Source organism: Oncorhynchus gorbuscha, unplaced genomic scaffold, assembly GCF_021184085.1.
Source record: "Oncorhynchus gorbuscha isolate QuinsamMale2020 ecotype Even-year unplaced genomic scaffold, OgorEven_v1.0 Un_scaffold_8:::fragment_6:::debris, whole genome shotgun sequence".
Classification (NCBI taxonomy): Eukaryota; Metazoa; Chordata; class Actinopteri; order Salmoniformes; family Salmonidae; genus Oncorhynchus; species Oncorhynchus gorbuscha.
Genome location: NW_025745589.1, coordinates 438,919 through 500,000, shown reverse-complemented (window position 1 = coordinate 500,000; position 61,082 = coordinate 438,919). Strand labels below are relative to the sequence as shown.

Genomic DNA, 61,082 nt, shown 5'->3' with positions numbered 1-61,082 from the left:
ATATCATTTTTGGGGTTAATATAGATTTGGCTGGTGATGACATTGACATCAAGAGATACTATTGAACTGTCCTTGATTTCCAGATGCGTTTCAAAGAATAATAATTAATTCAATGTTCATGCATGTTGGAGTAGAATGTCCTGTAGCCCTTTACACTCATACCCAGATTTGGGCACTGATAAGTAGGGCCCTATAAAATCAATTGTATTATTTGCTTGATGCTATTTAGTTTTTCCAAAATAGTTTTTTTATCCGTTTAGTTTTTCCTGGTTTCCGTTTTCCCCTGTATATTACGTTTTTCGCTCTTTTTATAGATAAACAACAAAATTGGGTGTTCTAAGTCCACAAAAAATGCTTAAACCACATCAGAAGGCCACTTTTTTGAGGTCTGGGAAAAATTGTAGAATTCTGGGTGTATCTACCCTTTAATTCTAATACCACCTAGCAAGAGGCTGTTTATCTATGTTTTTGTAGTGCACATGTGTTGGTAGCGTTTGCAAATCAAATACCCACTGGATTGATTCAAATAATCATATCATTCTGCCAGGTAAGCACAGGCTACTTTGTAGTTCACATTTAAATTGAGAAGGTTTTAGGGAAAGCCTTTCCATCTACCAGAAGACTTGTCATTAGCATCATTGCGATAGGCTACACAAAGTGGTAGATGTGCGCAACACAGATGGGGAATTCTTGTTGCTTTATCAGAAAGTTGCAGGAAATACGAAGCACTGATGCATTCTGTTCATGTCTTATGATAAACTCTGGAAAATTAATTAATTATAAATTCATTTAGTTTGTATCCTACTAACTTCAAAACCATTTTTAATGCTGTTGAATTCAGTTTTAATGTCTGGATTCATGATTCTGTCCGCGTTTTCCGCATCACAGAATTTACAGGGCCTTAGATAAGTGACTTAATTGGAATGCAGCTGCACAGTAACATGCGATATTTGACTGACAGACGTTCTGAACTCTGAGCACCGCATACGACAAGAAGTTGCCCCCATCCCTCTCGCTAATTGGGCAACTTGCTAATTATTTGTTGTCTGAGTGAGGGAAATGGTGTAAATTAAGAGGACACGTGATGGCCTCTGCAACAAAGCAAAGTGCTTTGAACCTCAACCCATGACTTTGCCTCCATTTCCCACCACCCTTCCAATCATTTTTATGTTATCGTCCCCCTTCTCACTTTGTGGGACACTTTTGGTATATCATTTACAGAGCTGTCATGTTATTTATAGTTTTGTAATGTTTCAGTTATCTGTAATGTAACACACACGGTGCCTTCAGGAAGTATTCATACCCCTTGACTTATTCCACATTTTGTTGTGATACAGCCTGAATTCAAGATAAATGAAGTATCTACACACAGTACCCCAATAATGACAAAGTGAAAACATGTTTACAGAAATGTTTACAGAAATATCCCTGAAATATCCCTGAGTAATACATGTTAGAATCACCATTGGCAGTGATAACAGCTGTACGTCTTTTTAGGTAAGTCTTGTGGTCTAAGACACTGCATCGCTGTCCTAGCTGTGCCACTAGAGATTCTGGGTTCGAGTACAGGCTCTGTCGCGAGGACGCACGGCTCTCGACCTTCGCCTCTCCCTAGTCTGTACAGGAGTCGCAGCGATGAGACTAGTGTAACTACCAATTGGATACCACAAAATTGGAGAAAAGGGAGTAAAAGTAACAAAAGGGCTTTTCACACCTGGATTTTACAATGTGTGTGGTCCTTCTGTAGCTCAGTTGGTAGAGCATGGCGCTTGTAACGCCAGGGTAGTGGGTTCTATCCCCGGGACCACCCATACGTAGAATGTATGCACACATGACTGTAAGTCGCTTTGGATAAAAGCGTCTGCTAAATGGCATATATTATTATTATTATTATATATTACAATATTTGGACATTATTCTTTTAAAAAAAATATTAAAGCTCTGTCAAGTTGTTGAGCATTTTCAAGTCTTGCCATAGATTTTCAAGATGATTTTAAGTCCAAACTGTAACTAGGCCAAACATTCGATTTTGTCCTTGTAAGCAACTTCAGTTTATATTTGGTCTTGTGTTTTAGGTTATCAAATCAAATCAAATTGTATTTGTCACATACACATGGTTAGCAGATGTTAATGCGAGTGTAGCGAAATCCTTGTGCTTCTAATTCCGACAATGCATTAATAACCAACAAGTAATCTAACTAACAATTCCAAAACTACTGTCTTATACACAGTGTAAGGGGATAAAGAATATCTACATAAAGATATATGAATGAGTGATGGTACAGAGCAGCATAGGCAAGATACAGTAGATGGTATCGAGTACAGTATATACATATGAGATGAGTATGTAAGCAAAGTGGCATAGTTAAAGTGGCTAGTGATACATAAGGATGCAGTAGATGATATAGAGTACAGTATATACGTATACATATGAGATGAATAATGTAGAGTATGTAAACATTATATTAGGTAGCATTGTTTAAAGTGGCTAGTGATATATTTTACATCATTTCCCATCAATTCCCATTATTAAAGTGGCTGGAGTTGAGTCGGTGTGTTGGCAGCAGCCACTCAATGTTAGTGGTGGCTGTTTAACAGTCTGATGGCCTTGAGATAGAAGCTGTTTTTCAGTCTCTCGGTCCCAGCTTTGATGCACCTGTACTGACCTCGTCTTCTGGATGATAGCGGGGTGAACAGGCAGTGGCTCGGGTGGTTGTTGTCCTTGATGATATTTATGGCCTTCCTGTAACATCGGGTGGTGTAGGTGTCCTGGAGGGCAGGTAGTTTACCCCCGGTGATGCGTTGTGCAGACCTCACTACCCTCTGGAGAGCTTTACGGTTGTGGGCGGAGCAGTTGCCGTACCAGGATGCTCTCGATTGTGCATCTGTAGAAGTTTGTGAGTGCTTTTGGTGACAAGCCGAATTTCTTCAGCCTCCTGAGGTTGAAGAGGCGCTGCTGCGCCTTCTTCACGATGCTGTCTGTGTGAGTGGACCAATTCAGTTTGTCTGTGATGTGTATGCCGAGGAACTTAACTTACTACCCTCTCCACTACTGTTCCATCGATGTGGATAGGGGGGTGTTCCCTCTGCTGTTTCCTGAAGTACACAATCATCTCCTTAGTTTTGTTGACGTTGAGTGTGAGGTTATTTTCCTGACACCACACTCCGAGGGCCCTCACCTCCTCCCTGTAGGCCGTCTCGTCGTTGTTGGTAGTCAAGCCTACCACTGTTGTGTCGTCCGCAAACTTGATGATTGAGTTGGAGGCGTGCGTGGCCACGCAGTCGTGGGTGAACAGGGAGTACAGGAGAGGGCTCAGAACGCACCCTTGTGGGGCCCCAGTGTTGAGGATCAGCGGGGTGGAGATGTTGTTGCCTACCCTCACCACCTGGAGGCGGCCCGTCAGGAAGTCCAGTACCCAGTTGCACAGGGCGGGGTCGAGGCCAAGGGTCTCGAGCTTGATGACGAGCTTGGAGGGTACTATGGTGTTGAATGCCAAGCTGTAGTCGATGAACAGCATTCTCACATAGGTATTCCTCTTGTCCAGAAGGGTTAGGGCAGTGTGCAGTGTGGTTGAGATTGCATCGTCTGTGGACCTATTTGGGCGGTAAGCAAATTGGTGTGGGTCTAGGGTGTCAGGTAGGGTGGAGGTGATATGGTCCTTGACACTCAAAGCACTTCATGATGACGGAAGTGAGTGCTACGGGGCGGTAGTCGTTTAGCTCAGTTACCTTAGCTTTCTTGGGAACAGGAACAATGGTGGCCCTCTTGAAGCATGTGGGAACAGCAGACTGGTATAGGGATTGATTGAATATGTCCGTAAACCCACCGGCCAGCTGGTCTGCGCATTCTCTGAGGGCGCGGCTGGGGATGCCGTCTGGGCCTGCAGCCTTGCGAGGGTTAACACGTTTAAATGTTTTTGTTGCAGGCCGTGTCAGTGGCACTGTATTGTCCTCAAAGCGGGCAAAAAAGTTATTTAGTCTGCCTGGGAGCAAGACATCCTGGTCCATGACTGGGCTGGTTTATTGTCCTGTCGAGTGGTGAATTTGTTTCCCAGTGTCTGTTGGAAAGCAGACTGAACAAGGTTTTCCGCTATGATTTTGCCTGGGCTCAGCTCTGATCTGTATCTTTTTATCCTAAAAAAAAACTCTCTCGTCCTTGCTGATGACAAGCATACCCATGCAGCCATCCATGCAGCCACCACCATGCTTGAAAATATGAAGTGTGGTACTCAAGTGATGTGTTGTGTTGAATTTGCCCTAAACATAACGCTTTATATTTAGGGCATAAAGTTATTTTTTCATTTTTTTTTTTACAGTATTACTTTAGAACCTTGATGCAAACATGTAATACTTTTAAGCAATGGATGAGTCTGCCTCAGTTTTACTTTAGTGCCATAATGCAAACAGAATGCATGTTTTGGAATAGTTTTATTCTGTACAGTCTTCCTTTTCACTCTGTCAGTCAGGTTAGTATTGTGGAGTAACTACATTGTTGTTGATCCATTCTCAGTTTTCTCCAATCAGAGCCATTAAACTCTGTAACTGTTTTAAAGTCACCATTGGCCTCATGGTGAAATCCGTGAGCAGTTTCCTTCTTCTCCGGCAATTGAGTTAGGAAGGACGCCTGTATCTTTGTAGTGGCTGGGTGTATTGATACAGCATCCAAAGTGTAATGAATAATTTCACCATGCTCAAAGGGATATTTAGTGTCTGCTTTTTTTTTTTACCCATCTACCAATAGGTGCCCTTCTTTGCGAGGCATTGGAAAATCTCCCTGTTCTTTGCGGTTGAACCTGTGTTTGAAATGTGTGTATGTGTGGGGTACAGAAATTGGGTAGTCATTAAAAAATCATGTTGAACACTATTATTGCACACAGAGTCCGTATACCTTGTTTTAAGCACATGTTTACTCTTGAACTAATTTAAGCTTGCCATGACAATGTGGTTGAATACTTTTACAGCTTTTTCATTTTTTATTAATTTGTTTAAAAAAACATTGTTTGACATTGTGCTCTATTGTGTGGGCCCAAAATCCAGGTTGTAAAACAACAAAATGTAGAAAAAGTCAAGGGGTGTGAATACTTTCTGAAGTCACTACATGCATACATACAGTGGCTTCATGCATACATACAGACTGGCTGAATGTATTTAATTTGCCTGTTTTAATTTAATTTGCCTCAGTCTGTTTCTCATATCTCATCATCAGACTCCTTTAAGTGTTGTTTATATTTTATTTTACCCCATGTTAAACATGTTTCCTATCTCCCTGGTATTCCCCCCTCCCTCTAGCCATATTTCCCCCATCATGTTTACCAGCTGCCACGCCAGTACGTGGGCACTTTCCCTGTTCATGCACCTCCACTACGTCCATTCCCACATAAAAGTGGCTTTCCCCGGGATCCGAGCAGTGGACACGTAAGTATTAGACTTAGCCAGTATGTCATAGTGCATAGTTAGAAGTAGTGCATCTAGAATGGCATCTCTGGATGTATAAACATGTACATTTTAATTAGCTTCTACATGCTTGTGTGAACCTTCTGATTCAGATTGTTTAAACATCAGAACATTCTGATCGGATTCTACATTTCACACTTTTGTCATTTAGCATACGCTCTTATCCATAGCGACTTACAGTTAGTGCCTTCATCTTAAGATAGCTAGGTGAAACGACAACATATCACTGTCGTGGGAAGTACATTTTTCCTCAATAAAGAAGTTATGAGCAAAGTCAGTGCTCGTAGATTCTAAGAGAGAAGTTAATTTCACAAGAAACACATCCCTCTGTTACAAAAACATGCTGCTCTTTCTTCGTCATACACTCCCCCGCCCCCACAAACACAGAAACCCAATGACCTTGCTACCTCAGCATCAAACTGTCCTCAACCACTGAACCCTGCAGATATCAAACACATTTTTCTCATCCTCATGATGAAGACATGCCCCCTTTCTCTCGCTTCACTCTCTTTCTTTGTATTTCTGTCTCTCTCTCCACTCTTTCTTTGTATTTCTACCTCCCTCTCTCTCAATCCACTCTCTTTTTCTCTTATTTCCTGTCTTGAAGATGTCTACCTCCTTAATGTTTTTTCTCCACTACAACGATGATGTTTGTCAGCTGTGTCTTCCTAATGCTCTCTACCCACATCCATCCCTGATGAACACCTGCTTTATGCCACTCCCTCCTCACCTTTCCCTCTCTCTTTCCACCTCTCATTCTCTCTCCTCCTCTCCAAGCCGTTAAAGGTACCGTCTTTGAAAAAGAAGCAGGTACTGAAATCATCTGATTTTTGTCCCTAACTCTGGCTTTTTACTCCCTTCGCTAATGCTGCCCTCCTACTACCTAGACCGACAAACTAACCCCTTCCGAGAAGTGATCTGACCACAGTCCTAGCATGCACCTTTGGAACCGGGAGTTACAGGCGTGCTACACTGGACGAGTAACTGTTTCAGAGCACGAGACGCTCCCATTCATGTCAATGAAACCTGGGCGTAAGCGGCGTGGCTCCGCGAGAGGCTTGTGTTGCTCGGTGTAAATTTACGCCCTGGTTCTACTTTCAAGAATTTGACATGCCTCTCACGCCCAAGAACACTTGATAAAGTGTCTCGCGTTCTTCTCATGCCTGCAAAAGCTACGCTTCCAGTGTTGCAGCTAAAAATGCACTGTTATTGCGACGCTCTAGCTCTCTTGTTAGGATTCTAACTGATGTAGATACTGAACACTACAAGGCTGCTGACTAGTGAAATATTTGATCTGCTCATAGTGCTTCTGTCCTTAATATTGCAATACTGCTTAAGGCCTATTTTCAATGACACGTTTTGGAACCTTGTAAGATACATGTTTGATTTAGTCACTTGTACAGTCTCTATAAGCATTTCAAACATTAGCTGAAGTCCTCTCCTTACCACAAACCCTTACACACTCCCACCTCCATCACCTCATCAAAGTCAACATGTCCTATGAAGACAGCCCTTCTACTCAGTCAGTGGCATTGCCTGTGGTTTCATGAAGACCTGAAACTAACCCGTTTTGAATAAATAATAGTCATGCACCATTTTATTGCTGTGTGCATTCTATCCATACTAGCATCACAGCAATCTAGCACTAGATGTGTATCACTTACCTGTAGTATTTTCTCCATTCGTCTTTGGTGAGGTGTGTGGTGTCATATCTAACTCAAAGAAATAGAATCACTAGAATGGACATCCTCATTCAAGTCAATTCAATGGTCTGAGGGGATATCCGTTATAGTGATTCTATTGTGTAACTCTTGCGTTAGTGAGTAACCTAGCAATAGTAATACTTTACAGATAACAGGAAGTGATGTCATTTCCTCCTCACAGATAACATCAAGGTGTTTTACCATACAGTATTCTCTCATCCACTCACTGACAACGTTTGGTCTGGGCCTAATGCCGTGACAACCTCTAATAACCCATAGTCTACATCCCATTGCCATACTGTACCATGCTATATTCACCCTAGGATAACGTCACTCTCATCAACAACCCATTATAGATCAGATATTATATTTCTCTCATACTGTACCTACTAATGGTTTATGTGGCCTACGTTCTCTTCATGTTGCTCTCCCCTATACCATGCCTTTATACCTTTGCAGGTTTGAATGGAGTTTCAGCATGGAACTCTTATTTTATGTGATTCTATGTTATTCAATTTTTACCCAGACTGGCAGAGCATACTACAATAGTGAGATACATAATAACTTGAAAGGGGAGAAATTTTATTCGGAATTCTAACTTCCATCAAATAGCTATTCACCTCAGGTTTTGTCCTTCAGCTGTATCCTGTCATTGACAATGTGTTCTGGACCTGGTTGTGTGTGTGTGTCAGGGTTCTGCCTCTGTGGTGTCGGCCACCCCGGCCATCCTCCTGAGCTCCATGAACACAGACGCAGTGTGTGAGCGCGTCAAACAGATCGAGGGCATCGACCAGAGCATGCTGGTCCAGTACACAGCCACCATCAAGAAGGTGAGCTTGAGAGGGAGAGAGAGAGAGGGAGAGGGAGGGTATTTCTGACATCTCTGCATTGCTTCTCTCCCTCAGGCTAATGTGAACGGCAGAGTTCTGACCCAGTGCAACATCGATGAACTGAAGAATGAGATGAAAATGAACTTTGGAGACTGGCAGCTCTTCAGAGGAACGGTGAGTACTTTGGCTCTAACTTTGCTCTTACCTGTTTCTTTTTATTGTGTAGTGTATTTACCATCAGCTTTAACAGTGGACACTGCTGTTACAGTATGGTTCTTAACTCAGTACGGTGTCTACCCACTCTGCCCAAATTGTGCTTTGGTGATGAAATTTCACCTCCTTATGTTATAAAATACATTTTTACTAAGACAAATAGTATTCATGTTCTGAATCGTTCAGTGGGATCTTTCTCTAACAAATCATTAACATTATATCCAAAGAGTTGGATTTCGTACCTAATACATCCTATGATAAGCACCGAGCTCTGTTGACATAGCTGTGCAGGTTTCTCGTAAACAACTTTTGTCACTTTTACATTTTGTGGTCGTTGTCTTCAAAGTTGTTTCTGCGGATCACAAAACGCAAAATTAGCATGACACGAGCTGAATTAAATGTAAAAGGCTTTGAAAATAAAAAGCTTATACAGATGTAGGATCTTAATTTGAGCCAGTTTGCTACAGAAGGAACATAATCCTGCAGCAACAGGAAATGTGAATTATTATGTGGATCATAGTTCATGTACATTTTTTGTAGGGGTTAATACATTCTTTGTTAGGGCAAATCAAGTCTGACATTTTAAAGTGGAAATTACAAACTTTAGAAGTCTTTTTAAACCTTGAGTACACTACAAGATTGCATTTCCGGCTGTGCAGGAAAATGGTCTGCAACAAAAGAGAGATCAAATTAAGATCTTACGTCTGTAAATTCAGTGCTCCATTGACATTTCACAGCGATACGTTTGTTTTTGTGTGAAATATTTGAAAAATAACAGGAATTTCCAATTACAAATGAAAAGCATATGCTAAAATATGAAAATATGACATGTCATGTTTCAAAATCAATATACATCTTACCTCTATTATTGTTTAAAATTCAATAAAAAAGATAACAGGAGTTCAACAGGAAGCCTTAATTCTTGCACAGAATCCAGCCTAGCTGACATGATGCAATTTTCCAGATTTTTGACCACACTTATTCTCTGGCCTCCATTGATTTAGTCACCATAATTCTGGCCTATTCCTCAAGGGTAAAAACTCCAATAACGTTTTAACAGATTACTATAGACACATGAGGTTTGGTTTTCTTAAAGGGTTATAATTTTAGCCATTGGTCAAAATATGTGTTTTTTGATTGGACACCCTAAACCCAGTCATCTGTGGTCCTCCTCCAACATCTTCTTCTTCTAGGTGTTGGAGATGCGTCACGTGGAGAGCCAGGTGCTTCATGAGGAGGCTCCCAGCGAGATGGGCAGCAGTGTGACGGGACACGGGGAACCAAGGCGCAAGGTCGCCCCGCCCCAAGCTGGCGCCGCCAACCTCGACGCCAACTCACCAATGTACAGCTTTAACCTGAGCTTTGAGGAGCTAAGCAACGTGGGACTGGATGAGCCTCCCAGGAACAGCAACAACACATGGATGGTGAGTGACTGGTGGTATTTTCCATTGTAGAGAGGTCTATAATTGCATCATTATATTACATTGACAGAAAGACTGGTATTGAATAACTATATGTACAGAACCATAATTTAAGTCGTTGCCCTGTATGAAAACCAAATGATAGCCGATTTGCCTTCATGTACACTACCGGTAAAAAGTTTTAGAACACCTACTCATCATGGGTTTTTCTTTATTTTTACTATTTTCTACATTGTAAAATACTAGTGAAGACATCGGAACTATGACATAACACATATGGAATCATGTAATAACCAAATAAGTGTTAAACAAATCAAAATATATTTGAGATTCTTCAAATAGCCACCCTTTGCCTTGTTTACAGCTTTGCACACTCTTGGCATTCTCTCAACCAGCTTCACCTGGTATGCTTTTCCAACAGTCTTGAAGGAGTTCTCACATATGCTGAGCACATTTTGGCTGCTTTTCCTTCACTATGCAGTCCGACTCATCCCAAACCATCTCAATTTGGTGGAGGCCAGGTCATCTGGTGCAGCACTCCATCACTCTCCTTCTTGGTCGAATAGCCCTTACACAGCCTTTAGGTGTGTTGGGTCATTGTCCTGTTGAAAATCAAATGTCCCACTAAGCCCAAACCAGATGGGATGGATGGCGTATCGCTGCAGAATGCTGTGGTAGCCGTGCTGGTTAAATGTACCTTGAATTCTAAATAAATCACAGACAGTGTCACCAGCAAAGCACTGTCACACCATAACACCTCATTCTCCATGCTTTACGGTGGGAAATACACATGCGGAGACCATCTGTTCACCCACACCGCGTCTCACAAAGACACGGCGGTTGGAACCAAAAATCTCAAATTTGGACCACAGGACAAATTTCCACCAGTCTAATGTCCATTGCTTGTGTTTCTTGGCCCAAGAAAGGCCTTATCTTCTTATTGGTGTCCTTTAGTAGTGGTTTCTTTGCAGCAATTCGATCATGAAGGCCTGATTCACGCAGTCTCCTCTGAACAGTTGATGTTGAGATATGTCTGTTGTTTTAACGTTGTAAAGCATTTGGACTGCAATTTCTGAGGCTGGTAACTCTAATGAACTTATCCTCTGCGAGAGGTAACTCTGGGTCTTCCATTCCTTTGGCGGTCATCATGAGAGCCAGTTTCATTATAGCGCTTGATGGTTTTTGCGACTGCACTTGAAGAAACTTTCAAAATTATTTTTGCGACTGCACTTGAAGAAAATTTCAAGTTATTGAAATTTTCCATATTGACTGACCTTCATGTCTTAAAGTAATGATGGACTGTTGTTTCTCTTTGCTTATTTGAGCTGTTCTTACCATAATATGGACTTGGTCTTTTACCAAATAGGGCTATCTTCTGTATACCCGCACTACCTTTGACACATCACAACTGATTGGCTCAAATACATTAAGAAGGAAAGAAATTCCACAAATTAACTTTTAAGAAGGCACACCTGTTAATTGAAATGCATTCCAGGTGACTACCTCATGAAGCTGGTTGAGATAATGCCAAGAGTGTGCAAAGCTGTCATCAAGGCAAAGTATGCCTATTTGAAGAATCTCAAATATAAAATATATTTAGATTTTCTAACACTTATTTGGTTACTACATTATTCCATATATGTTATTTCATAGCTTTGATGTCTACAATGTAGAAAATACAAAAAATAAAGAAAAACCCTTGAATGAGTTGGTGTTATAAAACTTTTGAACAGTGGTGTATACTTAGACCACAGATCTAGGCCCTCCTCAGTCTTTCAATGTCTTACTCTATTAAATGTAATGTTTCATAACCTCTCCTCTCCCCAGGCCCCTACCCACCGCACCCCCAGCATGTCCAGCCTCAACTCCCCGGAGTCATCCAACGACATCGTCAAGCTGACGGAAAAGCAGCAATCCGAGTACCGCAACGCCTATCAGGAGTACATCGCCCAGATGGCCACGCTGGAGGTGGGCGGAGGCGGGGGAGAGAAGCCTGTCCAGCCCCACCCCAACCAGTTCATGACCTCCTCCAGCTCCGAAGATAAGACCAAGGACAAGGCTACCGCCAAGAGGAGCACCGCCAAGCCCCCCGCTGTAGACGCCCCAGACTTCACCAACGCTGAAGCCCCCCTGGACCCCATCACAGAGGAAGATGAGAAGCAGGACCCCCATGGCTCCTCCAAAACCCTCCTGGGCCGCAAGGCCTCCGGACCCAACGACAGGGGGAGCGTCCTGTTTCTGGGAGCCGCCGATCTCAAGTTGAAGACTACCGGCGGGCTGCGTTACCAGAAGCTGACCAGCGATGACGAGGATTCAGAGAACTCTGACACTCCTCTCCTGGGCGACGGGAAGAAGCTCGGTGAAACCAAAGCATCCTCCTGCAGCAGCTCCTTGGCCCTGGCTAAGGGGAAAGAATATCTCTCCGATGCCATGCTGGATAAGAAGGATTCGTCGGACTCTGGCATGCGGTCCAATGAGAGCTCCCCCAACCACTCTCTGCAGGACGAGGAGGCCGACCTTTCCCAGCTGGAAAGGGCCAACCTCATCGACCTGGACCAAGAGGAGAGCCAGAGCCTGGCAGCCAGGAAGATGGGTCTGCCCAGCAGCCTGAGTGGCCTCCAGGACCCAGCCGTGGCCCGCATGTCCATCTGCTCCGAGGACCAGTGCAGCCTGCTGGCCAGCAGCCCCGAAGAGAGCTGGCCCTTGTCCAAGAGCTACAACCTGAACCGCACGCCCAGCAACACCACCCTCAACAACAACACCAACGCCCAGCAGCAGCGTTGCCCAGGGCAGTGTGCTCCGGTAGGGTCGACCGACACTACCTGCTCCACTCCTACCTCCTCCTCCACCAGCGAGATCATCGTCTCCCCGGGTTCTGGCACCACCAAGTCCGGGCCGCAGAACGAGAACGTGCGCGTGGTGCACCTGAAGCGGGGGCTGAACCCCGGGGATCCCCCAGAGATCACCAGCGTGTCCTCTGACACCGTCACATTCGGAGAGGAGCGCGAGAGCATCCTGTGAGCCTCTCCGCCCACGCCGTACCCAGGAGGGAGACCCCTGGAGAGCACTCAGTCAGTAGATCTTTGTTGTGGTAGTCTGAACAACGCATGAGCAGAAAGGTACCGTAGCTAGCTAAATGGGTAGATAAATGAAGATTTTAGGGCTATATGTTCCTAGTTGTGTACTATGTAGATAGCATCGTTAAACCGGCCTGATTTTGCGTGCTCACATTCTGTTTTACTTCAGTGAAATAAAAGGCACAACGGTCTGTCTGGTTTCATGAGGCTACTATGTACTGTAGAGGCAGCGTACTGATGTTGTATTGTGTATTTTTATCATCTGAAGTGAAGTGACCCATACTAACTATCTTAGTTACTTACAGTATAATTGACAACTAACTATCTGTGAATTCTCCTGCACTAGAGCAAACATTTTAAGCTTGAGTGCCAGTCTGTTTGTGCTATCAGGCCAACTTCTTGTCACTCATTGTCATGCCAAGGGATTTGACAATGAGCAATGGAGTTGGCAAGAGCACAAATCTATCCGGGACCAGTCTAGGAGCATGTGCCAACAGTATTATTCTTAGCTGCTGCTCCCTGTGTCTGTCAACTAGTGATGTATGGAGCTTGTGGGTTCTGTACAATAGAAGATCGATGAATAATAAATTCAAATGAACACGTGAGCCAATTGAACAAAAGTGTGTGTAGGATCTGTCTTTGCCGTGTCTCAGCAAATGTCATGGAGGAGACTCAACTGAACTGTTCTGCAATGTTGCTATAGCCACAGGACTTTTAACTATGTTTGCATCCCAAATGGCACCCTATTCCCTATAAAGTGCACCACATTTGACCAGCGCTATGGGGCCCTTCTTACAACACTAACAAACTTTTGAGGATAAAAGGGAGGGGACGTTGACACTAAGTTTAGACAAGTGTTTTAAGAAAAAATTTACAGAAAAGTTATTGCTCTCCAGAAAAATTCAGTTGCATTCTCCATGTGATAAATTGGGACTGTATGTACGCTTCTTTGTAAATGAACAGTGGTTGTAAAATCATTTTGGTTTATTAAATGTCATGGTCTGTCTCGTCCCGTAACACTAGTACTATGTATCCAATGCCATTGAAATGTACATCTGATAAGCAGATGGCATCGGATTCACAAATCTGGCTACAGATTATGACCCGTGCCATACATATGCAAATTAGTTTGACGTCTGTGCAAGTGTCAGAGTGCCCTCCTACGTGTAGCATGCACTGTGATGTTCTATGGTGTATTTTACCCAGTCTGGTGATAACCGTGTCGGAGAATAAAATAGGGGATTCGATCTATAAAGGAAAATAAGTGAATTTTGCCATCAGACATGAATCGGATTGTAAAAAATAAAATCTGGATGTTGGCTGTATACAGAGTCTGACCTCGTTTGTTCCCACGTAGGCATGTTGGAAATGATATGTATGGACCAGTATGTTCTCATAGCAGTTTCTTCTTAACGTCCACCAGCAGGAGGCGTGCTCCACCCATGCAAAAATAGTAGTAAGCATCTTAATATGTAATAATATAATATGCAATTTTATCGAAAGTAACTTAGTCATGGGGCATAAGTTATTAATGTATGGGTTGTCCCGGGAATCAAACCCACTTCCCTGGCATTGAAAGCATCATGCTCTACCAACTGAGCTATAGAGAACCACCAGTGACTAGATGGGCACCAGCCCACCATCCTAGATAACTGGATATGATTAGTAACTGCAATACATTGAGTCTTGTTATGTGGTCTGCCTAATGATATCTGAATCTTTCAGATACATTTAAAAGCAAGTTCAATGGAATGCAGTTCCACCATCCTTCGATGTAAGAGAAGGTCCAGTGACAATGTTGAAAATGGTCAGTTGTTGGAAATCTGTATATTTACACCACTTACAAAGTTCCAATATAATACCTCATAAAACAATATGGATATTAACATAATTGTACAGTATAAGGAATCTAATTTATTATTGTATAAAAGTGCAATTTACAACATTCCTCATTATATTCTCTGCAACCAATCTGATACTATACAGGCATGATTTTTGTCTTAACATTTATATACAGTGAGTGTCCATTAGTCCGTCTGTAAGAAACAGCAAACATTTAGAGAGTTCTCCTGTGTTTCATGCGCCACCTGCCCAGGAAAAGGCAGAATCCTGTCGTCGAAAGAAATCTCGTTTCAATACTATCTTTTCAGTCAGTTATTCTGTCCTTGTGTTTCCATTGTCGGTGAGATATCATTCTTCCGTTGAAAGAAAAAAATAAAAGGCCAGTAGATAAATAAAAACTATAAAACACATACTTGTATCTCCTTTTAGGAAAAAGTATAAACTTAAGTCAAGAGGAAATCCAGCCAGCCAGTGGAGGTGAACATGGGGTCCTGTTTAAAACACACCTGTAATAGACTGGGGAGAGAAAAGAGGGTCACATTTAGAGAGAAGCCAGGCTAAAGGACAGACAGGGAACTGGACAGTCAGACTGGCGCCTGAGAGGAAGCCACAGTTCTTTTTCTACTTTAACCAAACACTGAAATACTGGTGGAAGTCTATCCCAAATGGCACCCTTTTCCCTATGTAGCACACTACTTTTAAACAGGGCCCATAGGGCACTACTTAAGGAAATAGGGTGCCATTTGGGACGCACAGGCTGAAATACTGGGCAATCCCTGAGCACCAGATGGAGGCGTCGACACAGTCGGAGGAATAAGTAACATCCCGACAACCTCTAAGTACAACGTGGGAATAGATCTACACTTGCTATAATGATGCTGGCTGGCGCCTGCTTTTACTTACAGACAATTATCTACAGACCAGTAGTTTTCAGAACCCACACAACCACAGACTGGAGTAGCCATCCAGTCTATTATGTAGCCAGAGCCTATGATATCATGATACAGGTAGGTTAATCAGTGGTGTCAAATGTCAGTCAAGTCAACAATATAACAGTCCATGGACTACCCTTTTCAAAGTGTAACTGATGCCAAGTCTCTATGTCCTTAAAGTTTTGACCCATTTGAACGCACCTTTTCTTTTACCTCTCAACAAAATTACTTTTCCAAATGGAAATGGATGCAATAATGGCAGTATTAAAGGAAATACTTACCCAGTCAGAGGGAGAGTTTAGCTGTCATCAGTCTCTGTCTCTTTGGGGAGCTGGTCATTTGACTGTGAAAACACACAAGACAACCACTGTTCAATATCACTGTTTACAGATCGAGGCTCCTGGCATTGCTGAGTTAGAGCAGTGGCTGTGGTCTAGTTTCTATTAGGTTTCTATTCATTCACCACCAAGCTGTAACTTGTACAATAGCCAACAGTGGCACTTAAAAAGATTTAGTATATTTTTACAGATTTATGTGAAGCAGAATATTAGGCTGCTTTGGAAAGAATCTAATAAATATTTGAATATAAGCCTGTAAGCCTTTAACCAAAGTAAGCATATATAAAATATTACATAGGCTACATGAATAATGTACATGTCATGGGAGTTAGGCTACATCAAATTAAAGGAACTCCAATTGAACGAGCTAGTTTCTGTGTAGCCTACTATGTTTATGTTAGGCTATTTATTTTTCTGAACCACTCCAAAACAGAAGTTCCCTCATTGGAACAAAAAATGAAGTTATTCTATGCTATTCGTATTTTTACCTGAAAGGTGAGGAGGCTGATGTCGGAGTTGATGGTTGCTAAGGGGTTCCTGGGTGATGCTGGCTGTCCCGGTCGCTGCTGCTGATGTTGGCAGCTGGAGATGATTGAGCTAGAGTCCAGTGCAATCTGAAGGTCTAATATATAGTCTATAACATGCTGCAATATCTCAATTTTACTAACGTTCTTGTTCTGCGGGAGGCTGGGCACGAGTTCTTTCAGCTTGGTGTAGCAGTCGTTCATATTGTACATCAGACTCAGAGGATCATCCATCGGGCTTTTGCTCCGGGCGATGCCGAGGGCATGTTCCGACGAGTTGGTGATGTTGTTTCTCATAGACCGCACAGGACTTATTGCTTTCATGATGACAGTTCTGTGCGATAAGATATTACGCATGAAAGAAACAGATATCCTTGCCCAGACTTCGCTAAATACAATCAGTGCAGTGCGCACGCTGTCAAGTCTTTTTATAAGCCTTGTGGACGGGGCTGGTCACGCCTCAGGTCGAAGACTGCTCGTAGATTGGCTTCCTGGAAGTGTCAATCACTGTCCAAAGCATTGGAATTGGTTCAAATGGAGCACATATTTCCACCCCGCCCATATTTTCCGCATTCTTGAGCAAGTTATGTGAAGGCGCGCAACTGAAGTGATGTTCTTCTCTGTTCATGTGAGTTTATTTTGAAGTCATCTATGTCTGTAGGCTACTTCTGCCTGTGGGCCTATAGGTGATCTAAAGGCACATCAGTGTGCCAAATGTAGACTACCTCCTAATTACGCAGACCCGATTAGGTTACTCACCAGAGATGTTCACCCCAATAACCATGTATTAGCCTACAGTTCCACGTTCCAGCTATTGATAGCCTATATTGGCCTTTTTTTCCATAGAGGGAAATTGCACATTATTTCGTTTCGTGACCCTAGCTCATCTGGAGTGAGTTAACTTCACCATGCGTTAAAGCTGTGCGCAGTCTCCCCATTTCTTACCCACTGGACCAAGTTGAACCCAATCTCATGATTGCTTGGCAACATAGAGCTCAACGCACTCACACTGCAGTAGCTGTAGCGAGTTGCCTGGCTTCGCCGCAAGCTCCCACTTCTACCGACTGCCTGGCGCCAGCGCTGTGACGGCATCCCATTCACAGCAGCACTTGAAGCCAGGCAGGCGCCGCTCTGGCGGCTGCTATGACGACGGGAGCTGTCAGTCAGCGCGCGGGCTCTCAGCTGACTTGAGATGGAGCTCTCACAGTGCCTCGAGTGCCCGGAGCCACACACCTGCACTGGTGGTTTGAGTTTCTCAACACAACTGAACTACTGTTTTCTATCTGTTTACTGTCTTAATTCACTAGCTGTACTAGATGCCAAGGGCTTGTTGTGAGAAAATAGTACAGCGTCCCAACTGGCACCCTATTTCCAACACAGTGCACTTCTTTTGATCAGATCCCTAATGGCACTGGTCAGAAGTGGTGCACTATAGGGAATAGGCTTCCCTTTGCGATAGAGCTGATATCTCATGCGTCCAGTAGTTTTCAGCTACAGGTTTATGTGCTACTTAAACGCCCTACAACAAAGCTTTCTTAGTGTCCAACAAGCATTCTGTGCCCTTAACCTTGTTCTGAACACCCTCAAAACAAAGGTTGTGTGGTTTGGTAAGAAGAATGCCCCTCTCCCCACAGGTGTGATTACTTCCTCTGAGGCTTTAGCGCTTGAGGTAGTCACCTCATACAAGTACTTGGGAGTATGGCTAGATGGTACACTGTCCTTCTCTCAGCACATATCAAAGCTGCAGGCTAAAGTTAAATCTAGACTTGGTTTCCTCTATCGTAATCGCTCCTCTTTCACCCCAGCTGCAAAACTAACCCTGATTCAGATGACCATCCTACCCATGCTAGATTACGGAGACGTTATTTATAGATCAACAGGTAAGGGTGCTCTTGAGCGGTGAGATGTTCTTTACCATTCGGGCATCAGATTTGCCACCAAAGCTCATTATAGGACACATCACTGCACTCTATACTCCTCTGTAAACTGATCATCTCTGTATAACCGTCGCAAGACCCACTGGTTGATGCTTATTTATAAAACCCTCTTAAGCCTCACTCCCCCTATCTGAGATATCTACTGCAGCCCTCATCCTCCACATACAACACCCGTTCTGCCACATTCTGTTAAAGGTCAGTTTTATCTCAATCTCTTAATTCAAAGACTCAATCATGGACACTCTTACTGAAAGTTGTGGCTGCTTTGTGTGATGTATTGTTGTCTCTACCTTCTTGCCCTTTGTGCTGTTGTCTGTGCCAAATAATGTTTGTTCCCTGTTTTGTGCTGCTACCATGTTGTGCTGCTACCATGTTGTGCTGCTGCCATGTTGTTGTCATGTTGTGTTGCTCACCATGCTGTGTTGTCATGTGTTGCTGCCATGCTATGTTGTTGTCTTAGGTCTCTCTTTATGTAGTGTTGTGTTGTCTCTCTTGTCATGATTGTGTGTTTTGTCCTATATTTTATTTTATTTATTTCTACTTTTAATCCCAGCACCCGTCCCCGCAGGAGGCCTTTTGCCTTTGGTAGGCTGTCATTGTAAATAAGAATTTGTTCTTAACTGACTTGCCTAGTTAAAAAAAAAAATACTGTATAGATCTGTGTCAAAGTAATTTATGTACTTTTCAGGAGTATTTAAGACAATGGAAAATGGACATTCAAAATAGAGATAAACAGTGTAAAACACAGTCATTGATCAGCAACGGTTAAGATCAATAAGAAAATGGGTCACTGACTCCAAGCATTCTGTACTTCTGGTCAGACGTATAGTACTATACAGGAATAGAGTGCGATTTGAGATGTACAGAACCCTCATTATGCATTTTCCATGGTCACTCTTCTCTTCCCAAGTTGCTGGATACAGTAGCAGGTACGCACATTCCCTGTTTCAAATTGATGATGCAAACAACCTGCACAAATAAACCGTAGACTCTTAATAAGGTAAGGGGAAAAATAGCACATTGATGTTTTCATTATATTCAACTGGGGAGGAAGAAGACCTGGAGTAGTTGTGAAAATATTACGGCTTTCCAGCATTCATAAGAGAGTGAATGTGTTCATTTTGTCATATTTACTGAAAGTTTCACTTTGTGGTATTTTCCTCCAGCTCGTCAATGTTGCACATTATCCAACAGGGGCAGCATTACAGGGTTTATGTTTTGTCATAGATTATTTTCTTTGGACAAAATGCTTGTTGAAGCTGGGACAGCATTTAAATCGCATCTCAGAGCAACTGTTACTCATCCATCAGAATAACACCTTATAGGAAATTGGGTGCCATTTGGGATGCACACTGTCACAATGGCAAGGGCTTTTGGCTGCAACCATCTGAGTACTTATTCTCAGCACTTCCTTTTCTGGGCCCCTTTTCAAACTTACCGAGAATGTAGCAGTTCTTTTGAGGACATGTTTTATAAGAAGGGGGGTTAAGTGGCCAAAGTGAAATTTTGATGTTTAGACAAGTTTTTTAAATTTTCAGTCATTGGATATGAATATAATTTGGTGAGCTATTCCTCACAATGCCACTGGCTGTCTGCATCTCTCTTCTTACACACAGCCTTGACCAGGGTGGAGCCCTTTACATTCGCATTGTTCCTCTGTCCCTGGAAGTCAATCATTATCCGATACCCCTTAGGTAGACGTTCCTGATGAGAGGCCAGGTGATGGGTACCCTTTCCTGAGACTTGAAGATTTGCGTTAGCTCCCTGAGCTTATATCTAGGCTTTAGCTAAAGCTAAAGCTAAAGCAGTCTCGTTCTATTCATTCTATTTCTATGCATTTAATTGTATCCGATAGGTGAAATCCGGATGATAACTTCTGAAAAACTGGGCCCAGGAGACCCGAATTCGATCCCAGTTGGTCTCACAAGAACGGCTCAGTACAGACTCAATACAGTCTGTAGTCCTCATGGGTACAATCTGATCAGGGTAGACAATATTGGCATCCCAAATAGCAACCTATTCCCTATGTAGGGCACTACATAGGGAATAGGGTACCATTTTGGATGCACTGAATCTGACCTATTTTGTTATCTTGGTTACATTAATTTTGTCTTGTACAATGTATCCGTAATCGGTGCTTTCAAATCAAATCACTGGTTAGTCGAGGTAATTCAGGTAATATGTACATGTAGGTAGAGTTATTAACATGACTATGCATAGTTAATAACAGAGAGTAGCAGCAGCATAAAAGAGCCATGTAAATAGTCTGGATAGCCATTTGATTACATATTCAGGAGTCTTATGGCTTGGGGGTGGAAGCTGTTTAGAAGCCTCTTGGACCTAGACTTGGCACTCCTGTACCGCTTACTGTGACTTGAGAGGGTGATCACACAGTCGTCCGTTTGTCAGCAGCTATCAGTTCACTCCTGTTGGTTCAATGCGTTCACGCAATCATGTCAGGATTTGTCCTAGGGAGAACTTTCAGGACTTGCACTTTCAAGGGATCCACTTTTATATGACGATTAAGTCTTCTTATTGCTCACAGTGCGGCTTTCTCTCTCTGTGTCTCTCGCTCTCTTTCTCTCTCTCTCGCGCTCTGTCTCTCTCTCAATTAAATTAAATTGAAGTGCTTTATTGACATGGGACACATGTTAACATTGCCAAAGTAAGTGAAGTAAATAATTAACAAAAGTGAAATAAACAATACAAATGTACAGTAAACATTAAACTCACAGAAGTTCCAAAAGAATGAAGACATTTCAAATGTCATATTATGTATATATACAGTGCTGTAACAATGTGCAAATCGTTAAAGTACAAAAGGGAAAATAAATAAATATTAGTATTTTTATTTGACCTTTATTTACCTTGGAAAGTCAGTTAAGAACAAATTCTTATTTGATGGCCAAAAACATAAATATGGGTTGTATTTACAATGGTGTTTGTTCTTCACTGGTTGCCCTTTTTTGTGGCAACAGGTCACAAATCTTGCTGCTGTGATGGCACACTGTTGTATTTCACTCAGTAGATATGGGGGTTTATCAAAATTGAGTTTGTTTTCGAATTCTTTGTGGATCTGTGTAATCTGAGGGATATATGTGTCTCTAAGATGGTCATATATTTGGCAGGTCAGGAAGTGCTGCTCAGTTTCCACGTCATTTTGTGGGAAGTATGCACATAGCCTGTCTTCTCTTGAGAGCCAGGTCTGTCTACACATGGGTCAGGTATTCTGCCACTGTGTACTCTCTGTTATGGGCCAAATAGCATTCTAGTTTTTTTGTTAATTCTTTCCAATGTGTCAAGTAATTATCTTTTTGTTTTCTCATGATTTGGTTGGGTCTAATTGTGTTGCTGCCCTGGGGGAGGGGTTTGTTTGTGTTTGTGAACAGAGCCCCAGGACCAGCTTGTTTAGGGGACTCTTCTTCAGATTCATCTCTCTGTAGGTGATGGCTTTGTTATGGAAGGTTTGTGAATCGCTTACTTTTAGATGGCTCTGTAACGGCTGTTTGAAGAAGGTATGGACCAAGGTGCAGCGTGGTACGTGTTCATGATTTTTATTAACTGAACACTGAAATAACAAAAATAACAAGGAGAACGAACGAAACTGAAACAGTTCTGTCTGGTGCAGACACAAAAACACAAAACATAGAACACAAAACATAGAATGCCCACCCCAACTCACGCCCTGACCAAACCAAAATAGAGACATAAGAAGGATCTCTAAGGTCAGGGCGTGACAAGCTCTTTTCTGGATTTTGATAATTAGCAGGTATTGGCCTAATTCTGCTCTGCATGCATTATTTGGTGTTTTACGTTGTACATGAAGGATTTTTGGTGTTTGTCCCATTTAGTGAATTCTTGTTTGGTGAGCAGACCCCAGACCTCACAACCATAAAGGGCAATGGTTTCTAGAACTGATTCAAGTATTTTTTGCCAGATCCTAATTGGTATGTCGAATTCTATGTTCCTTTTGATGGCATAGAAGGCCCTTCTTGCCTTGTCTCTCAGCTCGTTCACAGCTTTGTGGAAGTTACCTGTGGTGCTGATGTTTAGGCCGAGGTATGTATAGTTTGTGTGCTCTAGGGTTAGTGTCTAGATGGAATTTGTATTTGTGGTCCTGGCAACTGGACCTTTTTCGGGAACACCATTATTTTTGTCTTACTGAGATTTAGTGTCAAGGCCCAGGTCTGACAGAATCTGTGCAGAAGATCTAGGTGCTGCTGTAGGCCCTCCTTAGTTGGTGACAGTTCTAGAAACCATTGCCCTTTATGGCTAAAACCGGCGCCGACAGAGATGGCCGCCTCGCTTCGTGTTCCTAGGAAACTATGCAGTTTTTTGTTTTTTTACGTCCCAGACGGCATCCCCAGCCGCGCCCTCAGAGCATGCGCAGACTAGCTGGCCGGTGTGTTTACGGACATATTCAATCAATCCCTATACCAGTCTGCTGTTCCCACATGCTTCAAGAGGGCCAGCATTGTTCCTGTTCCCAAGAAAGCTAAGGTAACTGAGCTAAACGACTACCGCCCCGTAGCACTCACTTCAGTCATCATGAAGTGCTTTGAGAGACTAGTCAAGGACCATATCACCTCCACCCTACCTGACACCCTAGACCCACTCCAATTTGCTTACCGCCCAAATAGGTCCACAGACGATGCAATCTCAACCACACTGCACACTGCCCTAACCCACCTGGACAAGAGGAATACCTATGTGAGAATGCTGTTCATCGACTACAGCTCGGCATTCAACACCATAGTACACTCCAAGCTCGTCATCAAGCTCGAGACCCTGGGTCTCGACCCCGCCCTGTGCAACTGGGTACTGGACTTCCTGACGGGCCGCCCCCAGGTGGTGAGGGTAGACAACAACATCTCCTCCCCGCTGATCCTCAACACGGGGGCCCCACAAGGGTGCGTTCTGAGCCCTCTCCTGTACTCCCTGTTCACCCACGACTGTGTGGCCACGCACGCCTCCAACTCAATCATCAAGTTTGCGGACGACACAACAGTGGTAGGCTTGATTACCAACAACGACGAGACGGCCTACAGGGAGGAGGTGAGGGCCCTCGGAGTGTGGTGTCAGGAAAATAACCTCACACTCAACGTCAACAAAACTAAGGAGATGATTGTGTACTTCAGGAAACAGCAGAGGGAACACCCCCCTATCCACATCGATGGAACAGTAGTGGAGAGGGTAGCAAGTTTTAAGTTCCTCGGCATACACATCACAGACAAACTGAATTGGTCCACTCACACTGACAGCGTCGTGAAGAAGGCGCAGCAGCGCCTCTTCAACCTCAGGAGGCTGAAGAAATTCGGCTTGTCACCAAAAGCACTCACAAACTTCTACAGATGCACAATCGAGAGCATCCTGGCGGGCTGTATCACCGCCTGGTACGGCAACTGCTCCGCCCTCAACCGTAAGGCTCTCCAGAGGGTAGTGAGGTCTGCACAACGCATCACCGGGGGCAAACTACCTGCCCTCCAGGACACCTACACCACCCGATGTTACAGGAAGGCCATAAAGATCATCAAGGACATCAACCACCCGAACCACTGCCTGTTCACCCCGCTATCATCCAGAAGGCGAGGTCAGTACAGGTGCATCAAAGCTGGGACCGAGAGACTGAAAAACAGCTTCTATCTCAAGGCCATCAGACTGTTAAACAGCCACCACTAACATTGAGTGGCTGCTGCCAACACACTGTCATTGACACTGACCCAACTCCAGCCACTTGAATAATGGGAATTGATGGGAAATGATGTAAATATATCACTAGCCACTTTAAACAATGCTACCTTATATAATGTTACTTACCCTACATTATTCATCTCATATGCATATGTATATACTGTACTCTACATCATCGACTGCATCCTTATGTAATACATGTATCACTAGCCACTTTAACTATGCCACTTTGTTTACTTTGTCTACATACTCATCTCATATGTATATACTGTACTCGATACCATCTACTGTATGCTGCTCTGTACCATCACTCATTCATATATCCTTATGTACATATTCTTTATCCCCTTACACTGTGTATAAGTTAGTAGTTTTGGAATTGTTAGTTAGATTACTTGTTGGTTATCACTGCATTGTCGGAACTAGAAGCACAAGCATTTCGCTACACTCGCATTAACATCTGCTAACCATGTGTATGTGACAAATAAAATTGGATTTGATTTGATTTGAAGCACCAGATCATCAGCAAACAATAGACATTTGACTTCAGATTCTAGTAGGGTGAGGCCGGGTGCTGCAGACTGTTCTAGTGCCCTTGCCAATTTGTTGATATATATGTTGAAGAGGGTGCTTCACCCCATGACCCTCTGGAAATAAATGTGTTTTTTTCCAATTTTAACCTCACACTTGTTGTTTGTGTACATGGATTTTATCATGTCGTATATTTTTCCCTCAACACCCCTTTCCATCAATATGTATAGCAGACCTTCATGCCAAATTGAGTCAAAGGCTTTTTTGAAGTCAACAAAGCATGAGAAGACTTTGCCTTTGTTTTTGTTTTTTTGTCAATTAGGGTGTGCAAGGTGAACACGTGATCTGTCATACGGTAATTTGGTAAAAAGCCTATTTGACATTTGCTAAGTACATTGTTTTCCCCCGAGGAAATGTACGAACAAGTCTGCTGTTAATGATTATGCAGAGGATTCTCCCAAGGTTGCTGTTGACGCATATCCCACGGTAGTTATTGGGGTCAAATTTGTCTCCCCTTTTGTGGATTTGTCTTGGTTCCAAATATTGGGGAAGATGCCAGAGTTAAGGATGATGTTAGAGTTTTTTATCATTTCATTGAGGATACCATCAACACCACAGGCCTTTTTTGGGTTGGAGGGTTTGTATTTTGTCCTGTAGTTCATTCAGTGGGTTCTTTAATAGTTGATTCTAGGTTTTGTATTTGACATGTATATGTTTGTTCTTTGTTATAGGGCCAAAAAGATTGGATTCACCATACTGAAGGCGTAGACTCAGGTTTTCTGGGTCTCTATGTTTTTGATTGGATAGGTTTCTCAATTTTGTTCTTAGGTTTTTCCATTCTTCATCAAACCATTTGTCATTGTTATACATTTTTCTTTGGTTTTGTGTTTGACATTTTTTAGATTTGATAGGAAAGCTGAGGGGTCAAATATACTGTTTAGGTTTTCTACTGCCAAGTTTACAACTTCACTATTACAGTGGGATGTTTTGTCCAGGAAGTTGTCTAAAAGGCATTGAATTTGTTGTTGCCTAATTGTTTTTTGGTAGGTTTCACACTACATTCCTTCCATCTATAGCATTTCTTAATATTATTCAGTTCCTTTGGCTTTGATGCTTCATGATTGAGTATTGCTTTGTTCAAGTAGACTGTGATTTTGCTGTGATCTGATAGGGGTGTCAGTGGGCTGACTGTGGACACAGAGACTCTGGGTTGAGGTCAGTGATAAAGTAGTCTACAGTACTACTGCCAAGAGATGAGCTATAGATGTAGCTACCATAGGAGTCCCCTCGAAGCCTACCATTGACGACAGTATGTATAAACCCAGCATGCGACAGAGCTGCAGGAGTTGTGACCTGTTTTTGTTGGTTATGTTGTCATAGTTGTGCCCAGGGGGGCATATGGAGGAGGGAATGCTGTCACCTCCAGGCTGGTGTTTGTCCCCCTGTGTGCTGAGGATGTCAGGTTCTTGTCCGGTTCTGGCATTTAGTTCGCCACAGACTAGTACATGTCCCTGGGCCTGGAAATGATTGATTTCCCCCTCCAGGATGGAGAAGCTGTCTTTATTAAAGTATGGGGATTCTAGTGGGGGGATATAGGTAGCACACAGGACATTTGTCTCTGTTAAGATCATTTCCTTTTGAATTTCTAGCCACATGTAAAATGTTCCTGTTTTGATTATTAGAGTGAGTTAGGTCTGCTCTATACCACATTGGCAACCCCCTGAGTCCCTTCCCTGTTTCACACCTGGTAGTTTGGTGGATGGGACTGCCAGCTCTGTGTAACATAGAGGGCAAGCAGTGGGTCTGTCTCCTCTATATACTGTAAAAAAGTATTTGTTGTTTCCAGTATTAATATTTCCAGTGACCTAGTTGCGTGGCCTCGGCGCCCCCTCCGCCCCCACCTTACAGGCACTCCATGGGCCCCATGGGGGACCATGGTGGAGATGGGGCTCCGAAACTTCCCCAGAGGCACAACTCTCTGCACAAGAAGAACACCTCAGGCGGAAGCTACGGTGGACGCAATCATGCACCTCCTCCACCCCCCTCGCCATCTCCAGGACTTCCAGGCGTTGGCAGACCACCCCCACCCGCCAGAGAGCCCCCCAGCAAGAGATCAGCCCCTTCTGCACCCAATCCTGGGTCACGAAACGGGGGTGGTGGGCAAGCCCCTCTTCCCCCGCCCCCTACCGGATCCACAGTGCTATCACTCCCAACACCACCTCCTCGGAGCCACCCCAGGCCCCCTCCAGGCCCCCTCCACCCCCTTCATCTTCCTCCCGCACCGGACCCCCGCCGCCTCCCCGCCCATCCGCAACGGATACTCCTCATCCTCCAAGTCCAATATAGAGGATTTTGAGTCCAAGTTTGACTTCCACCCAGTGGAGGACTTCCCACCCCCTGAAGAATATAGGAATTTCACCAAGATCTACCCCAGCAAAAGCAATAAACCTGGACCAGGTACAGGTTTAGGCTTCATTCATTCTCCACACCACTGCCTGCATACATACTGTACACAACATCCAATATATGGCCTCTGCACTACTGTCACAATGTTATTACCATATGTAATGTCAGCTGGGATTGAGTTAAAGCGAATATGGGCTCTTTCAAATCGTCTTTCCGTGATTCCTCGCATTCTGTCGACTTGCCTCCTTTGCACTTGTATTGGAGAAGGTCCATGATCCCTCCCCTTCTCCAATTTTGTTTTGAGAATGATGTGAGGAATTGAGAAAAGATTAATAGAAAAGAGCCACATGGTTGTTTTTTGAGGTAAGAAATGACCTGATGTAGACCTTTTTGTTTCCTCTACTTCCTGTAGGCATGATCCGAGGAGTACCTCCAGCGCCACCGGTGGCTAGGTGAACTATGGAACTCGGGAACAAAATTACTTTAATTAACTGCACTGCGTTCATCCACCTCTGGCCTGCTCGCCTCCCTACCACTGAGGAAGTACAGTTCCCGCTCAGCCCAGTCAAAACTGTTCGCTGCTCTCTCCCCCCAATGGTGGAACAAACTCCCTCACGACGCCAGGACAGCGGAGTCAATCACCACCTTCCGGAGACACCTGAAACCCCACCTCTTTAAGGAATACCTAGGATAGGATAAAGTAATCCTTCTCACCCCCCCCTTTAAGATTTAGATGCACTATTGTAAAGTGACTGTTCCACTGGATGTCATAAGGTGAATGCACCAATTTGTAAGTCGCTCTGGATAAGAGCGTCTGCTAAATGACTTAAATGTAATGTAAATGTAAATGCCTTTTTCAAACTCAAGAGTACTTCACATTTCTTGTTATCCTAGCTTTTATTACATTTATTTTGTCGAACAATAGACGGTTAATGTTATGTTTGTTAATTGTTAATTTAATTTGATATTATTATTTGAATCATCAACTTAAACCTTTGTTATGTTATCAATAAATGTGGAGTTCTAATACGCTACGTTAATGTTGACAAATTAAAGACAGTTAAGTCTACTGCTTCATTTTTCAGTGTAACTTACTATTCTCATTTAAATCAACTTAAACATTTATTACGTCGACAATAAATGTTGAATTATCATAGCTAAAGCAACATTTATGTTGACAAATAAAAAAGATTTAAGCCCACATCATCATGTCAGTATAACCAACCATTTTAGTTGAATTAATTTCAGATTTTGTTAAGTAAACTTTCAATTAAGTTATTGTAACTAGTAATACAGTTATCATAATTACATTTAAAGTTTACATTAAAAAATTGTCTACGCTTGGACAACGTGACATGTTAAGTGCTCTGAGCTTGAAAAAGGCCACGCAACTAGATGACTGGAAACAACATGTTGAAACAACATTAAAGTTTGAGTTATCTGATCTAAAGCCACATTTAAAAGAATGATACATTCTAATAAAAAATGTCAACTTAATATAATCCAGTATGTACAGTTTAACAAAATTCAGATTTAGTAATGCTTATCTAAATTTTAAATTACTTTATATTTATAATGATTTACTACCAAGAGCACATTCATCGATTCAACAACTTACATTGAAATCAACTAATTCCATCTAGCTTGTAATGACAACATAGGCCTTTCGTGTATTTCAGAACATTTATTGCATTATGTATTAACAAACAAATAAACTTGCAACAATGTATTGTTCTCTAGAATGCATTTTGATTGTCATAAAAAAAAACTAACAATGCATATTTTTAGATGCATGTCTTTGGGTGCATTTAAACGGGTAGCCAAATTCTGCTGTCCCTAACATTCCACTGTCCAATAAACCCATACACATTTGTAAATGGCACCATTGAAACATGGTTTTATGGCATGGTAAATGCAAATTCAAACATTGAGCAAAGACAACCTTCAGAATGGTTTCTAAGACAAGTTGGTGTTGAGTGTGACATTTTTATTAACATGCTGTACACATTTTCAAAATGCACTGTAGTTAATGGGAAACGGTGATAGCAAATCAATGGTCTCTAACAAAAGACGGATGTATTTTTTAGACTGAAGGTCAGACGTAAAAATAGTGTACCTTAAGTCTTCCCAAAACGGAGATTTGTAAGATTTAGGCAAATAACAGCATCGTTGTCAAGAGATATTAACTCAACTACTGCGAGTAAAACAAAAACACACAAATTAGTTGTCTTAACGAAGGAGACGGTTCTTCAGCCCATGCACTTTGCTGTACAGTTTTCTGTACCAATCTTCAAGAACATTTTCTGAACTACCTCAAAAGTGTACCTCAAACAATTTGGGTAATTCATGTTCGGACAATAAAGAGGTCCAATCAAAGTGGCAAAGGCATTTGGGACATTGTGAAGCTCATGTATGATCACCTGCTCTTCTATCACAAGGGCAACGTCTACATTGTCAGCTGGTATTGGGTCATCTGCTTCAGCTCCAACCACAACGACAAGGATCCGCAGGTGACTTCCTCAGAATCAGTTGTCTTCTGAAAAACAGAACAAAAATAGACAAAGATTAGAGGCATTGCCCTACAAAAACATCCTCCAATACAAATTTTCTGTGAAACTGTCTGCAAATGTACTGTTGCATATTGATGCAGGCAAGTGGGGTGGCAGGTAGCCTAGTGGTCAAGAGCGTTGCGCCAGTAAACAAGCATGGTCCTTAAGCACGTCAGTCAACCATGATTGCTTCCAGGTCTAGATAGAATGCGTTCTTAGCTGAGGTAAAACATGTCTGTTCTTTTCCCATTTGCAAAAAACAATTGATTGTTCGCTATAGCGCCGCAAAGGCCCATGGTCATCCAACACTGAAAATGAGGGGGAAAAACCATATAAAGCCTCATCTATCATTCAGTGCTATTTTGGCAATCAGCTCTTTCTACAACATTCGCTGTGCACTGTGTAGAATTCCGCCTCCACTACTTTCTTTTTAAATGACCAGCTAATAAAATCTAAAAAAATCTATATTTCTAGATATCAAAAAAATATAAAAAGTTTAGATAGGACAATGAATCCCTATAATAAGCAACTAATTTGTTGCACAAAAGCACAGCCTAAAATGCTACGTTTATATTGAAGACGGACCAGGGCGAGCCCACTGACAAACATGTTGACGCAAAACTGATTGCAATTCCTGTTCAAATGGCAAAATCAGCACTGCATGGTGTAGGGATGAATTGTTCTATCAAAATCTCTTTTTATACTTTTTTAAATAACAATAAATATTGTTTTTTACAGCTTTTGTATAGAATTTGGAATTCCTCACAGTGCCACTTTAATTCTGTTAATTGTCTAACCATAAGGAATTTGACATATCACTAAGGGCACTGCAGTGTTGTGTGCTGCCATACACCAGGGATATGTGATACGTTCAAATATGCTAAAACTTGAGCATACTTACATTTCACAACCATCGACAACAGCTGTTTACATGGTAGTTAGGTATTATCGCCCAAACGTAGTATTGTGTTTAATGTATGGTCCTGATTTTTGCTTTGTAGTCCAAGATAAAGTTGTCCAATATAAAGATGTAGTTTCTTCTGGACAAAAAGCATGCAAAATTACTATTCTTAATTGAATGTCTAGCAAGGGAGAAAGGTTGAGTAAAAGTGAAACAAATAAAACATGGCTAAAAGAAATGTCCTTATATACTGTAGTTGGTACACATTTGATTTGGCCTGTGTGTTATAACCACTTCAGATGGCGACAGACATTCAACTTGACTGCTACAACTTGAATGCTACAGTGCATCATGATTCATCGGAAATTTCCCTCCTGGGAGAAAGCATAAAGTTATGTTGTAGGGATGTATACCTCACATGTCTTTAAAACATCTTCTCGCAGGAACTATGGCAAGCCCCCGAGCACAACCTCTCTCTTCCTTTGATTGGAACTCTAACAACAAAAGCACAATTGACTGTTTTATGACATTGTTAATGTGGTTGTCAATGTTAAGTTTTCATCCCTAATACTGATGTGTATTTAAAGAAGTAGCAATTATCAATACACCAAAATGTAGGTAATAACTGTATAGAAGACTTTAATGTCAATATAATCGAACGCTCTTTTGCCCATCTTAATCTTTTCTTTTTATTGGCCAGTCTGAGATATGGACACTGAACACAGATACTGGACAGAGGACCTCTGCCTAGAAGGCCAGCATCCAGGAGTCGCCTCTTCACTGTTGACGTTGAGACTGGTGTTTTGCGGGTACTATTTAATGAAGCTGCCAGTTGAGGACTTGTGAGGTGTCTGTTTCTCAAACTAGACACTCTAATGTACTTGTCCTCTTGCTCAGTTGTGCACCGGGGCCTCCCACTCCTTTTTCTATTCTGGTTAGTGCCAGTTTGTGCTGTTCTGTGAAGGGAGTAGTACACAGCATTGTACGAGATCTTCAGTTTCTTGGCAATTTCTCGCATGGAATAGCCTTAATTTCTCAGAACAAAAATAGACTGATGAATTTCAGAAGAAAGTGCTTTGATTCTAGCCATTTTTAGCCTTTAATCGAACCCACAAATGCGGATACTCCAGATACTCAACTAGTCTAAAGAAGGCCAGTTTTATTGCTTCTTTAACAACAGTTTTCAGCTCTGCTAACATAATTGCAAAAGGGTTTTCTAATGATCAATTAGCCTTTTAAAATGATAAACTTGGATTAGCTAACACAACGTGCCATTGGAACACAGGAGTGATTGTTGCTGATAATGGGCCTCTTTAAGCATATATAGATATTCCGTTACAAATCAGCCATTTCTAGAAATAATAGTCATTTACAACATTAACAAATGTCTACACTCTATTTCTGATCAATGTGATATTATTTTAATGGACAAAAAATGTGATTTTCTCTCAAAAACAAGGACATTTCTAAGTGACAATGCTTGAAGCACAGCGCTGTTTATGACTTCAAGCCTATCAACTCCCGAGATTAGGCTGGCAATACTAAAGTGCCTATAAGAACATCCAACAGTCAAAGGTATATGGAATACAAATGGTAGCGAGAGAAATAGTCGACGCGTCATAATTCCTATAATAACTACAACCTAAAACTTCTTAACTGGGAATATTGAACCACCAGCTTTCATATGTTCTCATGTTCTGAGCAAGGAACTTAAACGTTAGCTTTTTTACATGGCACATATTGCACTTTTACGTTCTTCTCCAACACTGTGTTTTTGCATTATTTTAACCAAATTGGACATGTTTCATTATTTATTTGAGACTAAATAGATTTTATTTATGTATTATACAAGTTCTCATTTGCAACTGCAACCTGGCCAAGGTAAAGCAAAGCAGTTCGACACATACAACAACACAGAGTTACACATGGAATAAACAAACATACAGTCAATAATACAGTAGAAAAATCTATATACAGCATGTGCAAATGAGGTAAGATAAGAGAGGTAAGGCAATAAATAGGCCAAGGTGGCGAAGTAATTACATTATAGCAATTAAACACTGAAATGGTAGGATGTGCAGAAGATGAATCTGCAAGTAGAGATACTGGGGTGCAAAGGAGCAAGATAAATAAATAAATACAGTATGGGGATGGGCTAGATTGGATGGGCTGTTTACAGATGAGTTACGTACAGGTACAGTGATCTGTGAGCTGCTCTGACAGCTGGTGCTTAAAGCTAGTGAGGGAGGTAAGAATCTCCAGCTAGTGAGGGAGGTAAGAATCTCCAGACCGACGTTAGCCAGTACTCGGATAGCAGCTAGCTAGCTGCGAAGATCCAGGTGAAAATGTCCAGAGCTTGCGGTAGGAATCCGGGGATATGGAGAGAAAATAGGTCCGGTATGCTCTGGTTTAAGACGTGTTGTACAAACTGTTGAGAGCCTTCTGAGCTAAAGGTTAGCTGATGACCGCTAGCAGTGATTAGCTGACTGCTAGCTAGTAGATTCCGGATTTGAGGTGAATGTTTTTTTTTAAAGATATAAAAAGCTTTGTGAAAGAAAAAAAAAACACAGGACACGACAAGACGAGGACAAAGGACGTCTGACACCATCTTGGAACATCAAAATGATGATTGTTCATTCAGTATTGTTGTAATTGTCATTATTACATATATAAAAACCGTCCAATTAATAATAATAATAATAATAATAATATATGCCATTTAGCAGACGCTTTTATCCAAAGCGACTTACAGTCATGTGTGCATACATTCTACGTATGGGTGGTCCCGGGGATTGAACCCACTTCCCTGGCGTTACAAGCGCCATGCTCTACCAACTGAGCTACAGGACCACCAATTAATCGGCATCGGCTTTTTTGGTCCTCAAATAATCGGTATCGGTGTTGAAAAATCATAATCGGTCAACCTCTAGTCCAGGCCTTCATAAAATGTCTTCTTTAGGTCCACAGACACCAGTATCATGAACTCCAGAGCAACCTGTTTGAGGAGAATATCATACCAGGAAAGGAATTTTAGGGACAAGGCCATTATGCCTTAAGGGGGTGCCTCATCTGCCAGTGCACCAAAACAATCAGCCAGGGCACTAAGGCCATCAAGCAAAATAGACATATTACATTGCTACAAAACTCAAAAAACACTTGTTAAAAAAACCCATAAGGAGCTACAGTACTTATACTCGGGGGAAGTATATCTTGATTTTGCAGTTTAAACTGAAACTAACACAGAAAAACCCGGAAGCATGTGATTAAAATATACATATAGTTGAAGTCGGAAGTTTACATACTCCTTAGCCAAATATATTTTAACTCAGTTTTTCATAATTCCTGACATTTAATCCAAGTAAAAATTCCCTTTTCAGGTCAGTTAGGATCACCACTTTATTTTAAGAATGTGAAATTTTAGAATAATAGTAGAGAGAATGATTTATTTCAGCTTTTATTTCTTTCATCACATTCCAGAAGTTTACATACACTCAATTAGTATTTAGTAGCATTGCCTTTAAATGGTTTAACTTGGGACAAACGTTTCAGGTAGCCTTCCACAAGCTTCCCACAATAAGTTGTGTGAATTTAACCAAATTACCATTTTAACACGGTGTGTGTGCTATGCTAACCAGCTTGCTAACATGTAACGTTAACATAATGGCTAATGTTCTTGCTATTCATGTGCTGAAAAGTTAACATTATTTTTTATAAAGGGCACTTGTTAACCTACCCAATAAATATTTATACCGTGTAGGCTACCAAGTAGGTAAATAACATGCTAGTGGTTGTATTGTTTTAAAGGAGATACTCACCTTTTTCTAAACTATTCAGCTTGGAAAGCCGTAGAATGCAGTAGAGGAGTTGCCGAAGCACGGTCTTGATCAAGCCACTTTCTGAAATGTGCCGCCGCCTATAAATTACCGCTGAGTTCTAAAATAAATTGTGCTAGTACGACAAGGCTTAAGTAAATAAAAAATATGTTAGATTCTAAACATTATACACTTTTGTTTAAGAATTTATTGATTACTAGAATTACAAGGGGCAAGTGCTAAACCAAATTAAGTTTGATCTATATCCCCTATCAATGTGCAAACAAGGAGCAAACTCTACACAAACATCACACAACGGGATAGGTGATCTGATGCATTCAAGTGTTTTTTTGTAGTTAATCTCTTTTATAACCAATTGTAACATGACACATATTACTTTCACTACATTGACCTCACCAAACACAAATTGTTAGATGTGGTCCTTCTGTAGCTCAGTTGGTAGAGCATGGCGCTTGTAACGCCAGGGTAGTGGGTTCGATCCCCGGGACCACCCATACGTAGAATGAATGCACACATGACTGTAAGTCGCTTTGGATAAAAGCGTCTGCTAAATGTCATATATATTATTATTATTATTATAGATGGCTAACCATGAAAGCTTAGGCCCAATATTAGGATCGCTAATACATGTGCATGCATAGAGAAATAGTATATGTAAATCATTCTCCTACAGTTTACTCAGTTAGCAGACGCTCTTATCCAGAGCGACTTAGTTAGTCTTAAAGGAATAAGCAATAGGCCTACTTGCTAAGCAAGCAGCTTGGCCTTAGTTACACATGTGTAGACCTTCATACAGTAAAAACCTGTAACCCTCAGCTAACACAATAGTAACCCATAGCCCATACAATTGACACAGTTCATGCTATGTGGCTCCATATTCTTTAACATTTGCTGCATTGGTGTCAGAAATGACAAAATTAGATATTGCATGTGACTTTTGCCCTCACAGAGAAAAAATGAATTTATTGGCTACAAGGAATATGGGGGACGTCACTCCAACAAAGTTGCACCAATCAAATTCCATTAAAAAAAACAATAAACAAAATGACAATGGTGACAATTTTTGGCACCCCATTGGGATTCTTATTTATGAAAAAAGGATCTGTATTGTGGTCTTCCATGACTCCCTTTAACTGGGGTATTTTTCATCAATCACAATGTGGAAAGGCAAACAGTCACAAATTCAAAACACTATTAGAGCAATAATTAAGAAGTTCAAACCCAGACTTAAACCCACACAACAGTACATGTGCACCAGAGGAAGTTGCACAGACCACTGATTTGACTTATTGGTTCTGACTTAAAGTTAAATTAACACATAAGTCTTGTTTTAGTTTATTTGACTTATTAGTTCTGATTTGAAAGTTGACTGAACAAATTGTTCTTATCGGATTCAAATGTGTTTGTAAGTTAAGACAGTGTAATTCATTGTAGTTATCATAACTTGAAATGTTTTGTAAACACAACTTATCTTGGTGTTGTTGATTTCACTTCTTGGTTCTGACTTGAAAGTTAAATTAACACACAGGTCTTAGCTGATTTAACTTACTTTTGTAAGTAAAATGTATGTCAAGATCTGTCGTTATCCTAACTGGATATTTAAAGTCAAAACAACAGTTGTCTTTATTTAGTTCATTTGACTTATTGGCTCTAATTTGAAAGTTGAGTGAACACATAGTTAATAGCTGATTCAACTTGATTTTCTAAGTTAAGACAATGTAATGATTTGTAGTTATTATAACTTGACATTTTTTGTCAACACAACTGGGATCTTGTTTTAGTTGATTTGACTTATTAGTTCTGATTTGAAAGTTGACTGAGAAAATTGTTCTTTGCTAACTGAACTAGATTTTTTTTACAGCTTTTGTTGAGTTGAAGTCAACTTAACATGATTTGTCAAATCAACACATTTTGCACATTGAGTTGACTTGAATAGATGAAATAAGTTATCTGACTTAATCGCAAAAACTCTTTTTACAGTGTACCATGTTTTTTGTAGGATGACAATGTCTGTATTTTCTTTGGTGAAGTCCAGGTTCCTGCTCTTTAGGCCATACCCAAATGACCGCAAGCCTTGGATATTCCAGGATGAGATAGTGAAGGCTTTGTGTTCCATAAAGGGTCCAATGTCGTTGGTCGTGTGGTTTGGCCTCAGACCGGTAAGTGTGAGCAGACCCTGCTGAGCATCTGGTACATGCCATTGGCTTGGGCTAGTGTAAGAGTGAGGATTGGGACTGTTTGCCTGCTCACGACCTGGGCGTACATGTGACTTCCAGGTTGAGGTCCTCTTTGCAGGAGTGGGGTACATCTGGTGGCCTGGAGGGGATAGGTCTTATCTGCGGGGGCCTAAATTAGGTGTGGGCATGGTTTACTTGGGCATGGTTGATTGGTTGGGTTGGGGTTGTGGATGTGGCTGGTGGTGCTGTGGCTTGGATGTAGGTCCTCTCGTCATGGGTCCTCTATGTGTAGGTCTGGGAGAGGTGTCTTGCTGGTCTGGTCGGGGGTGTCTATTGATCTGTTTCTCCTGTGTGAAGTGTTGGGGCTGTTGTTGAGGTTGATGTTCTTTAGGGTCCGGGTGAAGGTGGGCACTGCTGCCTTGCATTGGTGGACCTGGTCGTAAAGGCTGTTCAAGTCCAGGGTGGAGTGGTGGGCCAGGAAAACATTTGGTTTTGAGGCACAGTCACGGGAAATACTTGAGTTTACCAGCTGTATGGTAACAAGGTGGAAGTATTTTCATGGTATCAAGGTGGAGACAACCACTTGTGCGCTGGGGAAAGTAGGATATGTTTTTTCAATCATTCCCTTGAGTGCTGTGGCCACCCTTTCCTGCTGTGCTCTCAGGTTGTTTGTGCCTGTGTGTATTATTATGTGGTGGTTGCTCAGAGGGGGTGGGATCCCCTGGGCTTGGAGTTCTTCATTTGTTTGTCCTGCTGTGATTTCGACGCTATGATCTGGGGTGGACTGTTCTGCTGTGGTGTCAAGACTTTTGTCGGGAGCGGAGGTGGGCTATTCTGCTGGCTTCTCTGCGGGGGTGGCCACCTCTCTAATGGGTTGTTCTCTGTCACACGCCATCCCCCTCACCCTCTCCTCCAGCAGTCTGATCCTCTCCTCTAGTGCTCTGTTGTTCTCCTGCCCCTGTCCTTTCTCCTGTTGATGTTGTCTCACCACAGTCCAGAGTGCAGATATGTCTCTCTCCACCTCTAGCTCTCCGGGTATGGTTGAGGGGGTGTTGTTGAGCTGGACAATTTTTTTTTGTGCTGACTGGAGTGTGTTCACCTTCTGTTCCAGCTCCACCTGCCTTACCTCCATCTGGGAGAATTTATCCTATATTTCAGTGGGACTCTATGCTGGGAGGTTAACTTTCTGCTTGGGGTTGCTCGTCTCTGGGGTTGTATAATGAAGAGGTCTGATCTGACACGCTCGGGGTGGGGGTATCTTTCTCAAGAGGGAGCTTATCCTGCTGAGATATCCCTTTGATAATGTGAAGGTCCAGCTAGGGTTGCCCTGTACCATTACAGTTCCAGATTTGTACACATTCACTCTCTTTCGCACTCTCTCTCTCCCTCAATTCAATTCAAAGGGGCTTTACTGGTATGGAAAACATACAAGACAAAGGAGCTGATCGTGGACTACAGGAAAAGGCGGGCCGAACAGGCCCCCATTAACATCGTAGTGGTCCGGGTCGGGAGTTTCAAGTTCCTTGGTGTCCACATCACCAATGAACTATCATGGTCCAAACATACCAAGACAGTCGTGAAGAGGGCAAGACAACACCTTTTCCCCCTTAGGAGACTTTAAAGATTTGGTATGGGTCCCCAGACCCTCAAAAGATTATACAGCTGCACCATCGAGAGCATCCTGACCGGTTGCATCACCGCCTGGTATGGCAACTGCTCGACATCTGACCGTAAGACGCTACGGCCCAGTACATCACTGGGGCCAAGCTTCCTGCTATCCAGGACCTATTTAATAGGCAGTGTCAGAGGAAGGTCCAAAACATTGTCAAAGACTCCAGTCACCCAAGTCATAGGCTGTTCGCTCTGCTACCGCACGGCAAGCGGTACCAGAGCACCAAGTCTAGGACAAAAAGGCTCCTTAACAGCTTCTACCCCAAGGTAAAAGACTGCTGAACAATTAATAAAATGGCCACCGGACAATTTACATTGACACCCCCCCTTGTCCCTTTTGTACACTGTTGCTACTCGCTGTTAATTATCTCTGCATAGTCACTTCACCCACACCTACATGTACAAATTACCTCAACTAACCTGTACCCCCGCACACTGACTCGGTACCGGTGCCCTCGGTACTCTTCTTGAACTGCAATATTGGTTAAGGGCTTGTAAGTAAGCATTTCACGGTAAAGTCTACACTTGTTGTATTCGGCGCATGTGACAAATAAAGTTTGATTTGATATGTTTACATTGCCAAAGCAAGTGAAATAAACAACAAACAAAAGTGAGAAGAAACTAATTGTCATGTTTTGTCTTATATTATCTTGTCATTTTGCTTTTCCTTCTGTTCGTTTTCCCCCTGCTGGTCTTTTTAGGTTCGTTCCCCTTTTTCTCTCTCCCTTCCTCTCTCTCTTCTCTCTATCGTTCCGTTCCTGCTCCCAGCTGTTCCTATTCCCCTAATCAATCATTTAGTCTTCCCACACCTGTTCCTTATCTTTTCCCCTGATTAGAGTCCCTATTTCTTCCCTTGTTTTCCGTTCCTGTCCTGTCGGATCCTTGTCTATTGTTCACCGTGCTGTGTCTGTGTATCGCCCTGTCGTGTCGTGTTTCCCTCAGATGCTGCGTGGTGAGCAGGTGTCTGAGTCTGCTACGTTCAAGTGCCTTCCCGAGGCAACCTGCAGTTCTTGATCGAGTCTCCAGTCTGTTCTCGTCATTACGAGTGGAATTATGTCTTATGATTGTAAATTTACTTTACTGGATTAAAGACTCTGTTTTCGCCAAGTCGCTTTTGGGTCCTCATTCACCTGCATGACACTAATGTAACAACATCAACAAAAAACGATTCGAAATGAACGGTAAACATTGCACTCAAAAAAGTTTCAAAAAGATAGACATTTCCAGTGTTATTTTATCAACTGTTTTAGCAATGTGCAAGTAGTTGTAGTGCAAATAGTGCGGGAAGATAAACAAATAGGTATTGGTGGTATTTTCAATGTTGTCTGTGCTCCACTGGTTGCCCTTTTCTCATGGCAACAGGCCACAAATCTTGTCAGTGTGATTGCACATTGTGGTATTTCGCCTACCAGATATAGGAGTTTATCAACGTTTGTGGGTCTGTGTGATCTGTGTGAAATATGTGTATCTAATGTGGTTATACATTTGGCAGGAGGTTAGGAAGTGCAGCTCAGTTTCACCTCATTTTGTGGACAGTGGGCACATATCCTGTCTTCTCTTGAGAGCCAAGACTGCCTATGGCGACCTCTCTCAATAGCTCTCTCTCTGTCCCTGACTCTAAGTTGAGGATAGGAGATGCCTCGGGCATGACTTCATAGGACAGGTGTTATTTGCTCTGCTGTCTCAAGGCTGTGCAGTTGAATCTTCAAAGGGGGAGATGGGAAAGATTACCGACATAAAAGGTTAGACTTGGCGTCTCTTTCTGTTTGGCCTGGACCTCCTCTCGCCTGGCTGCTGAGCTCTGGTTAGCAAATGACTACTTCTGACTGGAGGCCTATGAGCCCTGGTCAAAATTAGTGGACTATATAGGGAATAGGGTGCAATTTGGGATGCATGTGATGCCTGTGTGATGAGCTAGAGGCCCGTTTGCTCACATGGTCCTGGTGGAAATACACACCCTTGTGCAAAAGATTGGTCACACACCTCGCTGTGTACAGTGAAGATTATTATTAGGAAGGAAAACGGTTGGGGTGGAGTATCTGGGAAGGTATACAGATTATAGTGGCGAAGGATTTTGTTGGTTGAATGAACTGTCCCCTAAATATTTTCAAAGATAACTGAAGTCTATCAAATGTTTCTTAAGGTGGTAGAACTCCACTTTGTTCCCCTCTAACTCAACCCCTAATCAGACCTGTTTTTGATAGTGTAAACTCATACATGCATGCACATATGCAGACATACACACATTCACACACATTTGCATGTAAGGAAGTGCAAGTCCGGAGGACACGGCAGGTGGGTGCTAGACATTGGTCGCTGCCCGTTTTACCTGAGGTTAAGTAGAGTGGATTCTCTCCCTATCTCGAATACAGTGAACAGAGCCATTGGATGTATCCCAAATGGCCCCCTATTCCCTATTTAGTACACTACTTTTGACCAGGGCCTCTGGTATAAGGTGCTGCACTCTACAGGGAATAGGGTGGCATTTAGGATGCAGATTTACAGTCAGCAGAGAGAGAGAGAGAGAGAGAGAAAATCCTCTACCAGAAAACTGATATCATTGAGAATCCTGTCAGACAACTCTTCCTTTCTCTCATTCTTTCCTTTTTACCTCATCATTCATTCCCTTCTTTCACTCTTTCCTGTCCTCTGCAATAGATTGTGATGTCTTCTTTCTGTACCTCCATGTTGTTGTGTTCCCTTCCTCAACAATGACAGTGATGTGTTGCTGTACCTCTGTGTGCTGGTCCCTATCAGTTGTGTGTGTATACAGGTCAGTGGAGCGTGTGGCTGCATGGTGGGGGCCAGGCTATGGGACCAGATGACAGGGGCCAGGCCAGTTGAGGAGTGTCTTTGCCCAGGTCAGTGAACACCGTGCTGGGGGAGAGACCCAGAGAGAAACACCTGCCTGGCAGTCCCACTCCTCTCTCTCTCTCTCTCTCTCTCTCTCTCTCTCTCTCTCTCTCTCTCTCTCTCTCTCTCTCTCTCTCTCTCTCTCTCTCTCTCTACACCCCCACTCCCCCTTCCACCCCTCTCCCCTCTTTTCTTCTCCCCTCCTTACTTCCCCCTCTCATCCCCTTCCTTCCTCCCCTCCTGCTCCACCAGCCTCAGCTGCTAACACCGTCAGGCGCCAGGAGGACATCTGCCCACCTCTGGGTAATGGAGCTGTCACTAATGTAGTCCGTTTACGCTTAGCCCAGCTTTGCCATTTATGTCTCTCTCTCTCTCTCCCTCCTCCTCTCTTCCCCTCAAACTTCAATCCTTCCCTCTGAGCGCTGCCTGCTGCTCAAGAACTGTAGAACTGCTGTAACTATGTCAAGCTTTTCTCACCCTCCTCTCACTGCTCATGCCACTGTGCAGTATGTGTCGCTTAGGTTAGGTCTAACTTAGGTACTGTGAACTCCTGGATATATTCTCTTCCGTTTTATGTTATATTTTATGTTATGCTATCGTTTTTTGATTCAGTACCGATGATAAACAAAGACTTTCAATTAATGTGACAGCCAAGGGAAATCCAAGTGCACTAAAGGGAATATGGTGCCATTTGGGATGTGTACTGGGTCAGCAGCAGGCCAGAGACTGGGCTCCTCCACACAGGAAGACTGGGTGTAGTCATAAATTAAAAATTACATCTACTTGGCCTTTGGTACTCACAATTTATTTAAACTACACTGAATAAAAATATAAATATGCTGAGGAATATTTATGTCTGTAATTAAATCCCTTTTGTGTGGAAAAACTAATTGATTGGTTCATATAAGGAAATCAGTCAATTAAAATAAATAAAGTAGGTTCTAATCTATGGATTTCACATGACTGGCCAGGGGCGCAGCCATGGAGGGGCCTGGGAGGGCATAGGCCCACCCACTTGGGAGCCAGGCCCACCCATGGCTGTGCTCCTGGCCAGTCATGTGAAATCCGTAGATTAGGACCTTATTTATTTTAATTGACTGATTTCCTTATATGAACTGTAACTCAGCTAAATCTTTGAAATGGTTGCATGTTGCGTTTATATTCATGTACAGTATACTTGAAAACAACATAGCCCAAATGTGGTATGTACAAACAGTATGTATCCACTTACAGCTGGACAAAGCTACACATCATGACATGAGATGTGACAATATAAAAGCTGTGTCCCTGTGAGTGGGACTACTAATCATCAATGATCCTGAGAGAGGCTTTCATTAAACTGGAGGGCTCTTCAGAGTGCCTAACAGTCTCTCCTTCACACCAAGGCCATTGTCTGTATTCTCACATGTAGGCCTGGGAGACATTGAACCATTGTATCTCCTCTGCCATGGTTGTTTTTCTCAGTAAAGTGTCATATTATTATTGTGATTCTGAATGATAGCCACTATTGGGATTATCCACATATGTAACATATGAAAATGAAATGGGAGAGTTTGTGCAATTAAGTGTTGTGTCTGTGTTACATATTGTAGTGATGCTGAGTGGTTTTGGCATGTCGTTGTGTGGTTTATAATACAATTAATAACCTTTGTGCTATTCTGTCAGACAGCTCAGTGCTCAACTTATCTGGAAAGTGGAGACACTTTAAAGTCAGTGTTGATGAAGGGAAATACAATCGACAGTACATGTGGAAGACTGTGTCTGATAAGATAAGGTAACATACAAGAGACAAGGAATTCATTTCTGCAGAATTACAAGTCTCCAGCTGCCATCATTCGTTAACCTTCATATTTGTGGAAATGTCTGATTTATAAGGATGAGATACAAGTGGAGGAATGTTGCATGCATACGGTTCTTTCTTTGTTTTATGACATGTTTCATATTAGCAGCTAGAGACTGGGAGAGAAGACAGGAGCTCGTGGCTGGTAGAAGGATGCACTGGTAATAAAAACGCGAAGGTAATGAGTAAATTGCATGTTTCATGGGGGGCTGTATAATATGGTAATTGCTACAGCAGATCGGGAGGGAAAAAACAGTAATCAAGCCAAGATGATATGGAGGATGGAATGGGATGGGACCAGGCAAAGCTAGGGGGAAAGCCACAAGGCACCATCAAACTGTCTCTCACTGTGCTTTACTAGCTCACTCTGACTAACAAACAACACTTTTGTCATGCCTCCTCTATCCTCTGCTGTTTTGTTTTGTTTTTCATTACTCCGACAGTGGCTTCCCAGCTTGCACATTTGGTTCCTTGGAAGTTGTGGGAATGTACATTTTTGGTTTCCCATCGGTTCTGAGAATGGACGTGGACGTTTAGCCTGTTCTGGGAAATGCACATTTTTTAGGTTGCAGGGAGGTTCTGAGGACATAAATCATAGGTTATTTGAAGGTAATTAAATAACGTTCTGAGAACGTTCTCTAAATGCTGTGAATGTTTTGAGTGAAATGTAAAGGTTATCTGGAGGTTTTTTAATAACTTCTTATAAGACTTTAAAAAACACTGCTAACTTAGTTTGAGTTAACTGTTTTGATAGAAGTACCACAGAGAGTACACATGGAAATGAATTTTCTTAGGCATTAATCATGCAAGCACATTTCTTTTTTATTGTGGTACGGTGTCAGTGAGATTCGGACATATGACCTTCTGTTCTCTATCCATAGAATTAGTACACTGTGCCACCATTTCAAAGGAAACAAGCACTCATTAAGATCAGTTGTGGCCAATTAGTGGGTGCAGCCAACACACCTGAACACACTTAACAAGATAGAGGATAGAAAAAGTTTTGTTGACGCTGAGAATGGAATGTATATGTTTTTAAATACCATTCTTAGAATGTTACTAATGTTTTCATGTGTTTTTTTATGGAACATTTTCTTAATATTCTGAGAACATGACTTTAAATAGAACCATGAGGAAAACTGTAGAAAACGTTACGCGGAAGTGCTGAAATTCCCACAGAAGAACATTGTTCCTTAATGTTCTCTGAAAGCCTAAGAATCCACCGGAAATAGCGGTCACGACAACGCAGACAAAAATTCCAAATTATTTAAATTTTACTAGGCAAGTCAGTTAAGAACAAATTCTTATTTTCATTGACGGCCTAGGAACAGTGGGTTAACTGCCTGTTCAGGGGCAGAACAACAGATTTGTACCTTGTCAGCTCAGGGATTTGAACCTTTCGGTTACTAGTCCAACACTCTAACCACTAGGCTACCCTGCCGCCTATATCAATAATATCGACAGAAACATGGCAAACGTTTTTATAATCAATCCTCAAGGTGTTTTTCAAATATCTATTCGATAATATATCAACTGGGACAGTTGGCTTTTCACTAGGACCGGGAGGAAAAATGGCTACCTCTCTGTTTAGTGCAAAAATCACATTGAGAGCCAACAACTGACCACTTATGCAATGTGGACGTTTATGCTCATTCTTCAAAATAAAGGCCTGAAACTACATCTAAAGGCTTTAGACACCTTATGGAAGCCACAGAAAAAGGAATCTGGTTGATATCCCTTTCAATGGGCAATAGGGATGCATAGAAAGACAGGGGTTTCAAAATAAGAGTCACTTCCTGATTGGATTTTTCTCAGGATTTCGCCTGCAATATCAGTTCTGTTATACTCACAGACAATATTTTTACAGTTTTGGAAACTTTAGAGTGATTTCTATCCTAAGCTGTCAATTATATGCATATTCTAGCATCTGGCCCTGAGAAAAAGGCAGTTTACTTTGGGAACGTTATTTTTCCAAAAATAAAAATAGTGCCCCCTAGCTTCAAGAGGTTTTAACGTTCTCTGACCAATTTGAGAACATTTGTTTAAATAGAACCATGAAGAAACCTGCAGAAATAATTATGCTGAATTACTGAAATTCCCACCTAAGAAACATATGGTTCTCAGAACGTTATGTGCTAGCTGGTTATCCTGCATCATTCCCAGAACATTGTGGGAACCCACTGGCAACACCACATCATTTCAATGTGGATAATTGGGTCATATTTGGTTGAGACGTTGATCAATGACATTACAACCTACATCGAGCGTACAAAACATTAGGAACACCTTCCTAATTTAGAGTTGCACCCCCTTTTTGCCCTCAGATCAGCCTCAATTCTTTAGGGCATGGACTCTACAAGGTGTCGAAAGCATTCCCCAAGGATAGTAGCCCATGTTGACTCCAATGCTTCTCACAGTTGTGTCAAGTTGGCTGGTAGTGGAACTCTACGCCGAATAGCTCGTTCCATCTCATCCCACACATGCCCAATTGGATTAAGATCTGGTGACTGAGCCGGCCACTGTAGTAAACTGAATTCACTGTCATGTTTGTGGAATCCTTCCTGGCAATCTGAGCCTTGTCCTACTGAAAAAATATATTTGCAGATGGATAGACATGAAGGGATATACCTGATTGGCAATGATGTTCAGGTATCGTGTGGCATTACTCCACTTTTATCAAGGGGCCCAATGTGTGCCATAAAAACACACCCCACACCATCACATCACCACCACCAGCGGCATGATGGATGCATGTACTCATGTGGTTTTCTCCATACCCTAGTCCTCCCATCAGCGTGAAACAGCAGGAAGAGAGATTCATTAGACCAGGCAATGTTTTTCCAATTCTCCAGTGTCCAGTGTTTTCGTTGCTTAGCTCACTTCAACTGCTTCTTATTTTTTGCTGAACGAAGTGGAACTCTGTAAGGTAGTCGACTGCCTAACCCCATTCGTGTCAAGGTGCGACGAGTTGTACATTCTTTTATGGGTCTTTGGGCACCAATGTTGTACTAGACTGTCAGTTGACTAACTGTAGCCCGTCTGTTGCTCTGCACTATTCGTGTCAGCCTCCTTTGTCGTCTTTCATCAATGACCTGTTTTCGACCACTGGCCTGGCGTAGGGCTGGATGTCCTTTGGGTGGTGGATCATTCTTGATACACACGGGAAATTGTTGAGCATGAAAAACCCAGCAGCATTGCAGTTCTGGACACTCAGACACTCAAACCGGTACGCCTGATACCTACTACCATACCCAGTTTAAAGGCACTTAAATATTTTGTCACCCTCTGAATGGCATACAGTACAATACACAATCCATGCCTCAGTTGTCTCAAGGCTTAAAAATCCTTATTTAACCTGTCTCCTCCCCTTCATCTACACTGATTGAAGTAGGTTTAACAGGTGACATCAATAAGGGATCATAGCTTTCACCTGGATTCACCTGGTCAGTCTGCCATGGAAAGAGCATGTTCCTAATGTTTTGTCAACCCAGTGTATAGTCACTCACTCAAAAAGACAGCCAAAAGTTTGTTGGATTTCCAATGTGTTATCACTACGCTTTACACCACCAAAATGTCACCCAAATGTCTATCACTGCGCTTTCAACCTTTTAAAAGTTTGTTAATGTGATTAATATGTGATCACTGTGCTTCATCTAATAGCAGAACCAAATCGCAGTTGAGATTCCTATGAAAGTACATGGTGCAAGTGATCAATGCTGTTCAAGAATCTGAAGAACAAATTATTACAGCAATAGTCTCCACAGACCTGCTACGATCTATGCATGCTATCTTAAACATGAACAGTTTATAATATTACATGCAAAGACAAAATGTGGCCATGGATGTGCTACTCATTTTAAGGTAGAATGCTACATTAGTTTGTAAGATAAACTTAACTTTAGGCTATTTTCAGTATAACAAAAGTTAGGTAACACTTTATTTGGACAGTCCATCTGTATATGCTCTATAGACTATCTACAGACTATCAGTAACATTACAACTAACTGTCTTCTAACCCTAGCCCTAATCCTAACCTTAACCCTTATCCTAACCCTAAACTTAACCCTTATCCTAGCCCTAACCTTTACCCTTATTCCCATAAGGAAGCCCCTATTCCCTTCCCCAATACACATGTAAATATTGGACTATAAATTGTGCCATCCTTTATTTTGCTTATGCTAAAATGTTTATTCTATTCTACTGAGCCACTTACGTTATGTTCTTTTTCTTATCTTTAATCATTTCTTATTGTTGTTGCATTGTCGAGAAGGAACCTGCAAGTAAAGCATTTCGTTGGACGATGTATACCATGCGTATCCCGTACGACAAATACAACTTGAAACATGAACTTATTCTAAACCTAACCCTAACTGTAACCTTAGCGAGCAGTTGCTTATCAACAGATATATTGTTGATAGTATGACCATCTGCAGAGCATCTACCATACAACTATAAAGTGTGATATATACATGCTATATTGAATTGAATTATATTGAGACTTGTTTACGTGCTGCTGTGCATTTTGTTGCTAACCTTACTTTGCTACATGCCAACTTTACAGTTTTTACTTTTTAATTACCGTTTATATATTTTTTTCGTTTTTCCCTCGCTCAACTTTTTTCATTCAACTTTTTCACGCCAGATGCTTTATCTGGACGTGGTTCGTTAGGACCTCCCCCAGTCTAAGCTAAGGAGTAACATGATGCCTTCTAATTGCAGTCGCTGTACTCTGTCATGACGTTGGCCTCTTTGGGTATAGCAAGCCCACCCCCCCCTTTCCTCCTTCAACTAGGTTGCTGTGGTCAGAGAGACGTCGTAAATTCCTGAGAATCACCTCATGGACACATTTTTTCCACCTCACAGAACTTGAGGTACGAACAAATTTCATGTTCCGGAGAAAGTATAAAAGATCGGTGAAGAATCCAGCAGCGAACTGGTCCGTTTGTCACAACTTGGGAAGCTCATGGGAGACGGTGTGGCCACATTACCATAACGCTGTTTATATAATAGCCTCAGATATGAGGTTTACATCTAATTGTTGTATAAGATCAATAAGTGAGTATGATACTGTTTGTATAATTGTGTAATATGATTTTGGAATGTTTAATGAGGAAAAATACAATTCCCTTTTGATTTGAACTAAATCAGAAGACCGCCCCTGAGCCCAGTTAGGGTCAGACATCCTGGGACAGCCCTCTTCGGCCCTTCCGAATAAAACCCCCACTCGGGTTTTCGATCAGCAGACCGAGCTTACCTCAGTTACGAGATGGCTAAAGGTTGCAGACCATGTTTTTCTCCATTAGGAGGACAAAGGTTGTAGACCATTGCTGAATATTTTAACCATACCACGTGGTTAATCTCTTAGACTATCGATACCGACAGAATAAGAACATGTCTTTGATACTAATTACTAGTCTGCAGCTAGGAATTCAGTATCATTGAAGGCGAAGAACGACAACCGCAGAAACATCCATACTATAACGAATGTCACTTTGAACTATCCCATCTAACCAAGACAGAAAGAGAGAGGGAGAGAGACGGACAATTCTACGAAGACATAAACTTTTCACCAGCGATCAAGACGACACACTGAGCGTAAATATATATATATTGTTTGCAATTGTTCCCGAATGAGTGAGCGTTCATGTGTAAAGGATTAGCATTTCAATTGTTATAATTATCACTCTGTAGTGACTTCTTAGTCGACCCCCACTTCCCCTTTTGTCTAACAAGCCACCATGCCGGTTTAGACCACTAGGGCACATTCTCCTATCATTTCATGTAACATTTACCATGTTTGTTTGTTTGTTTATGCATTTCTGTGAATTACTTAGTTAGTAATACATAAATTATTTAAGACAATTGATGTATGGATGACTCATAGTGAAGACTGGGTTCGTGCAGATAACCAACAATTTACGACGTTTGGAATGAGACTAATGTGAGGTAAAGTAAATAATTCATTAATTCAAAGACTAATTGATCAGATAAAATTTCTGAAAAGTTATTTTAGGAAATTATAACTTTGTAATCGGAATATTTTTCCTTGGTGCCCCGACTTCCTAGTGAATTAGTTACGTGGTTGATCGTGCAGTAACTAATTACAGAGAAACTTTGATAAAAACTCAGTCTTCAGTTAATGATAGTAAAGACACGACAACTCATAATATACATGAGAACGATTGCCTTAGGGCGAGGATAGCTGTGTTGCAAGCCCAGCTTCAGACGCAGTTGTTTGGCAAGGGTAATTTAAGTGTAGGAAATGATGAAACAGTGTCTGTGCCACCAGTATGTACAGATAGTAAATCGTATAAATCCCATTGCACAGTTCCTGCAGCCGGACAATTTTCTCATGACTTCTGGAAGGAAATGCTGTAGGAATGCTCAACCAGTGTCGGTCATTCAGCCAACAGAAACGTTCAATCGGTTCTCCCCATTAAGCAGCAAGTCGGAGTAGAAGGCCAGGCCTCCTGTTACGGGGTATGAACATCCCACCATTAGCTCTGACAAATTGAAAACCCTAGTCATTGGCGACTGCATTACCCGCAGTACTAGACTTAAAACGAATCATCCAGCGATCATACACTGTTTACCAGGGGGCAGGGCTACCGACGTTAAGGCTAATCTGAAGATGGATCATCAAACGTTGTGCTATAAATTCTCGGACAACCCAATAATTCCAAGATGCCCTCCCAGACTCCCTCTGCCTACCCAAGATCGTCAGAGTACAAAAATCAGTTAACTACCTAACTGAGGAACTCAATTTAACCTTGCACAATACCCAAGATGCAGTCGCACCCCTAAAAACAAAAAACATTTGTCATAAGAAACTAGCTCCCCAGTATAAAGAAAATTCCCGAGTTATGAAGCAAGCTTCCAGAAAACTGGAACGGAAATGGCGCTACACCAAACTGGAAGTCTTCCGACTAGCTTGGACAGACAGTACCGTGCAGTATCGAAGTGTCCTCACTGCTGCTCGATCATCCTATTTTTCCAACAAAGGAATTCTCCGGTTGGAACATTATTGATGTTTTATGTTAAAAACATCCTAACGATTGATTCCATACATCGTTTGACATGTTACTAAAGGACTGTAATGGAACTTTTAGAGTTTTTGTCTGGATGAAGTGCCTGCACCTCATGAATATGGATTACTGGGCTGAACACGCTAACAACAAGTGGCTATTTGGACATAAATGATGGAACTTTATGGAACAAATCAGTCATTAATTGTCAAACTGGGATTCCTGGGAGTACCTTCTGATGAAGATCATCAAAGGTAAGTGAATATTTATGGTGTTGTTTCTAACTTTGTTGATTCCAAAATGGCAAATATTCCTCTGCCTGTTTTGGGCTCTGAGCGCCGTTCTCAGATTATGCTTTTTCCGTAAAGTTTTTTAAAAATCTGACACAGCGGTTGCATTAAGGAGAAGTCTATATTTTATTTTGTGAATAACACTAGTATCTTTTATCAATGTTTATTATGCGTATTTCTGCAAAATCCCCGGATGTTTTGGAATCAAAACATTACTGCACTTAAGGCGCCAATGTAAACAGACATAATCATATGTTGTGCTTTAGCTGTAAAGCATTTTAGAAATCGGACACGATGGGTAGATTAACAAGAGGTTTATCTTTCATTTGCTGTATTGGACTTGTTAATGTGTGAAAGTTACATATTTCGGAAAAATATTTTTGAATTTCGCGCGCTGCCTTTTCAGCGGAATGTTGTCGAAGGGTTCCCCTGCGCTAGAAAGGTTAAGGTGGTAAATGATCTTTTAACTGCATCAGACCGAGGCTCTGCATCTGTCCTCGTGCTCCTAGACCTTAGTGCTACTTTTGATACCATTGATCACCACATTCTTTTGGAAAGATTGGAAACCCAAATTGGTCTACACGGACAAGTTCTGGCCTGGTTTAGATCTTATCTGTCGGGAAAGATATCAGTTTGTCTCTGTGGATGGTTTGTCCTCTGACAAATCAACTGTAAATTCCAGTGTTCCTCAAGGCTGTGTTTCAGACATAAGTGGATGGCGACAAATGTTCTACTTTTAAACTCGGACAAAACAGAGATGCTTGTTCTAGGTCCTAAGAAACAAAGAGATCTTCTGTTGAATCTGACAATTAATCCTGATGGCTGTACAGTCATCTCAAATAAAACTGTGAAGGACCTCGGTGTTACTCTGGACCCTGATCTCTCTTTTGACGAACATATCAAGACTGTTTCAATGACATCTTTTTTCTATCTACATAACATTGCAAAATGTATTGTCTATTATAATTTTATTTGAATTCTGGGTTGATTTGAAACAATAGTTGTTGATGACTTCGCAAATGCTATACCAGCCTAAATAGCATAATTGAAGATATATGAGTGATAAAGTTGTTGATATTTTTAGGGGGCTCCTGAGTGGTGTAGCAGTCTAAGGCACTGCATCTCAGTGCTAGAAGCATCACTACAGACCCTGGTTCGATCCCGGGCTGTATCACAACAGGCTGTGATCGGGAGTCCCGTAGGGCAGTGCACAATTGGCCCAGCGTCATTCGGGTTAGGGGAGGGTTTAGCCAGGGTAGGCCATCATTGTAAAATAATAATTTGTTTTTAACTGACTTGCCTAATTAAATTAAAAATAAATACAAATTAGGATCCCCAATGGCGATAGCTAGTCTTACTGGGGTCCGACTCATAACAAAAAAGTAATTACTGACAAAAGATTTGACAATTTAAAAACATTAACATGTAGTGTGTGCATCTATTTATTAAGTATGGTCGCATTTCATTTGCTTTGTTAAACCTAGCCTTTGGAAGGACTTTGATAGCAACAGTGAATCTATTTAGTTTTTTTAAGTGGAGATCTCTCAAAAATCATTCTTACATTGGTAATAGTCATTGACAAATATCATAGCTAAGCAAGGCTGGGCTTGGTTTAAAGCCTGGATGGGAGTCCAAATGGTAGCTATAAATAGATCAATGCTCCTGTAGGAGGTGCTGTCCAGTTTATATTTTTATTTCATTGTTTATAACATTGAAGATCTGACGTTGTTTTAAAGTTCCAAATTCAACATATTTTATACAAGGCTTGTTTATGTTGATATTTCGTTACCTTTATGATATAATCCTGAGGTTGAAATGTCACCCCCCAAAAAAGTGTACGTTGATTACTTTTTGTCAAATCCAATGTATTTTCCATGTAGATTCTTTGTCACAATAATGTGAACAAATTATGTTGCATCAATGTTTTCAAAGGTATGTGCAAAGAACCATAGGACTCCCCTAGCTTTAAGAAACATAAGGTTCTCAAAACGTTATGTGCTAGCTGGGTTAAAACAAGCTAGGGGGTTATGGATTATTGCCTACTGTGTGCCAAAGCAGTTGCTACTGAGCATCTCAATATTAGCTTTTATTGTTTCCAGCTGCTGGGATGATGAGTAAGTGTCTGAGGAGAGATGCTACATATCCTATGGAGTTTGACACTAATTGCATCTTCCACCCATAATCATTCCAGAGAAACACCCAACTGCTCCCATAGAGAGTCTATGGCTGTGTCCCAAATTACTATCCTACTATCCTATTCCCTGCACTACTTTTGACCAAAGGCCTGGGGAATAGAGTGCCATTTGGGAAGCAGTCTAATCTCTTACCACCTTTATTGGATTCCACCCCCCCACAACATATTACAGTGGAAACAATGTTCTGTCTGTCATTGTCTGAGACACTGAGTGTCAGGACATCAATACTGCTCAACTAGGCCTACATCTCAATTACTTCCATTGGGTGCACATTGTATTCAGCTCCGATCTACAATACTGAATATTATTCAAAGGTATACATGACAATGGTGTGTGAAATCATCATCCTCCCTTTACCAGCTTACAGACAGATAGGCACGGAGGCAGGCAGGTGGCAGACAAGCAGGCTGGAAGGCAGACAGACAGGTAATTATGCTCCTCTTCCTCCTCTTGCGCCAAGAGAAGGAACCATGCTATAATGTATATTTAATGTCAGCTATCTACCACTACCACCATGTACAGTGGGGCAAAAAAGTAAAAAGTCAGCCACCAATTGTGTAAGTTCTCCCACTTAAAAAGATGAGAGAGGCCTGTAATTTTCATCACAGATACACTTCAACTATGACAGACAAAATTAGATTTTCTTTCTCCAGAAAATCACATTGTAGGATTTTTTATTAATTAATTTGCAAATTATGGTTTAAAAAGAAGTATTTGGTCAATAACAAAAGTTTATCTCAATACTTTGTTATATACCCTTTGTTGGCAATGACAGAGGTCAAACGTTTTCTGTAGGTCTTCACAAGGTTTTCACACACTGTTGCTGGTATTTTGGCCCATTCCTCCATGCAGATCTCCTTTAGAGCAGTGATGTTTTGGGGCTGTTTCTGGGCAACATGGACTTTCAACTCCCTCCCAAAATTTTCTATGGGGTTGAGATCTGGAGACTGGCTAGGCCACTCCAGGACCTTGAAATGCTTCTTACGAAGTCACTCCTTCGTTGCCTACTTTGGTCCCAGCTCTCTGCAGGTCATTCACTAGGTGTGGTTCTGGGATTTTTGCTCACCGTTCTTGTGATCATTAAGACCCCACGGGGTGAGATCTTGCGTGGAGCCCCAGATCGAGGGAGATTATCAGTGGCCTTGTATGTCTTCCATTTCCTAATAATTGCTCCCACAGTTGATTTTTTCAAACCAAGCTGCTTACCTATTGCAGATTCAGTCTTCCCAGCCTGGTGCAGGTCTATAATTTTTCTTTTATACTGTTAACAAGTACAAACAGGTGTCATTAATAAAGGTAACGAGTGGACAGAGGAGCCTGTTAAAGAAGAAGCCAGAAATCTTGCTTGTTTGTCGGTGACCAAATACTTATTTTCCACCATAATTTGCAAATATATTCATAAAAAATCCTACAATGTTATTTTCTGATTTTTTTTCTCTCATTTTGTCTGTCATAGTTGAAGTGTACCTATGATGAAAATTACAGGCCTCTCTCATCTTTTTAAGTGGGAGAACTTGCACAATTGGTGGCTGACTAAATACTTTTTTGCCTCACTGTATGTATGTATGTATGTATGTATGTATGTATGTATGTATGTATGTATGTATGTATGTATGTATGTATGTATGTATGTATGTATGTATGTATGTATGTATGTATGTATGTATGTATGTATGTATGTATGTATGTATGTATGTATGTATGTATGTATGTATGTATGTATGTATGTATGTATGTATGTATGTATGTATGTATGGACACCTGCTTGTCGAACATCTCATTCCAAAATCATGGGAATTAATATGCAGCCACAAGAGCATTAGTGAGGTCGGGCACTGATGTTGGGCTATTAGGCCTGGCTCACTGTCAGCGTTCCAATTCATCCCAAAGGTGTTCAGTGTCGTTGAGGTCAGGGCTCTGTGCAGGCCAGTCAAGTTCTTCCACACCGATCTCAACAAACCATTTCTGTATGGGGGAATTGTCATGCTGAAACAGGAAAGGGCCTTCCCCAAAACTGTTGCCAAAAAGTCGGAAGCACAGAATTGTCTAGAATGTAATTGTGTGCTGTAGCGTTAAGATTTAATTTCACTGGAACTAAGGGGCCTAACCCGAACCATGAAAAACAGCCCCAGACCATTATTCCTCCAGATAGCGTTCTCCTGGCATCCCAAACCCATATTTGCCTGTCAGATGGTGCAGCGTGATTCATCACTCCAGAGAACACGGTTCCACTGCTCCAGAGTCCCATGGCGGCGAGCTTTACACCACTCCAGCCAACGCTTGGTATTGTGCATGGTGATCATAGGCTTGTGTGCAGCTGCTCGGCCATGGAAACCCATTTCATAAAGCTCCAGATGAACAGTTCTTGTGCTGACGTTGCTTCTCGAGGCAGTTTGGAACTCGGTAGTGAGTGTTGCAACCGAGTACAGACGATTTTTAAGCATTATGCACTTCAGCCCGCGCTGGTCCCGTTCTGTGAACTTATGTGGCCTACCACTTTGCGGCTGAACCATTGTTGATACGAGACATTTCCACTTCACAATAACAGCACTTACAGTTGACCGGGGCAGCTCTAGCTGTGTCGAAATTTCACGAACTGACTTGTTGGAAAGGTGCCATTGTATCATGATACCACGTTGAAATTCACTGAGCTCTTTGTCAGTACGGGCCATTCTTCTGCCAATCTTTGTCTTTGGAGATTGCATGGCTGTGTGGTCGATTTTATACAACTGTCAGCAACGAATGTGGCTGAAGTAGCCAAGTCCACCAATAGTCCAAATACTACTAGTCTGTCTGTATGTAGCTATGCACAGTATGTAAGTGCATTCAGAAAGTATTCATACCATTTAACTTTTCAACATTTTGTTGTATTACAAAGTGGAATTAAAATGTATTTACTTTTTAAAAAATTGGTGAAAGAGATAGACAAATTCTCAAAGTGGAAGAACAATTCTAATTTGTAAAACAAAACAAAAACACTAATACTGAGTATTCAACACGCTGAGTCAATACATGTTAGAATGTGTGAGTCTTAGATGTCCGTCTTTCTGGGTAAATCCCACACCTGGGTTGTATAATATTTGGACATCATTCTTTTTAAATTCGTTGATGGACAGCCATTTGTACGTCTTGCCATAGATTTTCAAACCAACATAAATCAAAACTGTAACTAGGCCACTCAGGAACATTCAATGTTGTCTTGGTAAGCAACTCCAGTGTATATTTGGCCTTGTGTTTCAGGTTATTGTCCTACTGAAATGTGAATTTGTCTACCAGTGTCTGTTGGAATGCAGACTGAACCAGGTTTTACTCTAGGATTTGTGTATGTGTTTGGCTTTATTCTCTTTCTTTTTATCAACAACAAAAACAATTCCATAGTCCTTGCAGATGACAAGCATACCGATGACATGCTACAGCCACCACCATGCTTGAAAATATGAAGAGTGGTACTCAGTGATGTGATATGTTGGATTTGCCCCAAACATAACAGTTTGTATTCAGGACATGAAGATAATTTCTTTGCCACAGTTTTTGCAGTTTACTTTAGTGCCTTAACGCAAACAGGATGCATGTTTTGGAATACTTTTATTCTGTACAGGCTTCCTTCTTTTCAGTCTGTCAATAAGGTTAGTATTGTGGAGTAACTACAATGTTGTTGATCCGTCCTCAGTTTTCTCCTATCACAGTCATTAAACTCTGTAACTGTTTTAAAGTTACCATTGGCCTCATGGTGAAATCCCTGAGTGGTTTCCTTCCTCTCCGGCAACTGAGTTAGAAAGGACTCCTGTATCTTTAGTGACTGGGTGTATACACGATCCACAGTGTAATTAATAACTTCACCATGCTCAAAGGGATATTCAATGTCTGCTTTTTTTATACCGATCTACCAATAGGGGCGGCAGGGTAGCCTAGTGTTTAGAGCGTTGGACTAGTAACCGGAAAGTTGCAAGTTCAAATCCCCGAGCTGACAAGGTACAAATCTGTCGTTCTGCCCCTGAACAGGCAGTTAACCCACTGTTCCTAGGCTGTCAGTGTAAATAAGAATTTGTTCTTAACTGACATCCCAAGTTAAATAAAGTTTTAAAAAGTGCTCTTTTTTGTGAGGCATTGGAAACCCTCCCTGGTCTTTGTGGTTGAATCTGTGTTTGAAATTCACTGCTTGACTGAGGAACCTTACAGATAATTGTGTACGTGGGATACAGAGATGAGGTAGTTATTGAACACAGAGTGAGTCCATGCAATTTATTATGTCACTTGTTAAGCACATTTTAACTCCTGAACTTGTTTAGGCTTGCCAAAACCAGGTGGTTGAATAGTTATTGACTCAATACATTATAGCTCTAAATTTTTTATTAATTAGAAAAAATAAAAAATGATTTCATTTAAAAACATAATTCCACTTTCACATTATGTGGTATTGTGTGTAGGCCACTGACAAAAAAACTCAATAAATCAATTTTAAATTCAGGCAATAACACAAAAAAATAGGAATAGGTCAATGGGTGTAAATAATTTCTAAAGGCACTGTATGTCATCTTGTTTCCATAAATTCACTTTGAACTTATATGGTGATTGGCACCTACACTTTCATAGTATTACCACGACAACCGGCAAAACATTTAATCTTTCAATCAGCCACGTGGGTATAACCAATGAGGAGATGGCACGTGGGTACCTGCTTCTATAAACCAATGAGGAGATGGGAGAGGCAGGACATGCAGCGCGATCTGCGTCAGAAATAGAAAAGAGTTCTATTTTAGCCCTTGGCATCGCAGACGCTTGTTGGTGCGCGCGAGCAGTGTGGGTGCAATAATTGAATAACATGGATTTCTACATTTATTTTGCGACGCTCGAGCACGTGACGTGTCCGGTCTGGTCAGTATGTTAGTGCATTCATCTAATATTAACCCTTTACTGCAGTGGGCTAAATATGGGTCACACACAGTGTTTCTTGGTAGTCTTAAACAAATCTATAGTGCATTCGGAAAGTATTCAGACCTCTTGACTTTTTCTACATTTTGTTACATTACAGCCTTATTCTAAAATGTATTACATTGTTTCCCCCCCTCATCAATCTAAACACAATACCCCATAATGACAAAGTAAAAACTGGTTTTTAGACATTTTTTGTAAATTTATAAAAAAGAAAACACTGAAATACCACATTTACTTAAGTATTCAGACCCTTTACTCAGTACTTTGTTGAAGGTCCTTTGTCAGGACATTCAGAGACTTGTCCCGAAGCCACTCCTGCATTGTCTTGGCTGTGTGCTTAGGGTTGTTGTCCTGTTGGAAGATGAACCTTCACCCCAGTCTGAGGTCCTGAGCGCTCTGGAGCAGGTTTTCATCAAGGATCTCTCTATACTTTGCTCCGTTCATCTTTCCCTCGATCGTGACTAGTCACCCAGTCCCTGCCACTGAAAAACATCCCCACAGCATGATGCTGCCACCACCATGCTTAACCGTAGGGATGGTGCCAGGTTTCCTCCAGATGTGACGCTTGGCATTTAGGCCCAAAAGTTCTGTCTTGGTTTCATCAGACCAGACATTGAGGAGTGGCTTCCGTCTGGCCACTCTACCATAAAGACCTGATTGGTGGAGTGCTGCAGAGATGGTTGTCCTTCTGGAAGCGTCTCCCATCTCTACAGATGAACTCTGGATCTCTGTCAGAGTGACCTCCCTGACCAAGGCCCTTCTCCCCTGATTGCTCAGTATGGCCGGGCAGTCAGCTCTAAGAAGAGTCTTGGTGGTTCCAAACTTCTTTCATTTAAGAATGATGGAGGCCACTGTGCTCTTGGGGACCTCCAACTCTGCAGACAATTTTTGGTACCCTTCTGCAGATCTGTGCCTCGACAAAATCCTGTTTCTGATCTCAACAAACAATTCCTTTTAACTCATGGTTTGTTTGTTGCTCTGGCATGAACTGTCAACTGTGGGACTTTATATAGACATGTGTGTGCCTTTCCAAATCATGTCCAATCAATTGAATTTACCAGAAAAAATAAACATCTCAAGGATGATCAATGGAAACAGGATGCACCCGAGATTAAATTTCGAGTCTCATAGCAAAGGGTCTAAATACTTACGTGAATAATGCATTTCTGTTTTTATTTGTAATACATTTATTTAAAAAAACTGTGTTTGCTTTGTCATTATGATGTATTGTGTGTAGATTGTGGATTTATTTATTTTTGAATCCATTTAGGAATAAGGCTGCAAAGTAACTCATGTGCTGGTTGATAAAACACCTGCATTTATGGAAAACATGTTTAAAAATGTTATTTTGTTTTAAAATGATATTGTAAATTGGAATGGTAGAGTTGTGTATTTCATGGAGTTATCAGAATTGTATGGGAAGGTCTGCTCAATCCAAGAATACAACCCATTGATTATAGCATTACCCCAAAAATGGAGGAGGCAGGTGGCAGCGGGAGTGCTTAGGGAACTGGTCTGTCTGCCCAATATAAAACATCAAAACTGGCGGAGAAACAAAAATAGCATAAATAAGAAAGTATACCAGTTTCATTTGAGGACCAGGTGTTTGACAGCTGTGCCATACAGATTGCAAAATAGCTGGGAAGAGATTTTTGATGTACTGATTCCATGGCACAGGGTGTATGAGTTGATAGAGGTTTTGTTTTCTGCTTTCAGTGTGGGGGGGGGGGGGTCTCGGATTGTTGAGGGGCAGCTCTCTGGGAGCTGTGTGTGTGTGTGTGGGGGGGGGATCTTGGATGGTCGGTGGCCTGGCGGTTGGTCCCTGTTTTGTCTTGGTGGGAGATCTGTCGACGTGCCTTTGACCCTGGTTGCCCCTGTGGGTTGCTCTGGATGGGAGACAGTTAGATAACTGAATGTAATTTAAATGTTGAGCATTTTCACTGCAGGTAGATTGTATGTTTTAATATTAAATCAATTAAATCAGAAGCTTCTAAAGCCATGACATAATTTTCTGGAATTGTCCAAGCTGTTTAAAGGCACAGTCAACTTAGTGTCCGTAGGAAAATTCATGTGGATATATTGAAGCAACATCTCAAGACATCAGTCAGGAAGTTAAAGTTTGGTCGCAAATGGGTCTTCCAAATGGACAATGACCCCAACCATACTTCCAAAGTTGTGGCAAAAGGGCTTAAGTACAACCAAGTGAAGGTATTGGAGTGGCCATCACAAAGCCCTGACCTCAATCCTATAGAACATTTGTGGGCAGAACTGAAAAAGCATGTGCGAGCAAGGAGGCCTACAAATCTGACTAAGTTACACCAACTCTGTCAGGAGGAATGGGAAGCTTTTGGAAGGCTACCTGAAATATTTGACCCAAGTTAAACAATTTAAAGGCAATGCTACCAAATACTAATTGAGTGTATATAAACTTCTGACCCACTGGGAATGTGATGAAAGAAATGAAAGCTGAAATAAATAATTCTCTCTACAATTATTCTGACATTTCACAATCTTAAAATAAAGTGGTGATCCTAACTGACCCAAGACAGGGAATTTTTACTAGGATTAAATGTCAGGAAGTTTAAATGTACTTGGCTCAGGTGTGTGTAAACATCCGACTTCAACTGTATCACTGGGAATAAAGTGACTAAGCAACAGGATAGATAATAAACATAGTTAAATAGTTAACCAAATAGCTACCGGGACTAACTATTATGCAGTCTTATGGCTTGGGGGTAGAAGCTGTTCAGGGTCCTGTTGGTTCCAGGTATATCGGTACGGCTTGCCTTGCGGTAGCAGGGAGAGCAGTCTATGACCTGGGTGGCTGGAGTACACTATACAGTATAGGGAATAGGGTGCCATTTGGGACACTTTCCCCCGGCCCTTCCTCTACAGGCTGTTACACCACCAGATTATCTATGACAATTTTCAGACAGTTCCCTTTCCGCTGCAAAGCCTTATCGACCCAAACCCTCTGTTTGTCTCCAGTATCTTCGGCTGATAGTTGAGGTAGTTTCTTGCACGCTCCTGTGGCGCTAAAGAACTGTATGACAGGAGTTGTCAGTGTGGAACTGATTTTATATGATGCTCAGGGGTTAAATTGAGCTAGATCTGTGGACATGTTAGGGTCAGAGTAATTCTTAGGGTTAGGGTTGAGCCTGGGTGTGGACATAGAGTTAGGGTTAGGGTTGTGGCTAAGGTTAAGGTTGAACCGACGTGTGGACATAGGGTTAGGGTTGTGGCTAGGGTTAAGGTTGAACCGATGTGTTGAAATGAAGCTAGGGTTAGGGTTGTCATCACTGAGCATGCCTCCAATTAGCTGTGTGTCATAGGGCGTTACAGAGTGAGGAAAAGGGAAATGGGAATGGATAGGATAAGACATGTCCTGTTGTGCTGAGATTTTACAGTAGGAGCCTGTCTCATTAAAACTCTGGTGGCCTTTCTCCCCTCTCTTTGTGTCTGTGTGTGTCTCTGTGTCACTCTGTCTCTCTTTGGTAAGTGGTAGCTCAAAGATTGGCCTTGCTGCTGCATAATCACGGGGACATCCCAAATGGCACCCTATTCCCTATAGTGCACTGCGTTTGACCCTTTTGACCAGGACCCATATGGTTCTGGTCAAAAGTAGTGCATTATATAGGGAATAGGGTGCCGTTTGGGATGCACCCTGGGCACCAATGCACCCTGGGCACCACATGTATTAACTCCCTGAATGGTGTCTAGACACATCAAGGACCGATCTAAAATCGCTATGTTACAGCTCTCGGGAGGACACAGTCAATGTATTGTGAGGTTATCTTATCTCAGCTCTATTAGTTAGCCTTTTGACGGTCAGACACAGCAAGTTAGAATGCTCTGTTTATCTTTGCTGGCTTATTTTGTACCACTTTGGCAGAGAGGACACAGAAATTTCCCCA

General features: G+C 41.8%; 2 protein-coding genes and 1 pseudogene across 3 annotated transcripts; 2 read left to right on the top strand and 1 right to left on the bottom strand.

Annotated features, from left to right (window-relative positions):
• The first annotated feature begins 4,651 nt into the window (after positions 1 to 4,651).
• LOC124019339 (kinase D-interacting substrate of 220 kDa B-like) lies at positions 4,652 to 14,023 on the top strand. 2 transcript variants are annotated; one of them, XM_046334656.1, is made up of 6 exons: positions 4,652 to 5,415; positions 6,232 to 6,264; positions 7,850 to 7,987; positions 8,063 to 8,161; positions 9,394 to 9,624; positions 11,449 to 14,023. In XM_046334656.1, exons 3-6 carry the CDS (start codon positions 7,898 to 7,900, stop codon positions 12,640 to 12,642), a joined length of 1,614 nt encoding a protein of 537 aa, XP_046190612.1. In that variant the 5' UTR covers positions 4,652 to 5,415; positions 6,232 to 6,264; positions 7,850 to 7,897; the 3' UTR covers positions 12,643 to 14,023. The 2 variants fall into 2 exon arrangements, with proteins under 2 accessions (XP_046190612.1, XP_046190611.1); XM_046334655.1 differs by lacking the exon at positions 6,232 to 6,264.
• A 569-nt stretch (positions 14,024 to 14,592) lies between these two features.
• LOC124019340 (DNA-binding protein inhibitor ID-2-like) lies at positions 14,593 to 16,730 on the bottom strand. Its single transcript, XM_046334657.1, has 3 exons — positions 16,299 to 16,730; positions 15,754 to 15,815; positions 14,593 to 15,056 (listed from the first exon to the last, which is right to left on the bottom strand). The coding sequence occupies exons 1-2, from the start codon at positions 16,689 to 16,691 to the stop codon at positions 15,771 to 15,773; spliced, it is 438 nt and encodes a 145-aa protein (XP_046190613.1). The 5' UTR covers positions 16,692 to 16,730; the 3' UTR covers positions 14,593 to 15,056; positions 15,754 to 15,770.
• A 9,653-nt stretch (positions 16,731 to 26,383) lies between these two features.
• On the top strand, positions 26,384 to 27,377 carry LOC124019337 (annotated as a pseudogene).
• The last annotated feature ends 33,705 nt before the right edge of the window (positions 27,378 to 61,082 follow it).

Coding starts and splice junctions, on each gene's coding strand:
- LOC124019339 (XM_046334655.1), top strand. CDS start 7,898: ATGAACACAGACGCAGTGTGTGAGCGCGTCAAACAGATCGAGGGCATC. Junction 7,988..8,062: donor ACACAGCCACCATCAAGAAG/GTGAGCTTGAGA, acceptor TCTCTCCCTCAG/GCTAATGTGAACGGCAGAGT. Junction 8,162..9,393: donor GGCAGCTCTTCAGAGGAACG/GTGAGTACTTTG, acceptor TTCTTCTTCTAG/GTGTTGGAGATGCGTCACGT.
- LOC124019340 (XM_046334657.1), bottom strand. CDS start 16,691: ATGCGTAATATCTTATCGCACAGAACTGTCATCATGAAAGCAATAAGT. Junction 15,816..16,298: donor TCAGCCTCCTCACCTTTCAG/GTAAAAATACGA, acceptor GTGTTTTCACAG/TCAAATGACCAGCTCCCCAA.